Source organism: Rhinolophus sinicus, chromosome 11, assembly GCF_057876585.1.
Source record: "Rhinolophus sinicus isolate RSI-liver-muscle chromosome 11, RSI-T2T, whole genome shotgun sequence".
Taxonomy (NCBI): Eukaryota; Metazoa; Chordata; class Mammalia; order Chiroptera; family Rhinolophidae; genus Rhinolophus; species Rhinolophus sinicus.
In genome coordinates this window covers 25614594-25684455 of record NC_142511.1, presented here as the reverse complement: position 1 = coordinate 25684455, position 69862 = coordinate 25614594, and the positions used below count along the sequence as shown (strand labels likewise).

At 49.2% G+C, this 69862-nt stretch overlaps 3 protein-coding genes across 9 annotated transcripts; 2 read left to right on the top strand and 1 right to left on the bottom strand.

The window, feature by feature from the left end:
• The first annotated feature begins 5160 nt into the window (after positions 1 to 5160).
• KCNJ9 (potassium inwardly rectifying channel subfamily J member 9) lies at positions 5161 to 15416 on the top strand. 5 transcript variants are annotated; one of them, XM_019716453.3, is made up of 5 exons: positions 5161 to 5332; positions 6792 to 6890; positions 7262 to 7337; positions 7601 to 8565; positions 11201 to 15416. In XM_019716453.3, exons 4-5 carry the CDS (start codon positions 7716 to 7718, stop codon positions 11533 to 11535), a joined length of 1185 nt encoding a protein of 394 aa, XP_019572012.3. In that variant the 5' UTR covers positions 5161 to 5332; positions 6792 to 6890; positions 7262 to 7337; positions 7601 to 7715; the 3' UTR covers positions 11536 to 15416. The 5 variants fall into 5 exon arrangements, with proteins under 5 accessions (XP_019572012.3, XP_019572013.3, XP_019572009.1 ...); XM_019716454.3 differs by lacking the exon at positions 7262 to 7337 and having other exon boundaries at positions 7610 to 8565; XM_019716450.3 differs by lacking the exon at positions 7262 to 7337.
• A 2078-nt stretch (positions 15417 to 17494) lies between these two features.
• Positions 17495 to 24892, bottom strand: IGSF8 (immunoglobulin superfamily member 8). Of its 3 annotated transcripts, XM_088801810.1 has the most exons (10): positions 24457 to 24714; positions 24037 to 24146; positions 23175 to 23342; positions 22428 to 22476; positions 20948 to 21325; positions 19825 to 20286; positions 19086 to 19493; positions 18478 to 18891; positions 17933 to 18074; positions 17495 to 17758 (listed from the first exon to the last, which is right to left on the bottom strand). In XM_088801810.1, the coding sequence occupies exons 1-9, from the start codon at positions 24512 to 24514 to the stop codon at positions 17959 to 17961; spliced, it is 2163 nt and encodes a 720-aa protein (XP_088657936.1). In that variant the 5' UTR covers positions 24515 to 24714; the 3' UTR covers positions 17495 to 17758; positions 17933 to 17958. The 3 variants fall into 3 exon arrangements, with proteins under 3 accessions (XP_088657936.1, XP_019571992.2, XP_088657935.1); XM_019716433.3 differs by lacking the exons at positions 22428 to 22476; positions 23175 to 23342; positions 24037 to 24146 and having other exon boundaries at positions 24457 to 24892; XM_088801809.1 differs by lacking the exons at positions 22428 to 22476; positions 24037 to 24146; positions 24457 to 24714 and having other exon boundaries at positions 23175 to 23300.
• A 13247-nt stretch (positions 24893 to 38139) lies between these two features.
• ATP1A2 (ATPase Na+/K+ transporting subunit alpha 2) lies at positions 38140 to 63962 on the top strand. The gene is made up of 23 exons (XM_019716421.3): positions 38140 to 38306; positions 43252 to 43356; positions 43584 to 43643; positions 45108 to 45311; positions 45802 to 45915; positions 46177 to 46311; positions 46994 to 47111; positions 48986 to 49254; positions 50083 to 50281; positions 50409 to 50518; positions 50675 to 50809; positions 51522 to 51711; positions 51847 to 52022; positions 55865 to 56001; positions 56444 to 56594; positions 56671 to 56839; positions 57075 to 57229; positions 57415 to 57538; positions 57738 to 57883; positions 58090 to 58220; positions 60620 to 60721; positions 60834 to 60925; positions 61917 to 63962. The coding sequence occupies exons 1-23, from the start codon at positions 38295 to 38297 to the stop codon at positions 61943 to 61945; spliced, it is 3063 nt and encodes a 1020-aa protein (XP_019571980.1). The 5' UTR covers positions 38140 to 38294; the 3' UTR covers positions 61946 to 63962.
• Positions 63963 to 69862: the final 5900 nt, after the last annotated feature.

Genomic DNA, 69862 nt, shown 5'->3' with positions numbered 1-69862 from the left:
CAAATAGTGGCCCCTTGCTTACTGATCACAGTCCAAACTCCTTTGGGTGCTCTTCTGAGAGGGCAGGACAGGGGCAGAAAAAGACACCTTGTGGTGAAGAAGTCTCTGGAGATGTTTCTTCCAAATAGTCTTTACCTTTTCTGTAGAGCATAAGAGTCACTTAGTAAAACTCAGGGGTGGGACTGGGCAATTAGAAGTTAGACATTCTAGAACCGCAGGAGTGAGAGATTATGGAAAGGTACACAGATAGCTTGAATGGCAGTATAGTTTTCTGATTTTAAGAGTGATTTACATTGAGTTTTTGTTCTCAAATTACATTTTATAACATATATACTTATATCCATCATGTATATTGCTTTGTAATATCAAATGTCAGTTTTTAATTTTTGGGTCTTTCTACAAAAGAGAAGTCCTAGAATAGTCACTAGGATCCCAATAGACAATCAGTAATAAAGGGCTTAGGAAATTAGTATTTGTGTGTTAACTGTGCAAGATAGATATATTACTTGAGATGGGAAAACTGAGGTTCAGAGAGGGTAAGTGGCTTATCTATGGTAACATAGCTAGAAAGTGTTAGATTTGGGACTTGAATCCACGTGTTTGGCTGCAAAGCATGTCTCAGGGTACTACTAGAGTGAATCTACATGGCTTAAACATAATCTTCATTATCAACATGAGCTCATGTTGGTATGAAAAATTTGCCAGTATTGTGATGTCCAGTGTCTACCATACAAAATGGCGGTTAGGGGAACTATCTTTCTTTGAGGACCTCCTTCTCTTCTCTCAGTTTAGCAAGTTGTATCTTTCTTATTTTTGATTGTTGCTTTCAGACTCACTCCTTCCGACATTGGTATCATCTCTTCTTTCACCTTGTTCATAATGGAGCAGGGTTCCCTTAGAGCACAGGGGAGGAGAGCAGGGACAATTAATCTGTTCTGGAAGGAGAATCCACCGGTGGGGAGTAGTACGTATGAGGGGCTTCTGCTGGGAAAAGCAGGTGTGGACAGAAGGGACGAGGTAAGTGTTGGGGCAGGAAGCATGCTGAGGCTCAGAACAGGCAACACTTCAGAGGAGTTTCTGGAAAGAGTAGAGACACTGACAATGCTCACTACAGGATTCCAAGTGACATTTTAGTATACAGGCCCCACAAGCCTGAACAATTTCCATGTAGTGGAGCACCTGATAGCTGGATGATTCAAACCGCAGAGAAGAAATCCAAGAGAGGGGATAAGCTATATATCCCCCCAGTCGCTAAAGATCATTATTTAGGTATACCACCTCCTTTCAATAAATGTGATTTACACAAACTGACATTTATAAGACACAAATTAGGGCATGCTTAATCACAATACTAAAGGATTCATTCCAGGATTTCTTCAACTAGTACCTTTCCAATTGAGTCCAATAGATAAAATTCCATTAATACACAATGCACCATGGTAGGAGAAAGGAAAGAGGAAATAAACAATCAGGGACCAGGATCCAGGAGACCTAAGTCTTAGACTTTTCTATTCTCTTGAGACCCATCCCTTACCTGTAAAGTAAGGACTAATTCTGGACCACCTCTGAATGCCATGACTTAAATCCTGGTCTACCTCCACACCATCCTATAAAGTAAGATAGATCCATGTATGAGAAATCCTCTCATCCTCTAGCTCTGCTGAAAACAGCCAGAAAGCCAGCATGCCCCTCAGCTTCAGGGGGCTCAGGGGCTCCATCTGTCTTGGAGTTGTCTTCTGCTCCTCCCATTTCACGTTAATCTCCAGCCCATCCACTGCTTCAAACATATCCTCCCTCTGCTCAGCGTTTTCAAGGGTCCCATCTCCCTTGAATTTATTGAAATTGTTATAATCTATCAGATTGGCCTCCCTTCTCCATTAAGCTCATAACCTCAACCGTCTCCTGTTTTCCCCATCATGTTTCCTCTCCCACCTCCAAGCTTTTACTCAAGAAGTCTCATGATCTTTCTCAAGGAAACCTTTCCACATTGGTTGCTCCTGGGGCTGCCACATACAGTTCTACATGCACAAAGGCATCTGCTGAGGCGTCAAGTTGAGAAGTGAACTGCATTCAGCTTACCAATTCTTATACTGTGGCTCAGAGCTGTGTCTACTGGAGGGACTCCCCTTTTATTATTATTATTATTATTATTATTATTATTATTACCCAAAAGTACCACTTGCTCTCCAAGCTACATGCCATAAGGAACACATCTATCCAGAGAGGTTCATACCAAGGTTCTTCATAGACCAGCAATGTGGCCCCAGCTGTGCTTCTCCTGCTCTCAATATTCTCTAGTTCCAAACCCAATCTCCCATCATCACAACTTGTAAAGTTGCTTTCTTTATCTTATAATATCTGAAAGTTGGGATCATGCCCATTTTTTAGTGTCCTCGTAGCTAGCAAAACTTTTTTCTCTCACTCGATTCAAGCCCAATGATAAATAGGAATTGAGGTTAGATACCAGGTAAAGTCCAGGACCTGCAGGGTCAGTAAATCAGGGGAAGGGCTGGTAGCCTCTCTCCTTGTCAACAAGGCTAGGCTCAGGGCAGGCCCAACTGAGGCGAGGGGCTGGTTGATCCAACTTCTGCACGGCCCTGGCAGCCCTGTGATAGGCCCCTCCAAGAAATGGGGCCAGTTCTATTCAAATGCGTTCTTGCCCAGGAGTTTTGTTTCTTCTCTCGGAGCTCCTGGCACAGTAGAACCAACGTGAGCAGCCGCTTGGCAGGACAGAAAGGGGCAGGCTAGCAGTTCCAAGGCTCTGGTGACAGGGACAGGCCCAGGAGACAGGGGTGTTGACTGGGGCTTTAACAGCCCTCTTGATGCCAATCTCGGCTGAAAACTCGATATTTCCACTTGGAACAAGAAACAGGGGCAAGAGGGCTGGGGAGAGGAAGGCAGTGTACCAGGAGTGCCCCCTACAGGTCTCGCTGGGTGGCGCCAGAACAAAGGAAGTAAGGACAGGCTTGGTAGGGAATCTCTGTGAGGAGGAGGAGGAGGGGAAGGGGACGGGAAGGAGGAGGAAACGGAGGGGGAGGGGGAGGGGGAGGGGGAGGGGGAGGGGGAGGGGGAGGGGGAGGGGGAGGGGGAGGGGGAGGGGAAAAGGAAGATGGGGAGGAGGAGGAGGAGGAGAAAGAGGAGAAAGAGGAGGGGAAAGGGAGAGGGAGGGGGAAGATGTAAGGAGCTTTACTGAGTACTTACAATGTGCCAGGCATTGCCTCACTGTAATCCTCATAACAACCCCAAGAGTTGGATAATATGCTTATTCTCAATTCTTAGGTGAAGAAACTGTTTAGAGAAGTAACTTGCTCAAAGTTACCCAGCTGGTAGTAGACAGAGTTGGGATTTGAACCCAGGTCACTGCCTCCAGAGACTATATTATTCAGTACTACCTTTCCCAACCTGCCAGTTCATTTCAGAAACTGCTAACCCTCCAGTGTCCATTTCTATCTTTTCCTGCTCTTTTAGCACATATCTTCTTGTTTCAACTCTAACTCTTTTGCTGTGTTAATTAATTTCAAGTTTTTTTTCAAAAATGTGTCAGAAATTCACCAAAAAAAACCTAAAAGTTGATATTTTGACTATTTTATGCAGTTAATAATAACAATTTGAGGTGCTTTGTACATAAATGACATTTTTATGTATAAAAATTTCCTATTGTTATTCATTCTTGAAAATCACAAAAATATAGAAAAATGTACATCTGCTTTCCTAAACTTCCTTTCTGGAAATATTCATTCCAATATATCTGACCGTCGCAGCAAAAGGGTTAAGGAATCTGGAGAGAAACAGATCAATATCTTGGATATAATAATACTGGTAATAACAACACCTGGCATTTGTATACCACTCTCCACTTTTAATTATTTCCCTCAAGAAAATGAGCATTGAAGTATTTCCATTTTTCCAAATTTTTCCCGGGTTTTTATTAGTGTTCCTAAAGCTATTTCTATAAATTCATGATCAATTTATACGAATATTTTTATATTCTGCTTTTCTATGTAACAGCGTGTCTACATGCACAATTACATATATGAACATAGTAACTGATTATATTGCTATGCCACAGATATTACATTACTGAGGCAGTGTAATTATGAAAACAGCATGGAGGAGTGCCAAAGATGTGTGAGTTTGACTACTATCTCTGCCATTATCCAGACTCTGTGATATTTGGTAAATCACATTTGTCAGTTTAGTTTTCTCATCTATAAATGAAGAAAATAACACCTATTTCATATGGTATCTTACAGGGTTTTTAAATGAGGTGTTGTGTCCTTCATAGCTGATGATCAACAAATGGTTAGCAGTAGTGTCAGTATTATGTCTTTAGGTGTCTTTATCTGCACTGGACTATGAGCTCCTCCAAGCAGAGACTTATTCATTTCTGTAACCACCCCCGCCTAGCACATTGCTTGGCACTTGGGTTCCATAAACATTTGTTGAATGAATAGTTAGTAAGCCCTAACCTAGACTTTTCTCTCTGTTGGACATTTGGATTGCTTCTAGACTTTTAGCTATTAACAAAATACACTTCAAAGCCCTTCTGTTTATATTGCCTCATTTGAGCTGCACACCTGTGAAGCAGGCCACTATTTGCATATGTCCACACCCTATGATAGATGGAACAACTGTGGCTAAGGGAAGTGAAGAGACTCCTATGGGTCATGTCACAAATCAGTGACAAAGATTACCCTGCTTCCCTTCCTTGGGTGGATCTCTTTTCCCTCTAGCTACCTCTTTCTGGATCATGGTGGCCACTCCAAAAATGGAGACTGTGATGGTGGACCTGACCCAAGAGCAACACCTATACCCAGAGGCCCCTGTTGGAAGGGATGAGCTGCCAGCTCCCAGATGGCCCTTTAAATCCCCAGGAAACCAAATGCCTTATTCCCAAACACAGCAGGGCCTGTATTTTCCCAGAGCAAGGAGCTTCTTAGAAAAGAGCCGGCATGCCGGCTTTTTTTTTTTTTTTTTCCTGAGGGGGTGAGGAGGTGAGCCTCTGAATTGTCCAGGAGGAGGGAATTGGGCTAAAAATAGCGATAGCATGTGGATCAGCCTCTAGTAGTACCCAGGACTGGGGAGGGGAGGGGGATGCTCTAGAGCTGTCGCCAGACTGGTTGCTGTGGAAACAGGAGAGGAGCAGGGGAACCTGGGAAGTGGGGATGACACAGATAGCAAGTCCTAGTCAGAGCTGCTGCCACATTTAGGAGAAACAGCGGTGTCTGCGGCTCCCACCCTCCAAGGGGGCCAGGGGTGGGGGCGGTATCAGGGGGCATGGATGCTCACCCCCAGGGCTCTTTGCTGCTGGCTGCTCTCCTCTCCACACGCTGTGAGTTGAGTTTCGGGGGACTTGGGTTTGGGCCCCTATTTCCAAGGCAAGCGGGGATTTGGGAGGGCTGGGTCCTGAGGTAGTTTTCACCAGATTGCCTTCCAAAAAAGAAGCCCCCTTGCTAGCCAGCACTTCACACTCTGAGAAAGGGAGATTCAGGAAAATGTGGCACTGGGGTCTTCTGGAAAGGGGTTAGAGCATGCGCAAGAAATAAAGAGGAATAGGCTGAAGGAATAGGACTCTTTAGAGGGAAGGTGAAGAAATCAAGTCTTTGATCCTGGGATAGAGGTAACAATTTCACACCTTTCCTTCCCCCTTGAGAATAATGCAGCCCCCTCTAAAGAAGACAGGAGAGGGGACAAAATCAAAGCAAGGCTCACCTAAACCCCTGGGGCAATGGAGAGCAAGTGTTCTGGGAGTGATAAGACTAGGGGTAGGGTTCCTTCCCTACCCCTAAGCAGAGAGGTCTGTCTCCGCAGGCCAACTGGGGGTCAGATTGCTTAATATAAGAGACCATCTAGAAGCCCAGATGGGACTGAAGCTTGGATAAGTGAGACCCAGATAATTTTCTGCATGACCTGAGTCTGACTGGGGGTCAGATTGCCTAATACAAGAGAACGTCTGAAGCTGAGATAAGTGGGACCCAAGTAATTTTCTGCATGATGGGTGGGGTCTCTGAACCCATCAATGCTTAGAGATCTTGGGCTGCAGGAAAGGAAAGGAAGGTCCATTGTGGGGGGAGGGGAAGACCCTAATCTGCCATTGCATTGGGACTCCTGGATCCTGTGTCTCCTGACTCCTCCTGGAAAATAAATGTGGTGGTGCCCCTAAACTCTAAGCCATCTCTTGTTGGTTTCTCTTACCCCAACGCACACACACACACACACACAGCCTCCAAAGGTTTGGCTGCAGAGCACCTCACCCCAGAACTTAAATTCTGGAGCATTGGGTTTGGGGTTACATACCCAGGTGGTTTCTCCCCAGGACCTGGTCAAACATCCAGACCATCTGTGGTCCTCATGTCACACTCCTCCCTTCCCATATGTCACCCCCGCCAGCTCAGATTTCCTTTAAGGTGGGAGAGAATGATTCCCAGGAAGAAGGTTGAAAAGTCTCTAATATTTTTTCTAAACCTTTTCTTATATGGTCCACATCTCCTAGGGGCCCCTGGGTGCCTGGGGGAGGGCCCTGGATCTCTCTCTCTCTCAGGGCAGACTGCAGCTCAGAGTGCCCCTCCATATGAATTTGAGGCAAATTTAGGTGGGCTTCCCTTGGAATGCGAGCTTTGGCTCATATGAGGGAGCTGTTAGGATAATCAGTGAGAGGTAAGATGCTGGGGGTAAAGAACCGGAAGGGCGGGGGAGGTAAATGTGGGTGCTTATTGCTTCACTGAATCTGATTTACTGCATGTCATTAAGACGAGGATAGTAGAGGAATTTTGTGCTTCCTTTACCCATAGGCGGCTGTGTTGATGGCATATCCTCCAGCTCTCAGGCCCAATTTCAGGCTGTCTTCACTGTGCAAAGAACCCAGGGAAAATAAGGTGATTCTACAGCAGGTTAGTCTTCAGGGAGGGGTTGCAATGGGAATTTCCTAGTGTAGGAATTTTCAATCCTTGCCCACTGGGGAGTTCCCACTTACTCTCCACCACTTCCATTTCTCCTTTGTAAGTTTGCTGAGTGGAGGAACACGTGGGTGAGGGTAGAGTGAGGTCCAAGGAGAGAGGAACGGGAAAGATTTTCTGTGTGTCAGTCTTGGAATAACCTTCAGAACAGCCTGGTTAGACCATGAGGTTGAACTGTGGAGGACAGTGATTAAGGGAGTGAGCTGAAAATAGCCGGGGGCGGGGGGGGGGGGGGGGGGCGGGGAGCTGCTGTACAGGGAGAATAACTGCCTGCCTTCAAGGAGCCCACAGTCGAATGATTTCAGGAAACTGCCTCCCTGCTGGCGCCTCGCCTCTTGCCCCGGGAAGCCTGTGAAGTACTGCACACACCGGTTACAGGTGGTAAGGCCAAGATCTCTGGCACCGCTTTACCCTGAAAAGAATCATCAAACTTGCATAGTGCTATTCAGTTCGAATACGTTATCCCATTTGATCCTCACGATTTTGTGAGCTACAGGGGCAGTGAGAGTTGTATGTATTGTTCCCATAAAGCTGACGCGGAGACTGAGGCACTTCGTGCCTTGCTCAGGGCCACCCAACCCCTCGGTGCTGGCCCGGCTGTCTCGACCTATCCCGCGGGTCGATTAATTCTGCCAATATTTAAGTCCTTGTAGGAGCTGCGAGGACGCCCAGGCGCAGCCCGAGGGGTGGTCGGCAGCGGCGGCGCGGGCTCCAGCGCGCTGGCTGGCGCTGCCTGGGACACTGCCCCGCGCCGCCGCCATGGCGCAGGAGAACGCCGCCTGTGCACCGGGCCCCGAGGAGCCGCCGCGGCGCCGCGGCCGCCAGCGCTACGTGGAGAAGGACGGCCGGTGCAACGTGCAGCAAGGCAATGTGCGCGAGACGTACCGCTACCTGACCGACCTGTTCACCACGCTGGTGGACCTGCAGTGGCGCCTCAGCCTGCTCTTTTTCGTGCTCGCCTACGCGCTCACCTGGCTCTTCTTCGGCGCCATCTGGTGGCTCATCGCCTACGGCCGCGGCGACCTGGAACACCTGGAGGACACGGCCTGGACACCCTGTGTCAACAACCTCAACGGCTTCGTGGCCGCCTTCCTCTTCTCCATCGAGACCGAGACCACCATCGGCTACGGGCACCGCGTCATCACCGACCAGTGCCCCGAGGGCATCGTGCTGCTGCTGCTGCAGGCCATCCTGGGCTCAATGGTGAATGCTTTCATGGTGGGCTGCATGTTCGTCAAGATCTCGCAGCCCAACAAGCGAGCCGCCACGCTCGTATTCTCCTCGCATGCCGTGGTGTCGCTGCGCGATGGCCGCCTCTGCCTCATGTTCCGCGTGGGTGACCTGCGCTCGTCGCACATCGTCGAGGCCTCCATTCGCGCCAAGCTCATCCGATCCCGCCAGACGCTTGAGGGCGAGTTCATCCCGTTGCATCAGACCGACCTCAGCGTGGGCTTCGACACAGGCGACGACCGCCTCTTCCTTGTCTCGCCTCTCGTCATCAGCCATGAGATCGACGCTGCCAGCCCCTTCTGGGAGGCATCGCGCCGCGCCCTAGAGAGGGACGATTTCGAGATCGTTGTCATCCTCGAGGGCATGGTGGAAGCCACGGGTGCGGGCCAGTGGGAGGAGGGGAATGGGGTGGGTGGAGAACCTGACGTAGAAGGGCCTGGATGGGGGCGGGCACGGCAGAGGAAGGCAGGGGCAACGAGGGGAGGCCAGGTACCAGGGAGAGGATAGGCAGAGAGGCTGGTGGAGTGTGAGAGTGCGGTGAGATGGGGGACCTCTGTTGGGAGGGGCATGTTAGCAGGGTGACTCCACAGAGAGCCCAGAGAAAGCTTGGATAGATTCCCCAAAGTGGCCCTGGCCTGGGGCCGGGGTCTGGGAGGTCTGTGTTGCTGGGAATAGGTGAGAGAGCTACTAACAGCTGCCACTCATCCAGTGGTTGCTCTGTGTCCTGCACAACTCCAAAGTATCTTACCCTCTGAGCTCATTTAATCTTAAGGAGAACTCCATAAAGGTAACGTCTTGTTATTGTGCTCATTTTTTAGAAAGGAGATTGCCCCAATGAAAGGTGAAGTAAGTTGTCTGCTGCCATAAGCTATTAAGTGGCCATGTGTGGAGAGGACACAGGCAGTCTGGCTTCAGTGTGCTTAGTGATATGGAGTTGGAAGTAGGGGTTGGGTTCGCTATTTTTGTCATTCTGAAAGTTCCGGGCCCCTGGAATTTGGTGGGGAGGGTTTTCTATAACCTGAGTTATTCGTAGGCTGAACTTTAGGGAGAGGTTGATATCTGGCGTCACCCCTGCCTCAGTTTCCCCATTCATCAAACGATTTTTCAGCTTCCACTGACAAAGGAAATAGATGATACTAGCATTTCTAGCAGCTTCCCAGTAGGAACTGGCAATACACCTGTGATGTCAGTACCTCCAACTCAAGCCTACAGTGAAGGGCATGGGAGCAGGTAGGGAAAGGCCAGTGCCAGGGAAGCAAATCAAGTCCTTCATGACATGAGATCTAGGAGTGGGACAAGGATTAGAAAACAGCAGGTGGATAACCAAAGGCCCATGGGCAGGCTGCAGCTCCTGTTGTCAGAGGTGACTGACTTTGTTGGCATCCCCCACAAGCTGGCGCCTTCAAACCCCCTGCCTGGCCCCTTCAAGCTGAGCCTCTACACACCACGCTCTGCCTCAGTGTTCCCCATTCCTTCTTCACCACCCCCAGGCTCCACCTAGCTCTTTCCCTCCTCCATTCACCCTACCCCCTTTCCTCTCTATCCCTCCAGCTCACACCATTTTACCAGTATGGGAGGCAGCCCCTCCCCTTACAGAGAATTTCCTACCCAGCCCACTTCTCCCTTTGTAACCCCAGACCCTCCCTCTCTTCCTTTCAACTCCTCTCCCCATAGTCCCTTTTGCCTCTTCTTCCCCTCCCCCACTGGATACTTCCTATTCCAGACTTCATCAAAGGAACTAAGGATACCAGTGACCCTAAAACGTCTTAGGGTGGGGATTGCAATGGTGGCAGCTGGTCTCTGATTAGCTGATGTTCAGTCTTCTGTTCCCCCTGTTCTGAGGTGGACATAGGCTGAGGTAGATGGGGGAGACCCTAGGGTAGGAGGAAAATCACTTGCCCTGTGGGGTGTGCCCACCTATTAAGGAGGACAGGACACAGGCTCAGGGCAAGGAGGGTGCGGTGAAGGTAGGGATGGGAGCTTGTCTGAGACAAAGCTGGAAAGGATGGTAATATTTTGGGTGAGAGAGTCAGGATCCAAAATGCTTTTGAAAAGCAAGTATAACGAGCCAAAATCCAACAAGATGACATTTAAAAGGAATAAATATAAAAGTCTACATTTAGGCTTAAAAAAAACAAATCACTTATATAAGCACAGCATGGAAGAGCTCTGGTGAAAAAGAACTGGGGGTTTTAGTTGGCCACAGGCTTAATGTCATAGCAATGTGATACAGCTTCCAAAATGTTTATGTAATGTAATCTTGGACCCTATTAGCTAAAGCATCATGGCCAGAAAAAAGGTGGTGAGCCCTCTCATGTAAGGATCAGGCCACAATTTAAGTACCTTTAAAACAAAGTACTTAAAGGATCCTCCTTGGCCATTCTGGTTTACAGTCAAGAAAGTAAAATTTTGGGAAGTCAGGTCACGTGAGGAATGGTGGAGGGTGAGAGGAATGTTCACCCTAAAGAAGAGAAGACATGATAGAACCTGAGACTCCTGTTTTTAGATACTTAAAGGGGTGTCATATGTCAGGGGAATGAAACCAGGGAGTAAAATCCTGGGAGGCAGATTTTAGCTCTATATAAAGAACAACCCAACTATTAGAGCCATCATGCAAAGGAGTGGTAGCCTTGTGAGGTGGTGAGCTCTCAATTCTGGGAGGTAATCAGGTACAAGCCAGTTGCCCACAATTGGGAATGCTCCAGTGGGAGCCCTATATGGAGAGGGAAGTTGCACTTGATGATCCCCAAGGTAAATTTCAAGGCTAAGCTCTGATTGGCATCTCTAGTGGAGAGGAGAGTGGGTTGGAGATGAAGAGGAGCTGGGCATTGGAAAAGAGGTGAGCTGAGCAAGTACAGAAGTTGGGAGGGGGAGAAAGTAGGCTGGACGGAAGAGGTTGGGCCCCTTGGGGAAGGAATATAGGGAAGGGTGCTGGGAATAGGGCTGTGGACTGAGAGGCAGGAGAGAGAAGCCTGGGGCTGGGATTCCCCCTTACTCATGCCCCTCCCCCCCAGGAATGACGTGCCAAGCTCGGAGCTCCTACTTGGTGGATGAGGTGCTGTGGGGCCACCGCTTCACATCAGTGCTAACCCTGGAGGACGGTTTCTACGAGGTGGATTATGCCAGCTTCCACCAGACTTTTGAGGTGCCCACACCCTCGTGCAGCGCCCGGGAGCTGGCTGAGGCAGCTGCCCGTCTTGACGCCCATCTCTACTGGTCCATCCCCAGCCGGCTGGATGAGAAGGTGGAGGAGGAGAAGGGAGTGGGGGAAGGGGTACGGGGAGGGGCTGGCGCTGACAAGGGACAGAATGGCTGTTTGCCACCGCCAGAGAGTGAGTCCAAGGTGTGACCAGATTCCTCCACACCCCTGTGGCAGGGCCAGACACAGGTACCTGGGGAGCTGGATATTGGAGGTGGAGAAGGAGACAGGCGAGGTCCCTGGGAATACACTAAGTTTGGAGAAGTCCCTCAGAATCTTGAGTCCAGGATCCAATGTAGAAGGGAGGGATCCTGATTTCAGGAGAATGGAGGGTGGGGAATGGGTGAACTTACTACCCTGTCGTGTTTGACCTTCACATCTGTTCATGGGTGGATGGATGGACAGAAGAATGGATTTATATGGGTTGGATGGAAAGGTGGAAGCAGATAGAGACAGCTGGTGCATAGGTAAATGGACCGACAGACAGGTGATACACTCAGAGCTGCTGCTAACCCATAAAGCACCTTTGTGCAAATTCTAAAAGGCACCCCTTTTCTCCAGACTGATGCCACTGCAAATCAGCATGAGTGGCTTTGGGAGCAGAGTGTGGGCTGGATTTTAGTTCCCACACACCTCCTCAGCCAGCCTCCCTGTGTATGGCACACCTGTCTCATTGGACACAGTAGCCCCAGCTGACGCAGAGGAGAGAAAGCTGGATGGAGGTGGGCAGAGATAAGGAGGGAGCCCTCCCAACCCCACCCTCACCGCTGTGATAGGCTGAGTGGGAGGATGCAAGACTATAGAGGTGGATCAGCAGGGTGTGAATTACCTTGTCTACTGGGCAGAGAAACAGGAAATAGGAGCTGCCAGAGTTGGGTCCCTGGGAATAGAGAGCTCTTTTCTAACTGTGGAGTGAGATTTCATAAGTACCTCTGTAGATGTAGGAAGGGAGAGAGAGGTTCTGAGGAGGAAGAAGACCAGGGAGAGATGGAGAGAGTGAGTTCACTAGACCTGAGACATAGGGGCCCTTGGGAAAGCAGAATTAGTCTTAGGGCACAGTGAGAGGAAGTCATTCAGATTGTTCATTGGGTGCCCATTGGGTACAGAACACTGAACCAAGCATATGGGGGGTGAACAGTCCAAGACCCTGTCATGCGAGTTCTCTGGTCCTGCTTCACGCATAAGAATGCGGGATATGGCGAGGCCAAAAAGGAATACCAATGGGAGGGTTCATCCCACTATAGTCTTGCTGGAGGCTGGGTTGGAGATATAAGAAGTAGGCTCCATACAATGCGCAATCCGCTGTCCGCTTCTCTGCCAACCAACCTACCCCACTTGCTAGCTGCAATCTGCTGTCCACTTCTCTGCCAATCAACCCACCAACCGCAATCCATGCTTGCTAGCATAGCCATGGCAGTTACATTAGTGGCCAATGGTCAACTGGCTACAGCTGATGGCCAACTAGTTACAGCTGATGGCCATCTACTAACCAAGCCAGCACCTTTCCACGTGAGGCTGAGAGCCTGGAAACTGCTCTCTGGGACTCTGTCCCCACACTCCACCCCTCCAGGGTCTTGCCTCACAACCCACGCAACAAGCATCTTCTGCGAGGGGCCCTTTGTCAGGAACACAGCTCATGAGAAAAAGTTTTAGTCCAGTTCAAGTCAGGTCCCAGGGGTTGTCCCTCGATGTCTACCTACTTCCTGGGCACAGCCAGGGTTCTCAGGGTACCGTGCTGGAACAATAGTGGCTCACAGCCAAGGTGCTTACATATTCTTGACGGTGGATGTTGAGACATAGGAAGCAAACATCTGCCTGTACCCCAACAAGGGATCTTCCTGCACCACGGTCTCGCTGGCGGCTGGACGAGACACAGGAAGCAAACATTTGCATGTACCCCAACAAGGGGTCTTCCTGCACCACAGTCTCGCTGGCGGCGGGGCGAGACAAAGGAAGCAAACATCCGCCAGTTCCACTACACGCCAGTTCCACTACACGGTGGTACATTCCCAAGCAAAAAGTCAAGCGGTCCATCAAATCAGGGATGGAAGGCAATTCCCCATAGTCCATAGTCATTTGCCAGGGCTGTGCGTTGGCCTCACAATGTGTGCCCTCTCCGCAGGGTGAGGGCTCCCAGTCCTCCCCAACCTGTGGGTGAGGGACGACTTTGACGTCACCCGCATCTTCCACTGAGGCCTCAGCAAGCGTCTCCCCATGGGACCAAAAGTCCCGCATTTTGGTCGCCCCAGCAAGCACTTCCCAGCCCACACAGCTGCAACGACCTTCGCTTTCTCTGGCCTATGATGGTTGGAGAGCCATCCATGTCTTCCCACCCATCCATGGGGATCCAGCTCTCCGGCAGCTGCACAGCTTTTCCTATGTTGGTTGGAGAGCCATCCACATCCTCCCATCCCTCCTCGGGGATCCAACTCCTGAGAACAGTGGCCACTGGGCACCACACACAGTGTAGGGGCCACCTGTCCTCCTGCTCAGAGTCAGACACCGTTCCTACCTGGCGGGAATCCTGCTCACTGTGTCAGGGGTCTGAGTGGGTGGAGGCCTTGATGTAAGATGTCCGCAACCCTTGTAGCCTATGGCAGCAGCAGACTACCAAAAGGAAGGCAACACTTTCTATGGCCAAGAGGGTGGTGTGCCACCTGGAGGCTCGAGTCTCCCAGGCAGACCTCGCCTCCCATTCCTGGCACCGCTCTTCACGGGTCTCCCGAAACTGAGCTTTCACACGTATGTACTGCTCCATTACCTCTTTGGGGATTCTGGCCGGTGCTGTACCCTGCTTGCTGTGCTGTGTGTCGTGCGGGGACTCTGGTCCCGCTGCCCACATAAGAACGCAGGATATGGTGAAGCCAAAAAGAAACACCAACGGAGCCATAGATAGGGGAGTCATACCACTATATTATTGCTGGTGGCTGTGCTGGAGACACAGGAAGCAGGTGCCACAATCTGCCTAATCTGCCATCCGCTTCTCTGCCAACCAACCCACCAACCGCTTGCTAGCATAGCCACGACAGTTATATTAGTGGCCAATGGTTAATAGGCTACAGCTGATGGCCATCTGCTAACCGAGCCAGCACCTTTCCACGTGAGGCCGAGTCTGGAAACTGCTCTCTGGGACTCTGTCTCCACAGACCCATTTCCTATCTTGGAATACAGTGCACATGGGAGAAACAGAAATATGCCCATAGCAACTTTAAAATTAAGAACCTGAGAAGTCTCTCCAAGCAGGGGTAGGAGGGGTTGGTAATCAGAAAGCTAGGGATTGAGCACAGCACAGAGAAGGAGCTAAGCCTGCAGCTATAGCATCAGAGTCACCTGGAGGGCTTGTGGAAACACTGCTGTCCCACTCCCAGACCTTCTGACTCAATAGGTCTGGGATGAAGACCAAATATTTGCATTTTTAATAAGTTCCCAGGTCATGCTGATGCTGCTGGAATGGGACTACAGTTTGAGAACCACTGCCATCAGCAAACACCAGGGGTTGTATCAGGAGATGGGGCAGCCAAGCTGAAGAGTAGCAGAGGAGGAGATGAGGGTCCTTGGGGTGGAGACTGGAATAGAAAGGGTGGAGTCTATTGTGTAGGTAAAGGGTACCCTGAAACCCAGGCTGACAAGTTTAACTCTGGGCCCAGGGACTCACCTGTCAATAGAAATAGGGTGGTGACAACTAGAGATGGTGTTTGGGGAAGCTAAGTAGGCAAGACTGATAGGAGGAGGCAGTAAGCACACCTTGAGGGGATTCCTGCAGAGGTGGTGGGGAGTTGGAGCAGGAAGTGGCAAAGGGGGGAATCCTTTATAGGTTCTTACTTTCACAGGAGCATCTTTGCTGCAAGCATTTTAGCTGCAAACATTTTCACCACATACCTAATTGATTATAAGGTAATTTTACTGTAAAAAGAACGTAACAAAATTAAAGAGTTTATTGCAAAATACAAAGTATTTGAATACATTTAAAAGTGTGTAGATTCATGGCAATACTGTATAAATAACTTATTTTATTTTGTGTTTGTACCTAAGCACTTGTCTTATTTCTGTGGGAAATGTGGGTTCAACTCTGCACTTTCAAAGAGGGCCCTTGGCCTCTCCTCCCAATGTAGTGTGTTTCAAAATAAGAAACCAACGGTTGGGGCATATCATCGTCCTCTGGAAGAAATGCTAACTATTTTAAGACCAGCACCATCATGTCTCTTCATCACTGTATAGACCATTACAAGAACTACCTAAGATTTATACAATGTAAAAATGAGAGTAACTGTGAGAATTTCATTAGTGGAAAAATGAAACCAAAATTACAACTAGCTTAAATATATTAAGTCCACTAAAGGTGGTTGATTTGTCAATGGACAAATTCAAGCAACCAAACAAGCACACACACACACACACACACACACACACACACACACACACACAACCTGTCAACCAGTTATTTTTATCTCTCTCACAGCAAAATTGCCTTATGGCCAGTTAGTTATGTGGTAAAAATGTTTGGGGCAAAAATTCTTGCAGCAAAGATGTCTGCAGGAAAGACACTGTAGCGAACATACTGGACCTGCCCTTGTAGGACTTTGGAGGCAGGGTTAAATGTGGGAGAGAATGTGAGAGAAGGTGTCTAACATCTGTCTAGGTCTGTGGCCTGCTATCTGTCCAGCTAGGACAGGGGCCCCTTCAGATGCTATTCCCATCCCCTGACCACCCCTTTTGGTGTCATTCCAGTCACCAGGGGCAGTCCCCCAGGATGGTGGAAAGATCAATGGCAAGCTGAGAAGGGACAGAGGTAGAGGGGACCTGAGGCTGGCCTCGTGGGAGAAAAGTGTGTGCCCAGGCAGGCATGCCCTCCAATACTGGCTACACCCCACTCCTGTCCTTTAATAAAAGTCTGAGCCCTTTGGAGGAAAGCACCCAAATCTGCTCCATTCCAGGCTGGGAAGCTAAGGTCCTGTGGGACATGTGCCTCCTAGAAACAGGAATGGGGGTCTTGGAGAGACCCCATGCCAGTTTGGGTCCACTCAGAGAGGACGTCTTTGCCTCAGGTCACAGGGCCACCTGAGTCACCATCAGTCAAAAATGAGGTTCCGGAACCCTGATGTCATCTGTTTCCCCAAGAACAAATGTTGGGATGCAGGATGAAATGTCATTTTGGCTTAATTCAGTGAAAAAGCTAGAGACTAGGCAGGAGGCAGTGGGCTGTCTGTACACACACACACACACACACACACACACATTCTCTCTCTCTCTCTCTCACAGTAGTTAACCCATTGCAATTGAATGGGCAGAGAAACTGAGCCTGGATAGAAGTTACTGAGACCCTGCCATACCTTTCCTCGCCACTTAGTCACCACTCAGGGTACTACTGCATACAGTGCAAGGAGTCAGGAGACCTGGGTTCTAGTTGTGACACTGTCACTAATTAGCTCTATGACTCACTTCTCTGGGCCTCACTCTCCCCATCTTTAAAAATAACAGTAGCAAACTAGTAATGCTCGATAAGTGTTTAAATAAATGAATTAAAAGAGGTAAACTGAGTGCCTCTTAAGGTGTAATGCAGTAAGAATTCTAAGATCAGAGAATTCTTACGCAGAGGGGTGAGGCAAGGCCTGGGTAGGGGTGGTGTATGCAGGGGTTCTGTGGGCACACAGGCCTCCCCTGACTTACCCGCCATCCAGGCGCTGTGTTCTGGGGCTTCTATCCTGCTGCTGTCAGACAGAATAATGAAGATCAGGAAGAAAAAGACTGAGGCCCCAGGGCTGGTGGTAGGATTTATGTCCAAGACAAGCTGGACCAGCAGAATGACAGGGCGTAGTACAGGGAACTCAGAAAAGGGCACTGCTGGAAGCCTGTGCCCTGTAACGTGGGAGAACCTGGGAGTGAGGACCCCCCCTTTCTGTGCTCCCCTCTCCGAGTAGAAGTCCTAACAAGAACTGGTTCGACACTGACAGCTCAGGTAGCAGATGGAATCCAGGTGTCCCCTCCTGGGGTGGGTGCACGGCCCACAGAGGCCAGATGGGGTTTGTGGTGGACAGAGGCTTGGGGCATCCAGAATAGTGCCACAACCCCCAGCTTCTTACAGCCTTATGGTAGGGAAGACAAGCAGCCCTGGATTTTATAAAACAAGTTTATTCACATTTTAGAAAAACTAGTTGTAGGACAGGGAAAGCCTCCCTTCAGGCTGGGTGTGAGATCAAGAACAGAAGGCCGGAGGGAGGAGTCAGGAACGGAGTAGGGAATGGAGGCCATGCCCCCCACTCTGGGCGGGAGTAGGTCAAATAAATTACAGGAAGGTAGCACAGAGGGACAGAGTGTCCAGGCAACCGGAGGTGGGCTTGGAGCTGGGCTGAAAGACAGTCAAGACCTGTGCGAACTGGAGAGAGAGCATGGAGTGAGCTAAGAGCCCTGAGTGGGGCTCCGTCACAGCCCTCACTCACCTACAAGGTCCTGCAGAACTGTGAGCTGGCTCGTCCTCCAGGTGGGGCTGGGGAGCAAGCAGCTCATCTCAGGACTTAGGAAGGCAAGGCTGGGAGTTCTTTTCCCTCACCTGGGTTGGGGCGGGGGGGTGAGGAATCACTGTTTTCTCAACCTCTTCATGAAGCAGCAGGTGATGGTACCAAGGACAGTGGCGCCGGTGACTAGAGCAACCGCTGCACCCACCAGCAGGGGCACGAACAGGGTGTCCAGGGCTAGGTGAGAGAGGATGGCTGCGTGACTAGGACAACCCCTGCCCCCACCAGCAGGGGCACGAACAGGGTGCCCAGGGCTAGGTGAGAGATGATTCCCTCCACCCACTCTCCCACTGGAGTCCCAGCACCTTCTCTATCAAGTTGTCTGCACCCACCTCCTCCCCATTCACAGACAGCTCTATCCGGCCCACTCCCTGCCCTCTCTGCATTCAAGTCAAAAATCTACCAAGAACCCTGGGACAGATGGGCACTAGGGGGCTGAAAGCTGGATTTTCAAGACTCTTCGTGTGAAGTGATGCAGAGAGAAAGAGGGGACACTAGCAGGAGGATCAGATGGAAAGAGAATAAGAGATGGGGCTGGAGGAAGGCGGTAAGTGAAGAGGGGAGGATAGGAGTCACTCACCATGCGTGTAGGGGTAGACTGTGACAGGCCCTGAGCGGGCACTGCCTGCCTGGTACCAGCTATAGTCGGCATGCTGCACCCAGGCGCTGGGGGCACAGTGGTACACGCCTTCATCTTCAGGCCCCAAGCTGTGTAGTCTCAGCCGGTGGCTTCGGGGCCCCACAAGCTCCACGCTGATAGGGCTTCCTCCAGGCCGGACCCCCAGCTCTGCCACACCATCCTGGCCCACGCCACCCACCAGCTGGGCAGAGGCCGAGCTCAGCTCCCCATCCTCAGGTCGCTCCACCCACCAGCTGGTGGCTAGCCGCAGCCCTGGGGGCCCACCCCGCACAGAGATGTTGCAGAGCAGGGAGGCGGTCTCCCCGCGGTACACTGTGCCTCCTGCCAGCCACGCCACAGCCTCCAGCACCACACCTGTACAACAAAGGCCATGGAGATGCAAGGTTGAGGGAGCATGGGGTCAGGACCGCTGTCCAAGCAACACCCCAGGAAACTCAAGGTGTTCCCACAATCTTAGAAGAAGAGTATGAGACTGAGGGATGGAGGCAGCTGATGGAGAGGGAGAGAGGCATAGAAACAGAAGGAAAAGGTTCTACGAATCCTCTCACCTTCCTCCCGCACGTGCACTGGGAGGGGCCGGGAGCGGGCACTGGCTGCTTCACGAAGCCGGGCCCCAGACCCCCGGATGTAGGCCTTGGCAAGGCAGCGGTAGGTGCCTGCATCACTAGGCCGGGCAGCCTCCAGCCGTAGCCGATAGGTTCTGGATGCCACCTTCTCCATGGCAATGTGCCGGCCCTCATAGCCAGGGCCCAGGCTGCCCACACCCTCTGTGTCCAACTGGGCTACCAGGTGGCCAGGCCCAGGTGCCCCTGCAGGTGCCATCTCCCAGCCCACAGAGTACGCAGCATGACGGCCTGGTGAGGGTAGTGCCCCTGACACATTGCACAGCAGTTCCAAGGGCTCCCCTGGGCCAATCCGACGTTCACCAGGCCCCACGGCCACTGCCAGCTGGCTGGCTGAAACAAAGGAGGGGGAAAGGTTATCACGGAGGCAGGAGGGGCACCTTACTCCCCAACTGTAGTTTGCTTGACAGCAGCAACTTTGAGGCCACCCATCTGATTCTTGCGTGGTCTGACCATCTCCTATACCCAGGGGCCCAACACTCCCCTCAGCCATGGCCCTCCTACCTCCATACCCAACTCTGAGCAGAAAAAACTGTCATGGGTGGTATAGCGGGAAGTGATGCTAACAGGACTGCTCACTCTAGTGAAGGTGGGCTCCCTGGTTTATGACCATCTGGTACCCCAAGTACCCAGAGATACCACGGCTCCCAGCTCCTATACTCACACAGTGTCTGCACATCCACATGGGCCAGGACAGCTCTCTTCTCCGCAATCTGGGCCCAACTGCCATCAGGATCCTGAATCCACTCGGTGGCAGTACAGTGGTAGGTGCCAGCATCCTCGGCCTGGGCGCCCCCCACCACCATGCGGTACCGCTCAGCCCCCTCCTTGCCAAGCCGCAGCTCCCCTACAGCTAGCCGCTCAGCATAGGGAGCACCAGCCTCCACAGCCAGGTCAGGCCGGAGTCCCACCACTTCCTGCAGAGTCCCTTGCACCACCGGCGCCTCAGGCATGGCTCGTCCAAAGGACACCGCCAGGTGTGTATGCTTCTGCGTGCTTGACCGTGCCAGGCAGCCCAGTGCCAGCTCCTGCCCCTCGTGCACTGTTAGGCGAGGGGGAGAAGTCGGGGCCTGGCGGCCTCGGGGCCCTGGGGAGGTAGCAGACACCTGTAGCCCATCTGGAAGAACTGGAGAGAACAGCTGGAGTGAGGGAGGGCTGGGAGCTACTGTTTCCTATGTACAACCTATTTCTCTAAATAGACAGTGAGCTCCTACAGGGTGAAGATTTTATGGTGCATTATTTCTGCTGTAACCCAGTGGTGCCAAGGACAGTGCTGGGCCCATAACAGGCATTCAATAAGTACTTGTTGAATTTCATAGAACCAGCCCATCACCTTCATCCTTATGTTTGGGACTGACCTGTTTGAAATGCTCAAAAAGTGGTTCTGTCTTTCTTCTCAGAAGAGAAATAAGAGAGCAAGAATGTCACATGGTGTCACTCCTCTTACCATACCTCTGCTTTTTCCCCACCTCCCCCAAATCTGGATCCTGGAATCTCCAGGAATGGAGTCGATTCACCCTATCAGGGAATGGAGAGGGGACCAGACAGCTTAAGGACACTTCTGCTCTCCCAGGAGGTAGCTTCATAGAATAAGAAGAGCCGTGCGCTAGAATGGTTTAGAGACCCAGACCAGTCACTAACTTGTTGGGTGACTGTGCAAGTCTTAACCTCTTTGGGCCTCAGGTTCCTCAGCAGCAAAATCTGAGGGGTGGTTATAGGTTCCTCCTGGCCCTGACTTTCTGCCTTTTCTGTGGGGGGTGGCCCTCCCCTTTCCTAGGGTCTAGTACCTCTCAGTTCCACCTTGCCGCTGTAGCTGCCCAGGTAGTGGGCATCAGTGGAGGGTGTGTAGCACTCATAAACGCCAGCATCCTGGGCCTGCAGGCGGCTGATCTTAAGCACCACAGCATCACCCTGCAGACGTTGCACCTGTACCTCACCAGCTGCCACGCGGGGCCCAAACACAGCATAGGAGAAGTGGCTATCCCTGGTACTGACAATGCCCAGTGCAGCCTCTGGGGCCTCGGGCCTGTACAGGAACCACTCAAAGTCCTGCTGGTCAAGTCCCTCATAGCCAGTGACATTGCAGGAGATGGAGACAGCTGTGCCAGCCACGCGGTACAGTGGCCCCTCGGGGACCAGCACCTCTCGGGCACAGCACCGGACTCCTGTAGGGAAAGAGAGAAGAAGTTGGGGATCCTTGGTTCCCATTGCATCCATCCCCCCACTACCAGCACCATTATTGACCCCTGCCCCTGAAAGGAAAGGAAATCTGGAGAAAGTTGGTATGCAGCTTGGGCAGAGTTCTGAGAATAGGGTAAGGATGCTGGCAGGTAAGACACCTAGGTCTCAAAGAGATGGTACAGAGCCCGGTTTACCTCAGAACCCAGAAATATGCCATTTCTGACAGGCCAGAAACAGAAAGAACATCTTTTTCCTGTTGTAACCATTTTCTGATTCCAGCTGTAACTTGATTCCCTCCTCCCAACCTCCAGTATCATGTCTGTGGTTCCCATTCTGGCCTGGTCAATGGAGCCTTCTAGCTAAGGGATTCTGAGACCACATATTCCCCTCCCTTGTTTGAGAGGAGCTGGCAAAATCTTGCTCAGAAGGGCTAGTTGGCTTAGCTGTGTCACCTGGGCCAGGGGACTCCAGACAATGGAGCCAGTGGCCCAAGCTGGACAGGGCACAGACAATGTCATTTCTCACCACACAATGCCCTCCTCCCTCCAGCTGTGCCATGAGCTCACTGCTTCTCCTACCCCACCGGACTGCTGAGGCAGCTGAGGCTTATGGGGCAAGAACCAGGCTCTGCTCTGGCCTCTGGAGGCAGAAGATCCCTTCCCCCCAGTGCCTGCCAATCTTCCAGGCTAGCCCAGCTGATGCCCAATGCCCCGCCTTACCCCCAACAAAAGCCTTTATTTACATATGGTTCCTTTTCTGTAGGGAAGCACAAAATCCCCAGCTGCCCCTTGTCTTCTTTCTCTCCTCTAGGCCCCAGCCTGCCCCAGCAGATACTCTGGCAGTTTGGAGGGCTCAGCTTCTCTCCTATCCCCACTAGATAATATCACAGAACCCCAGAGTGTAACGAGGCCTGGGACAGAGCCCTGCCTCCATTTTACAGATGAGAAAGGTAAGGCAAGAGAAGCACACTGTTTTGGCCAAGATCCTACTGTCGTTAGATGGTTCCACATATCCCTGCGGAGGGACAAAGCCAGAGAGGACGATAGGGAGCGCCAAGGCGAGTGAGGCCTGAGGAGATGATCTCACCAAACAGAATGTCACTCCCAGGGGCACCCCGACAGCCTGTCCCCAGGGGCTAGAAGAAAACCCCGAGTTTGTGCTCAATCACTGTCTTTCAGAAGCGCTCCCTCCTCTCGATTCTCCCACCTGAGCCCAGCTCCTTGTCCTTCCTCCTGTGGCTGAGTCATGAGGGGAACTGTGGTCACTTGGTTAGAGCACAGGCTGGGAGTCTGTCCCATTCCTATCCCCAGTTATATGGCCTAGATCCATCCCTTCCTTTCCCAGGCCTCAGTTTCCATACTGAGGAGAGATAAGAGCTTCCATTCAGATAGTGAGTGTGACTCAGGAGGGCTCTGCCTGAGAGCACTTCATAATCAGGGTGCTGACAAAGATGACTGAGCTGACACCTTCCTCCAGGGCCTCCACCTTCCCCAACCATCAGGCTGACTCCACTCTGAAGGGCCCCCTCCCACCTTCCTGGCTCCACAACTGCTGATGCTTGGAGATCTCATGAGAAAGTCACCCCTACTGCCTTAGGAAACCAGCTGCCCAGCAGTTCTCTCTTCAGCCAGGTCCCCTCCTCTGTGTTAGCAGAGAGGGAAGGGAGAACAGAGAGACTTGCTTTGTAGTCAGACAGATCTGAGTTCAAATCCTAATCCCAACACTCACGAGATGCATTCTCTGGGCAAGTTATACCATTTTCCTCATCTTTGAAATAAATATAAGTGTCCCCCAATTTCGGCAGGCTCTTCTATCTCTGTGCATCACACTTACCCATCTCCCATGAGCTCCTCTCTGCTCCACACTGCCCAGTGGGGAAAATAGGCCAAATGCTAGGCAACTGGTCCCTCTGACATCCTTCTGCCTCCTGCCCAGGGCCCCAAGGAGAGGACTCATTCTAGTCCCACAGGGACTCTGCTGGTGCCGCTGTAGAACTCTGGTCTAGAAAAGGGGGCTGGGACTACATCAGCCTAAGCCTAGATTATAGCAGCTACAAATCCTGGCAGACAGACTACCCCCACCTTCACCCTCATCCCCCTCGCCACGCTCTTATTTTAAGGGCTTCAGTCTCCTGATCATCTGTACAGGCAGTCTCCCTGTCTTGATGCCACACTCCTTTCTAGACCATCTCCTATAGGGAGCCCTCCAGTTTATGCCAAAATCAGTCCCATAGTCACTGCCGTCATGCATCCATGCAACAGACCCAGGACACGCCACCATGAACACCCACCATGACAGAAACAGGGCGTTTGGAAATCCCAGCTCAGTCTCCATGGAGCCTGGTTTCTCCCCAGGCAGGGAAGCTGGGACTAAGGTGGTGTGACAACTGGTGGGAAGCTACCGTGTTTCCCCGAAAATAAGACTGGGTCTTATATTAATTTTTGCTCCAAAAGAGGCATGCGGGCTTATGTTCAGGGGATGTCATCCTGAAAAATCATGCTAGGGCTAATTTTGCGGTTAGGTCTTATCTTCGGGGAAATAGGGTACAGAGCCAAGTGCCATCTGGGAGAGGGCAGGTGGGGCAAAGAAGGACCCAGCCCAGGTCAGAGATGGGGAGTGAGAGAGGGAACAGCGCCCAACCTCAGAGGATGAGGTGTGTGTGTGGGGGGGCGGGATGCAATCAGGGGAGACTTACTTCAAAGATCGTGAGCAGAACCGGCAACCGGGCCTCCAGCCAACTCCGGCAATTCTGAAGGCCCGCAGGCACTGCCCACGCAGGGCGGGCACCCCAGGCTGGGCCTGAAGCTTAGTGTGAGGCAGAGAGGAGTCGCAGCATTTGGGCGCAGCGACCTTAGGATGTAGGTGTGCTTGCTGAGAAATGGGGTCTGACCTTCCCGGAGGCCTGGCAGTCCCTGGGGCAGCACCTCGATGGGTGCTCACTGTGCCCCAGCCTGGGGCCTACAGCTGAAGAGACTTCACCCCCCCCCCCCAGGCTGGCTGGGTGATCTGGAGGCGCCGCTGACAGAGTAGGGGTTGCGAAGGGCTCCGAAATGCTAGGGAAGATGGCAGGCACCTGCCGGGCAGGGCTGAAGGCTAAGGCGGGGGCCAGGCTTACCTAGCATTAGCAGCAGCAGCAGCAGCGGCGGCGGCGGCGTGGGACCGAGGGCACCCATCCTGCGCAGCCGACTCTCGGGAGGTTCCGGGGGGCGGCGCGGGCTCTGGGCTGCCAGATGCTCGGGGGGCGCATGCCCGGGTGGAGGGCGTAAAGCAGAGCCGCGAGGCGTGGGTTCTTCCAGTAGAGCTGAGCCGAGCCGAAGCAGCGGAGTCCTGTCTCTCCTCCTCCCACTGATTTCCCTCCCTCCTCAGCGACTCAGGAAATCTTTCCCGCCCCGCCCTGCCCAGGCTCCGCCCCTGCCCCGGCCTCAGGCTGCCGGCCCCGCCCGGGTCCCGTCCCAGTCCCCAACCCCGCCTCCACCCCTCCCGACCCTGGCCCCGCCCAAGTTCCGGGTGCTGGACCTCGGTCCGCCCCCGTTCCCGACTCCGCGGACTTTGGCCCCAGCCCCGACCCCACTCCTGTTTCTGGCTCCCCCAGGGGTCCTGGGCCGCGGCATCTGCCCCGCCCACCTCGATCCTGGTCCTGCCCTCCTGGCCTCAGCCCGATACTGGACTCCGCTCTGAACCCGATCCTAGACTTGGGCTCGGGCTCCGCGCCCTCCCCAACCCGCGCAGGGTGGCAACACCTGGGCTCAGCCAAATCCCCACCCCTGGCGTAACGGAGTGAATCCCAATCCCACACCTGCTAGCCTTTCTATGAGACTTGGGTACAGGAGCTCTAGGGTCAGTGAGGTGACTGTGGCCACACATTTAGAATTCAGTTATTTGCTCTGGGCCGCTAGGCCTCGCTGCAAACGCCGCTGAAGTGGGCATGGGCGGGAACCATGAGTTCCCGTCGCGCAGAATCTGGGCAGAAGGGCGCTTCAGAGCCCAGAAAGTCACTGGAGACCTGTTTGCCACCCCCTTGGGGCAGAACTAGGGGAAGTGGGTTGGGAGGGTGGGCCGGCTGGGCACCGTCACTTCCTGGTTGGTGATCCTGGTCTAGGTTGCTTAACCTTCTTCTACTCCAGTTTTGTTGTTGGCAAATTGAGGTGGGATGACATCCACCCTAAAGGGTTTTTGTGAGAGTTAATTGAGATAACGTACATAAGGTGCCTGGCACAGGATAACACGGAGTAGGAGCTACCCGTGTGTCCCCGAAAATAAGACCTAGCCAGACAATCAGCTCTAATGCATCTTTTGGAGCAAAAATTAATATTGGACCCGGTCTCATATTATATAAGACCCGGTATTATATTGCATTGTAATATTATATTACATTATATTATATTATGTCTTATATCCAGTCTTATAGTAAAATAAGATGGGGTCTTATATTAATTTTTGCTCCAAAAGATGCATTAGAGCTGATTGTCCGGCTAGGTCTTATTTTCGGGGAAACACAGTAGGGTACTCTTGCTGTTTTTAAATTGTTATTTAAACTGCTTGCCAAGAGGTTTAGTTTAGACTTGAGAGGGTGAGCCTGTGGTGAGTGAAGGAGTCTCTATTTTCAGTGAAGAGAGATGGACTTCACTCTGTACTGGGAATGGGTGGGGCCTGCCCTGGAAGTGTGAGAATGGAAGAGTCCTCTTCTCTTGGGGCTCTGTCTCTTCCCCACTAAGGAAAAGGTGGGGAATGGCGGGGCACAAAGGGTGGGGCCAGAATGGGGATAAGGGAAGCTAGGTCTGCAAAGCTAAGGGTGTCATAGTGACCCTCGTTGGGAGGTGACCCCAGAACTAATCTAGCATCTTCACTATCTAACCCCCAACCTGCCCCCATTCTTCCCCCCACCCTCCCAGTCATTCCCCTCCCCCTTTCGCAGAGGAGGAAACAGACCCTGAGAGGGCAAGTGGCACAGGTCAGACCAGACCTTCTTGGGCTTCCTACTGGTACAGTGCCCAGCTCAGAGGAGGTGTTCAGTTGAAGCCACATTCAAAGACAGACCAGAGAAACTCTGAGGTAGAATGCTGGGGACCCTCAAGCAAAATCAGAGGTCCAGCCCTCCCCGCCAATACTTCCTGGGGGGCCCAGGAGCAGTGCAGCGGGTGCTGCTTTCTGCCCACTCTGACATATGCACACCCTGATTCCCCCAGATCCATTTCACCTAAATCTATGCACAGGCCAAGTTGAGTGAAAACTGAAAGGCACAAGGAAGTTCTTGAAGGGAAACCACTCCCTTTATTTGGAAGTGGAGCGGCTTTAATGCCTTGCTGGTGCTTGAGAGATATTGCTGGTCCTCCTCTTCCACATCATAGATGCCATTTATGGGAGGCCTACAGGATAAGGCCCTCTGGATAAGTCAACATAAGAAACGTCCAAACCTGTAGAGATTTTTTATGAGTTTATTTGAGCCAAACTGATAACTGGAAGCAAAATCTCAATGGATTGAGAAAATGCTCCCGAGAATGGCAGTTTTACAGCTTATTTTTTATACATTAGAATCAAAGGAGGAGACATAAGGAGGATTACATGAAATCCACTGGTGGCAGATTAAGGGCATGGGAGAAAGCAAAGCTGGGAAATCTCTGAAATTGGATAAAAAGTAAAACAGAGAGATACTTCTTTTACATTGGTGGGTACAGGATAGTTAATAATTAACATTTACAGCACATAGAGATGGTATGTGGGGAACAAGATAACAGTGAGGGGTTCTGTGGTCTAGTGCTCTGGTACAGTGGTTGTACCCTGAGGGGTCTAGAAAAGAAGATTACACTGACATTTCAAAGGTATGTTATCTTAGATGCAAAAAGACAATAGGCAGGCTCATGTAAGTTAAGGATTGACATTTGTCAAGGAAGCTACAAGCCTAGAGTGTGACTACCACCATGACCCACTTTTAATTATGAATTTTTATGTTCAGACCATCCTATGTGGTTACTTTCAGTCTCTGAGTTTGTAGGGGTTCCCATTTTGGCATCCCCCAGAGCTTGTCGGGTTTAGTGTATGGCCCCCTTTTTGTCCACAGATATTATTTCTAGATATTTCTAGATATTATTGCAGCATATTTTGCCAGGTCATTTAACAGATGAGAAGCCTGAGGTTCAGAGGCGGTAACCATTTTGCCCAAGGCCACATAGCTTTTAAATGGCCAACGTATGAGGAGCTCAGGCCGATTTGTTCCCAAAGCCCCCAATTTTCCCACACCCCATTTTCTCCCTACCCAAGCCTCTCCACCCTATAAACTCATTCATTCAACAAATACTGATGGGGCCAGACCTGGAGCTGATCCCTGGAGATAAGTGGTAAATCCAGCATGGTCCCCTGCCTTCAGGGAGACACACCATAAGGAAGTAATGACCAACCCCCAGTCTGAATGAGAGGGGACACTTAGGGAGCTGGGGGCGGGTTTGTATTGAGGGCAGCGCTGGTGTCTCCAGCGCGGATGAAACCTGGGGAAACCGCAGCTTCTTACCGGTGCTCCTGTCCAGACGGTGAGTTCCAGAGGCCGCCAGCAGGGGGAGCCCATAGCCCAGGCCCGAGTCTCCCTTAGATGCTTATGTAACTTAGAAAACTGGGGGGAGGAAAGCAAGCCCCAGGCACGAGGCTTGTCACACATACAGGCAGCCATATGTACCCCAGATAACACAGGAACTTCAAACAGAAAGACGTCACACACACACACCCAACAGAGCGATGCACAGACACGCAAACAACAAACACACATGCTGCCAAGGAGGGATATGTGGTACAGACTGGAGAGCACTCCTGTACCCTGTCCATCTGGCCCGTTTAAAAAACCACTCGGGCTAAACCAGCACCATGGCTGAGACTTGTGGTGGGGTGAGCAGAGAAAGGAGGAAGGTGCTTTAGGTCCAAGAGCTTTAGGTCAGTCTGAGACATGAGGGAGGGAGGAAGCCTGGTATCGCAGAAACGTGAGTGAGGGGTGTATAGTGACCATGGGGCCTGTCATCACTGCCATCACCTGCTTCCTTCTTGCCCTCCATGTGCCACCAGGTGTGGGCATACATCAGAGATCAGGTTTGTGTTTCACATGCTTATTTAATAATTTCTCCTCAAGATGACATATGTACAGGCACCAAGGTGGCACTGTGGTGTCCATGAGTATCATTACAGATAATAAAGACCCATGCTCTGCCCTAAAGCAGTTTATCATGTGGCGGAGATGTCACACCATGAGACATGGTTCTCAGACAGCCACATTCAAAAACAGGCTCGTCAATGTAGTCGGACCTGTGCCAGTTTCATAACATGATCTTATTTAATCCTCACCAGAACCTTGTGAGTTCAATGCTATTATTATCCATGGGAAGAAACTGAGGTATACAAAATTTTAGGAACGTGTGCAATATTAATGGATTAGTTAGTATCCAAACTTGAATTTGAACCTAGGATTGTCTGCGTGTGGAGGAGCCTCTGCTTCTAACCTGTGTTATATGGCTTCTTAAAGGCAGACATGGACCCAGCACGAACAAATAGACACCCAGCTATTGACATAGACAGCGTCTTAGAGACAGAATGACAAATATGTCAAAGAAACAAGCACACATGCCCACCAGACATTAAACATAGAAATGCTGCAAACATACACATAGTATTCAGCTCTCTCTCTTTCAAATGTGTGTAAAGCCCAGCTTTGTGGGAGCTAAGGATCTCACATAAGAATGTCCTGTGATTTGTGTGTGTTTATAAAGCCTTGACCCATACTGCCATGATGAGCTATATTTCCCCATCCTCCCAAAAGGGAACATTCTCTCTGCTGCCTTGTTGAGAGGCTCAAGCAAAGAAACAAAGCAGAGGTAGAGCAAAAACCTTCCTTCACCCTGACAACCACCTCACACAGTGATGCACTGAAACAGCTGCACGCTCAGGGGCCCAGGTGCATACCAAGATAAACACATAGACATCATGCATGCCCAAACACACTCACAGAACCACAGAGCCAAAAGTACACACACACACACACACACACACCCCCCACATGCACAATTCCCACCTTCCTTCCTACCTAGGCACCTGCACTGTCCTGGTATCTTGTTTGTGTGTGTGTGTGTGTGTGTGTGTGTGTGTGTGTGTGTGTGTGTGTACTCCCTGAGCCCTCCTCTTGCCCTGGCCTAGCACAAGTTCTCAAATCTTTTACCCAGAGTGTGGCATAGCTGATAAAGAAAAGAGGAGCCACAATGCCACTGTTGGTCTTGGCATAACCTGGTCCTGACTCATGAGGAGGCCCTGCCATTTCCATGCCCAGGATTAGTGCCAGCTGCCACCCACTCTAGAATGCCATGGATGGAACCCTCTGAGCTGGAATCCCCTCATCCTCCCTCTACTGACAAGTCCCTTGTTCCCCAGTCCCATAGTGTTAAGTATTTGAGCTCTACCCCAGATGCACCCCCCACATCCTTCTCCATTTCCAGCCAGTTAAGAGGGAGCTGATGGCACAGACATATGTCTGGAGGGTGGCATGAGCTGAGGCAACCCCTCAGCTGATATGTCTTCCCCAAGCAGGCAGCCTGGGGTAGGGGGCGGGGATCCATCAAGGGCAGAAGATGGCAGTGATTTGGCTAGACAGAGGTTTTCGGGCTGCATGTTGTTGATGAACCTCAGAGGGCAGGAGGTGGTTAATGCCAGGTGGCTGTCTCTGAATCACTGAAGTAGAGCAAGAGATAAATTTGGAGAACAGGTCATTTACGAGTTTGTCTATACCAGGGGTGTCCAAACTGCGGCCCGCAATCCATTTTTAATTGGCCCGCAGCAAATTCCAAAAATATATTTAGTTTACTTAAATAAATCAGGTGAGGCAATACGTACTTCACTTCGAGTGAGTGTCCCGGCTGTTTGTGTATTTTACCGCATATGGCCCTTGGTGAAAAATGTTGAAAAAAGTTTGGACACCCCTGGTCTATACCCAGCTCTGAGCGAGGTGAGGAGGAAGCACCAACACTCACTAATATTTACTGAACACCTCTTCTGTGCTGGGCTCTGCTCTGAGCACTCTGTACACACCTGCTTACAGTCCTCACAACAATCTACAGGGGAGAACGATTGTTACCTGTTCTGCAGATGGGAGAAGGAGGCCCAGAGAGATGAGTCCACATTCTCAAAGCCATCTGGCTAGCAAACGGTAGCTTCCAGATTCAAAAACAAGCTGTTTGACTCCTGAGCTTAACTCCTAACATTCTTCCTCTTCCTGTTTTTCTAACCTGCACACACGTATTCATACACGCAGACATGTGAGCACACACACACACACACACACAAACACACACACCTGGTGTCTATGCAACCTTTTGAAATAACTGTCTTTCTCCACCAATATATCTCAAGCGCCTAGCACATAGTGGGAGTTCAATAAATATTTGTTGAATTAATGAACACAGTGCTGGAGGCCCAGGAAAAGAGGAATCAGTAAGAGGGTTGTGTGTGTGGTGGTATGAGGGGAAAAAGGAATGAGGGGGGATTTTACACACACTCTCACTTCTAACTCTGGGGTCCTAGCTCATCAAAGCACCTTGGGTCAGGAAAGAGAAATGTGGTTCACAGCGTTCCCCTCCAGTCAGAAGAGAGGAGAAATCTGGAGAGAGGGTATGGGAGCACACAGCCATCTCAGCCTAGCTCAGGTCTTACTTGTCACCATTCCCTGCCCGGGTGTCACATGTTTTTCGAAGGCCTATCTCCAGACAGCCCTTGTGTCCTCTACTGTCTACACCTGAACTCTCCAGGAACCTGGCTGTCCTGGCTGAAGAGTGGACAATTCCCTCTATCCCTAGTCCAACTGAAACAAGGGTGGAATTTTCCCCAAGACTCTATATTGGGAAAGCGAAGAAAAGAAAGCCAGAAATAAAGACTACAAAAACAAAGAAACAGATGGGACGGTGGGGGTGAAGGAGCTTGCTGTGGGAGAGAGTGGGCCCCAAGTCCTGATGCTGCCATGACCCTTGCTCCCACAGCACCCTGTTCTCAGCCCTTTGATGGTATTTTCTGCTCTGCATTGTCATTCCAGGGCTTGTTTATATCTGCATCTCCATCTTGGCTGTGAGCATCTCAAAGCCACTGTTGGCTCCTTTGGGCTCTGCCCCCATGCCTAGCACAGTGCCTGCCAAGGAGTAGAAGCTCCACAGACATTTGCCAAGTAATTGAGCAAACAAGTGAGCAAGTGGATGACTGACAGAGAGGGAAACTGGGTCCCTTCTCTCCGGTAGCCAGACCATCTCCGCAGTGGACACTGTTGCTCCCTCTGGAGTTTGTCTCACACTGGTCACTTCCATGGACAGCCGACAGAAAGCTTCCCCTGTGTCAGAGCCTGAACCTTCCATCCTTCAGGAAACAACCTAGGCTGTGTTCTGGGAAGGGAACAGTGCTGGAGATCTGATTCAGCTAAAACAGAAACTGCAGTCCCAAGGCCAGAACATTGAAAAGCAAGGACAGAAAATAATAGCTAACATGAATGGAACCCCTGAATTCTCAAAACAGCCCTATGAGTTAGAGCTGTTAAGAATACCAAAGCTCAGAGAAGCTAAAACTTTGTCCAATGAGTGAGAGGTAGACTAGGATTTCTTATTCAGGCATTCTGACCCTACAGCACTCTGGACTATGTTGTCATGCTGCCTGTGTATAGAACAAACCATCACCCCGAGAAGGAGCTGGGGCCTGGGGGGATGACAAGTGTGCAGGCCAGGGTGACAGGGAATCCAGGCAAGCAGGTGGGCACCGAGGCTCCAAGCCTTGGTGCTGGGGATGCCAGATCCTGAACTAGATGTCCCTGAGGTTAGGGGATTAGACAGAACAAACCTAAAAATTAGGGGATAAGGCACATTACCAATCAGGAGTTGAGGAATATGAAACAAAACTTCCATGTTTCCAACTAAGTCAAAAACTTTGGGTCTAGGATTCCAGAACCAGACAGCACAACCTTGAACAAACCTGGATTTACCAGCTGAGTAGTCTGCATCCCCTACATAGGGAAGCTTCTCAGGATCTTTGTGTCTCCATTTCCCCATCTATAAAATAGAGCTGTTATGAAGACTAAACTAGGTAACACATGGAAAGTGCTAAAAAGCTGAGCATAGTGCATCATTGACTGTTAGCTCTGAGGCGCTAGAGATCTTAGGGACAATCTAGGTCAGTGGTTCTTAACCCTGCCTGCACCCTGAATCATCTGGGAAGCTTTTAAAAGAACGGATGCCTGGGTGAAAACTCAGACCAATTGAAACATGACCTCTGGGAAATGAGGCCCAGACACGGCACATTAATATACAGTGAGTGTGGGAACTCCTACCCGGTCCAACGCCCTCACTTTATCAATGAGAGGTAAAGGACTTATTCAAGTTCACACAGCTAGTTAATGGTAGAGCGAGTCCTATATGGCAAGCCTCTGCCCTCCCTCTAGTCCAGCCCAAGGCGATTTCTGGTACTCCTTGGCACAGGTTTGCTCCCACATCTTTGGAATGGGGGAATCGCCTGGGTGGGAGGCAGAGCCTAGTCCCACCCAATGTCCCTCAGCAGAAATGGAGGTAAAGAGGTGGGGGAAGCTTTAGCAAATAAGGAGGAGTCCCTGAGGGCTAGAAGCTGGCCTTGGAGAGACCAGGTCAAGGGATGAGGTGGAGGGATTTGGGGACTACATGGCATGAGGTTCTGACACAAGGACCATGACATGGGAAGGTTGTTGGCCTTGGTTGCACACAGTAGGTGGTAGACAAATGTTGGGATACAGTCTGAATGATGCCATGGCAGGCAAATGAGCATACACTATTGACTGAATCTGCCGGGGCACTCACATTCCCATGGGGCAGCACTGAGAACAACCAGGCAGAAGCACAAGAGTGAACGGATCTTGGACACGCAGAGAAACTGAGGAACAGAGCAGGCCCAGCGCCCCGAAGACCCAAAGAGAGCTGGTTATGTGAAAGTAAGCCTGTGGCCCTGTGTGTCAGATGTTTGCAGGGCATCGTGTCTTAGCCGGGCATCTGGAACACCAAAGCAGACAGGCAGACAAATGGAGCTAAATCCTGGGTCAAGAGCAGGAGGTCTGGTAAGGAAAGAAAGAGGCAGGAATGGGGAGGCTGGGGGCCGAGCCAGGCTGCCTCTTGATAGGAGGAACAGGGAGGCGGGGTGCTCGGGGCCAGTGGCTGGGTCAGATCTCAGGCCAAAGCAAACCTGCTTCAGGAGGCTGGGGGGCCACTCCCTCCCTGTCCAGATGGAATCAAAGGCAAGCAGAAACCCTAGAGGGCCCAGCTGTGACCCCTGCCCCCACACTCAGCAAGACCCATTAACCCCAGCCTCCCCATCACCCCTGATGTGCTTTTCCTAGCCCAAACAATCTCTGGAAACAGATTCATCTGGTATTTGCTGATCAAATGCAGCCAATAAGTGTCAGGTTCCTCCAGACTTGTTCCCAACCCTGTCCCTCTCCCCAAAAGGTATCCAGACCCTGTCCTCTCTCACAGGGGCTCATTGTAAGAATTCAGGGTAGTCTCTGCCCAAACCTTGAGTCCTTCCTTGCTGCTATGCCAAGAGATAAAGGAATCAAACTCATTTCTGTGGGTCATACTAATAAACAAAATAGGAGAATCTGCCCCTGTGGATCTCCTTCTGAACCCAGGTTTCCAACAGGTGGTTCTCGCACAGATAAAGGCTTTGGGAACTTCTCCTGTTCACCTGAGCTGAGCCATGAGCTGAGGATGAAGTAGTCTGGAATTTGGGGTTCATCGAGTTGCAAAGGGACCTCAGCAATTTTCTAACTCTGCTCCTCACTATTCAGATGAAGATGGCAAGGCCAGAGTGGGGTGCCCCTTGTCCAAAGTCACACAGCTGGTTAGTGGCCCTACCAGGACCAGCCTCAACTGGCCTGACTTACAGACATGCGCCCTTCACATTAGGCCATGGTAGGGGCCACAAGTAGGGCAGATGGGAGGACAGAGGCCCAGAATAGCCATGGGCTACCATGCTCAGGAAAGAGTTGACACAAACCCCTGGGCCACACCATTGATCCTCTCCTCCTTCTTCCTTAGACTTCCACTTGCTTGTCTAGGTGGGACACGAACATGGAGCTGTCCAACCCAGAGAGCAGTAAGAGGACAAAAGAGGTGGGATGGGAGCAGAGGCAGAGGGGCTGAGGGGAATTCTTCTGGGTGTTCCTTTCTCTCTTCCATTTTCTGAATTCTTTCTACAGTGATTTTAACAACAAAAAATGATAAGAATAGTCTGGGGAAAAGATTAAAGGTGACAGAAGCAAGGAGAAACAGAGGAAGAAGTTTTTAGAATCCATTTTGAGTAGATGGAAAAGAAAGACCAGAAAGAAAGCAGAGAAACAGATGTCCAAGAGGGAGATGGAGATAAAATCCAGCACTGCCCTGTGGTCCAGTGGGGAAACTGGGGAAGCAGCAGGGCTTGGATAGTCACTCTGCGGCTCTGAACCCAAACTTCCCACCACAAAGTCACTACAATCTTCAGGTAGCGGGAGGAGAGAGGTCTGGAGAGGGAGGAGGAGTAAGAGGCACCTTTTTTGGACATTTGTCACAGCCACCTGAGGCCTTCACAGACTCCCTATCTATCGTATCACCCCAAGACAGCCTCTCCTTGGAAAGAGAAATTTTCACCCACAGCCTCAGAAGGCTCTAGAAGCCTGGCAGTGGTGATAAGACCACATGCCCTGAAGAAGAAAGGAAGGGAGAGTTGGAGAGAATGGAAGGGGGAGAGAAGGGAGACTGCCCAGGGAGGGCTGGCCGCAGGGAGGAGGAAGAGAGCAAGCAAGGCTGGTGAGCTTGGTTCAAATCAGGACTGGGGCAGAGAAGTGGGGTGAGGGGGTGGGAAGAAGGACAGTGGGGATGATAAAGGCTCCCAGTGCTCTTTCCCACCCACTCTCCCTCCTTCTCTCTCTTTAATGATCTTGAAACAACCTTCAAGTCTGGGCTGGAGGCCCCAGGAGGCCAGTCACTTAGGAAACAAAACTGTTTCTTGGAGACCTTGAAAACTCATCTGCAGCTGAGCTGTGTCCCCACCCCTCCCTAGTGCACATGCACATTCTCCCATGAACTCTCACGTACGCCCACACGAGCCACAAACACACACAAATAACTGAATTTTAGCAGAATGACCACACATCCAAATGAATGTTGCCCTCTCCTGTCTTGAGGGGTTTCTCCTCTGGAATTACCATTTGGTAACTTCACACTGTCTCTTCCCCACACACAGGATCCCACACAATCATGTCCGCCTCAGTCTTAACTAGCACACAGGGGTACAGGCTCAGATGCATGGGAGTATACATTCCTCTGTCCCTCCCTTTGTCCCTCTGTCTTTCTGTCTCTGTCTCTGTCTCTGTCGCTGTCTCTCTCTCTCTCTGTCTCACACACACAGACACCTACTTCCCAGATCTCCCCACGCCAACCACACATTTGATTCAGGACACCCCATCCTGCCCTTTGTCAATCCCCTCTCTGCCCTGTGACTTTCTTTCAAACCCACTCCTCAGACCAGTCATCCTGATTCCTCCCATGTCCTATTTTTAAGTCTTTCTTACTCTGCTTTGTTCCTCTCATTTCAAGGGCCTTGATACAAACTGGCACCACCGGCTGTGTTCAAAGGAAACAGTAGCCCAACCCAGGCACCCAGAGCAAAGGACCAGGTATCTACACCCATCATGTCCTAGAGTCTGGGGCTCACACTGGAGGAGCAGGAGGAAGGCTCCTAAAGCTTCCACACTCACCTGTGCAGGGAGGGTGTTCTGGGATGCATGGGTGGGGAATGGGCCCTGGGAGTCCTGTCCACTCCTTCTTTTGTCTGAGCCCCAAACGTGGGAGAAGCAGTACCCTTGGGGCTGTGCACTGGCACCAATGTAGAGCATGGCAGGGAGCCCTACCAGGCTCTATGGGCACAGGAAGGGTACAGTCCATTCCAGTATAGGGCCAGGGACCAGAGCCAGGGCCTTGGAAGGACTGGGAAGTTCTGGGAGGTACCAACAGGGTGAGGGTGGGGGTGTAAAAACTGTGAGAGCCCAGTGCCTGATGCCTACATGTCTTCAGGTCCCACAGCTGGATTTCTTGTCTATCTCACCTTGTGTCCTGGAGAGGGCTGGACAGAAGACAACCCAGGATCCCAACTCATGAACTAAGGAACAGGTGCTTCCTAAATCCCAAGTCATCTTCTTGTCCACCCCAACCCCCAGGGCAAGGCTGCTCTTCACTTGCCCCAGTATTGAATGACCCAGCCACCTGTGGACCACTCTTCTAGTGTCTTCCTTAGGCAGTCTCTCCTGATGTCTAACCACAAGGCTTCTTGCTACGCCTTCAGTTGCTTATCTCACTCTCTTCTACGTACAGAGTCCTGACCTGGAATCTGTTTTCCTCTCTTTGTTTCCACCCACTGCCTGTTCTCCCCTAGGCCCAAATTCAAGGTTACTTGAGAGGCCCATGGAGAGCAGGTGTCTGCCCCATCGTACCCACCCTTCTAGCTGTAACCCAGGAGGAGAAGGAGGGTGGAAGCAGGATGTAACCTTCCAGATCCCTGTAATGGAAAATCTCCACTGCAGGCCCAGAGGGGGCCAGTTATTTAGGGAATTCAGACTTGAGCCCTGTGCCCTCAGAGTGGATTTGCTGGAGGACAGGTCAATAATCCCTCTGCAGGGAGTTTCTTCTGGGGCCAAGCAGATACCCAGCCCAGCCAGAGGCACCTTAAGCCTCTGGACATGGAAGCCCCCATCCCCTCCCTCCTTTCTTCCCAGCTTTCTTTGGGCTCAGGGTGCTCAGACCTCCCCCTAATCCTCTGGCTTCCCTCCATACCTTCTGTGTGCCCAGATAAATGGGGACCTTCCAGGAGAATCCTTCCTCTGACTGCTCCAAGGAGAAGGCAGGGGCCGAGTTTTCCTTCTCTCTCTGCCTCTTCTGGTTCCCCCTTCCTCCCTTTGCCTTTTATTCTTTGACTATTTTATCAAATGGACAGCAACAACATCCCCAGACCAGCTGGTCCCACCCTGGGTCATCTCTGCCCTTGTGCTAGCTGGTATAAAGTTCCAGACTCCCCTTCTAGCACGGGCGATGCCTCCTACCCTCTATCTCCAGACTTCGTGCTGCCTCTTGTGCCAACTTTGGCTCTCACCAGGGTCCCTCTGAGGTGCCTCACATGCAAGGTCCAGGACTTGTTTCCAACACTAGCTATTTTTTCCAGCTTCAGTGTCCCTGCAACCTCTACACCGTGTTTCCCTGAAAATAAGACCTAGCCAGACCATCAGCTCTAATGCGTCTTTTGGAGCCAAAATTAATATAAGACCCGGTATTTATTATGTTATGTTATATTATGTTATATTATACCCAGTCTTACATTATATTAAAATAAGACTGGGTCTTATATTAATTTTTGCTCCAAAAGATGCATTAGAACTGATGGTCCGGCTAGGTCTATTTTCAGGGAAACACGGTAGTAGAGAGAACAGTCCCTTTCTGTCTCTGGGAGGTCGGATGTAGGCTCAGGAGACCTGGGTTCTGGTTCTATCCGCTCATATTGGGCCTCAGTTTCCCCACCGGGAAAACAAGAGGAAGAGTGGACCATGTGTTCTCTGGCACCCTGGGATGCTGGGGGGACTGCTCCCCTACACCCCTCCCCACTCTTCTGCTCATCCTAGGCCAGGGGGAAGGGAAAGTGCTGAGGGGAGCACACAGCAGGACAAACTGACTACTACCAGCCAGTTGCTTAAGGGGCGGGAGGGGAGGAGTCCTCAGGGATCCTGTTTCAACAAACGTTTCTTTCCCAAAGAGTGGAAGGCGGGGGAGGGGGGAGAGGGGCCTATTTAAAGCTACCCTGTTGCCGGCCGGCTGTCTGGCTGCCTGGGTCTCTGGCCACCCCAGACGGCAGTGTGAATCCTGCTGCCTATCTGTCCAGTCTAGATCCCCTCAGCCACTCAGCCCCAAGATGGGCCGTGGGGTGAGTATCCCCAAAGAGTAAGGGTGACTTTGTGGGAAGAAGGGCTCTCTGGAGGCTGAGGAAGACTAGAGGGAAAGGATGAGTGGGATGGGATGTGGAGGGAGAGGCACAGAAAAGCTGATCCGTGGGTGGTTTGAACTTGGAACTCACGTCTCCTGGCTACAAATCCGCGCGCAGGCCCACCGCTCATGCCCAGTGCTTACCTCTTTAGCACCCCCACAGTCTGCCCCACAGCCCGCCACACACACCCCCTCCAGCTCTCCCTCCACCCCATTCCGGGTCTCTGTCCCTCCACTCCCAGTGCACCCCCTAGCCTCCCAGTTGAAGGGATATTTGGCACTATAGATCCTCCCTGCCTTTGCCACCCCCTGAAAACATTCATTTTTCTGGAAATCCCATCCTGAAAGGTTGGGGGTCCAATTACAGGTTAGAGAGGGGCAGGAGAGCATCTGCTCCAGAGTCACCAAACAGGTCCGGACATCATCTCAAGGGTATCTGAGTTCCAAGGACAGCTGAGAGGGGTGTGGGAAGAGTGATGTGCCCCCAGCCCCCATCCCAGCACCCCTCCAGATGTCCCCGGGGAACATTGTCCTGGCCATGGGCTTTGAGGACTTTCCCAGAGGCTGGGAAAAGCTGCCTCCCCATCCCCACCAGCCCACCCCTGCCTGTGTCATTCTGCAGGACTGGGTATGCCAAGGGGAAGATTAACAACCGTTGGAGGCAGGGAAGGCACTAGGTTTTGGATACTTGGAAATGAAACTTCCATATGGAGGAAAGTGACCCAATCCTTTTATACACTGTGTGCACTGCTTTCCTTTGTGCAATGCTGGGCATGGAGGGAAAGAGCCAAGGAGCCATGGGGGGGGGGGGGGTGTTAAGGAAAAAGGGGGCCTGTGGGGAGTTTCTGAGCCCAGGAAGGGTCAGGCAAGGACATGTTATTGCACTGAGTTTAGCAACTGGGAAAACTCCAAGCGTGGACACCAGGGTTCTTGAGCTAGGGTGGGAGCTATAAATAGAACGTCTGCGCCTGTGGCACCTGAGACCCATGTGCTCTCCATAAGCTGGGACTGATACAGATACTCATGGATGAACAACCGAGTTGGTTTCTCAGCAGGCCTGTGTGGGCATCAATGTACTGTGTGGGGTTGTTTGAGGGTCTGTGAGGAGCTGTCTCTGAGGGGGAACTTTATGGAGGAAGAGGTGACAACCATGGGAAGACATGCTGTCTTGGGACCTTCAAACTGCACCTTGGCATCTCTTGTTCCCCGAGGGAAAGGGAGTCCCAGATGAGTTACAAGATCTCTGAGGAGAGGCCAGGTGACCCTCCACTCCCCCATCCCAAGTGAAGAGGAGGGATGTAGTCTTCTCCCCTGCTCCACCATAGAACAAAGTGAACCCAGCTCAAGATGTCCTGCTTGGGAAGCCATTTGACCTTGACTTCTTCAGGGGGTCCCAGCTGCTTGGGTTATGTGCTTCTCCCCCAGCATCCATAAAAATCCCCTTCCCTGCCACCCCCAGTAACAAGTCAGGGAGCAGATCCAGTTCTGCTTGGACTGAGAGGCTGGGTAAAGTGGGCAGACTTAGGGCTGAAGCTTGGAGTTCAACCTGCCAACAGACCACTGAGGGAAAGCAGCCCCATCCCCCACCCTCATCCTCCTCCGCCTTCTTCTGGGATTCATTTTGTCCCCATCCCTTTTTCCCCCTGCATCTTACCTCCAAAGCAAGGCCTAACTGTCACCCCATCACACTGTGGCCATGAAGGACAGCCTGGGAGCTGGGGGAAGGGACGGCTCTGGTGGGAGGGAACCGGCCAGCTCCAGCTGCCACAGAGAGGCTGCAGTGGGGGGAGCAGTGGCTGATTTCCAGCTTCCCCCACTCTGTCCCAGCCTCCGGCTTCCTAAGAAAGAACTCTCTGTTCTTCTTTAGCATTTAAGCCCCGACTGGGACTTGTGGTTGGGGGAGGGAGGAACAGGGTTGGGGGAGTGGTCCTTGCTTCCTCTCTTTCTTTCTTGCCTAGGCAGCCTGCTGGCCCCAAATCTTTGCAGGTTCCTGGCGACAGAGGCTGAGATCCTTGCCAGGGCAGAGGGAGGGGGAAGGGACCAGAGGCTGAGATTCTTGCCAGGGCAGGAGGAGGGGGAAGGGGCCGTGTGTCCCAAGCTCTGTGCCTGGCTGCAGGAGAACAGGGTGGGAGCTGAAGGAAGGGGGGCTGCATAGGGCTACTAGTTCAGCCACCATCCAACATGCCCAAAGTGCGTGGGCTGGAAATTTTTTAAAACCATGTATTTGATTCTAAGCCTCATGAACTTTATTTTACACTTGAATGTACAGAAATTCTCAGGCCTCTGCTCATTTGCCCCAGCTGCACCCCTCCTCTGTGCACAGGCCTGGTTCCTGCCTCACTGAAGCTTGTGTAGTCCAATTGTTTGCTTTTCATCCATTTCTCAGCCCTGTCTCACCAGGGACATAGTTCATGAATCCAAAGCATTTCAATCCATTCAATGAACTCCCTTAAGTCACCTGCGGAAGGGAGAGGGGGCATTACTCATAAGCCCTCTCCACTCCTCTGTGGGGCTGTTTCAGTATACCCAAGGTAATCAGCCTTTAGGAAGCCAAAAATACGAGGTGTGACAATTAAGTTTGCGAACTTGTTGCAATGATATTGCTAACCTTTTTTTATATCAGAGGAATTATTCATTATGAATTTGTACCAACTGGACAAACAGTTAACCAAGTTTACTATTTGGAAGTGCTGAAAAGGCTGCGTAAAAAAGTTAAACGACCTGAACTTTTTGCCAACAATTCATGGCTCTTGCATCACGACAATACACCAGCTCACACAGCACTGTCTGTGAGGGAGTTTTTAGCCAGTAAACAAGTAACTATTGGAACACCCTCCCTCCTCACCTGATCTGGACCCCAATGACTTCTTTCTTTACCTGAAGATAAAGGAAATATTGAAAGGAAGACATTTTGATGATATTCAGGACATCAAGGGTAATACAACGACAGCTCTGATGGCCATTCCAGAAAAAGAGTTCCAAAATTACTTTGAAGGGTGGACTAGGTGCTGGCGTCGGTGCATAGCTTCCCAAGGGGAGTACTTTGAAGGTGACCATAGTGATATTCAGTAATGAGGTATGTAGCACTTTTTCTAGGATGAGTTAGCGAACTTAATTGTCCAACCTCGTATACTTGACTCATGGATGTGTCATATGGGGATAAATGCAAACTTTAGTGTCTAAGGGACCATGGTATCCACTCTTACTGCACATCTCTTTCTGTCCTGATGTCACCGGTGACTCCTCCCTCTCCAGGGGCTGGATTCATGCCTATGATCAGGGCAGCTGCTGCATTCCTGGGATTGCTCTTTACTCTGGTAGGAAATAAAGGTATTATCATGGAGTACAGAGGGTTTTTAGGGCAGTGAAACTCTTCTGTATGATACTGTGATGGTGGATCCATGTCATTACACGTTTGTCAAGACCTGTAGAATGGACAACACTAAGAGTGAGCCCTAGGGAAAACTATGGACTTTGGGTGGTAATGATGTGTCCATGTAGGTTCATGGACAGAAACAAGTGTGCTACTCTGGTGGGGGACATTGATCGTGAAGGAGACTGCATACGTGGGAGTGGGGGTATATGGGAAATCTCTGTACTTTCTGTTCAATTTTGCTGTGAACCTAAAACTGCTCTAAAAGGAACACTTTATTTTTTAAAAATTGCATTATGCTGCATAAAAAAAGCAAATACCTTGGCCATATGTCCCATCCAGATACCTGTACCTTATGGGAAAAAAAATTAATTACACCATAGTATAGAAAAGCTCTTCTCTCAACATTCAGCACAGAAGCAGCCCCTGTGACAAGGACATGATATCTTGTGAAAAGAGGAGGACAGGGGCCTGGGGAGGAAGAGGGAGTGAAAAAGCCCTTGTCATGGACACCCCAGGCCTTCCCCAACCCCACTCCTGTCCTGTTACCCCAAGACAGCCTCCCCTTAGAAAAAGAAATTTCCCACTCTCTCCTCCATATGTTCCCTGTGAGACCTCGGAAGCCTGGTGGTAGTGAGGATACCACAGGCCCTGAAGAGGAAGGGGAAATTGGTGGCCTCCTGCTAAAATATTTACCTGACTTCACCGGAGGATGCAGGAATGCCTAGACCTAAGAGCTATATGCATTTTAGTTTTCGATTTATCCTCAGAGACAATTTCTTTTATTTTGGGACAAATGGGACCCAGTTGTCTTCTTACCTAGTTGTGCTTTGGGACCACACGTTCTGCAAACTGCTTCTTGTTGGGTAGTGGGCAGCTGCCCAGCAAGATGGAGAGGACTCCCAGCAAATTCCATGTCCCCATTTCCTGGACGTGCTCTGACCCTCCAACTACTGACTTCTCTCAGTCCATGAGCCCTGCTCAGTCCATTTCCACACGACTAGGCTCGGTGGCTCCACATCCTCTTCTTGACACTTCCCGGCCCTGATCCCTGGCTCCTCAAAGACTCTTATTTTCCTAAATTCTTAACTGTCTCTACTCTTCTCTGAGTAAAGTAGCCATAGTGTTGGGACAGAGACATCCCTATGGGGCACTTCCACCCCTCACCGGTTCCTCAGTCCTGCCCACCCCTTTCCAAGATTCTAAATGGTGTAAGGTAGTTGTTTAAAGTTTTTGTTTATTTTGGTTTGTATTTAGCTGCAGGGTTCTTTCAACAAACAAAATCTTAGCAAAAGCCCAACTACTAAATAACTAATAGTAGGGTGCTGAGTCTTTCAGCCTTCCCTGAAGTTCAAACATAGAGCCCAATGGCTCTGCCAATTGTTTGCAAACTGAGGGCCTGGGGTCTCTTACACTCTCTACTCCCAATGCCTGGGCTCCCTGCTGTGAGATAGGCTTAGAGGCTCCAGCCTCCATCCTTCCTGACTCTCTGGGCTCTCCCTTCTTCCTGCAGGCTGGACGTGAGTACTCTCCTGCAGCCACCACTGCAGACAATGGGGGTGGCAAGAAGAAACAGAAAGAGAAGGAGCTGGATGAGCTGAAAAAGGAGGTGGCCATGGTAAGGCCCATAGCCTGCCCAGCAGGGCCATGGAAAAGGGGTGCCATGGTGGGGAGCTGCCCCACAGTCCTGATGCACTCAGATGAACTCATGCCCACCCCTCCTGTGCTCCTTGCCTCACCCCTCTGTCCCTTGGAGCCCTCACATGCATTCTACACACACACACACACACACACACACACACACTTAGCCTCCCTCCACAAAGTAACCCAGCTTCCCTTCCCCAGGATGACCACAAGCTATCCTTGGATGAGCTGGGCCGCAAATACCAAGTGGACCTGTCCAAGGTGAGTGGAGGGACTCTGGGGAGATCACCAAAGAGGTGAGAGAACCATACATTAGCAGTGTGCAAGGGACCTTACAAATATAATCCAACCCTCTTTACAGATGGGGAAATTGAGGCCCAGAGACACGTGACCAGTTGGTGGCAGAGCCAGAACTAGAGCCCAGATCCCCTGCTTCCTAGTCTATTTCTCTTTTCCTATGTACCTGGAAACCAGGACTCCTTAGAACCCAGGCCCCAGAGGGCCTCTGGGCACGGCTCTCCCTCAACCCCAAGCAGCTTCAATGATGCACAACCTCTCATGGGACTGACATACATGAAATTGTGGGTTGACTTATTATTATTCTTACAGTAGTGTGTTGGGGCCCTGCTATATATGAAGCACATGATAGATGCTTTACATACGTTTCTCTAATCTTTACAACAACCCTGAGAGACAGATGCTATGGACCTCTTTCTTAGAGCAAGGATGCTCAGGGAGAGAGAGAGAGGAGCTTCCCAAGGTCAGAATGATAGGATGCATCACAATACAAAGATCACTTTGAAAAACAAAAATTATTAATCAAAAGTGTAGTGATGTAACCTCCTCTTGCAGGCCTTCCCTGATTGCCCTTTGGAAAATTCTATGCCCCCATTCTTTTTACCTTACTTTCTTTTCCTTAATAACACTTTTTACTCTCTGGCAGTAATATCTATTGATTGTGTGTCACCTAAACTAGATCATAAGCTCCATAGGCAGGGGCTTCGTGGGACTTGTTCATCTGTGGGTCCCCAGAGCTGACAATAGAGCTGGCACGTAGTAGATGGTCAATCCACATTTATTAAAAGAATGAGTGGACAGATAGAAAGATAAATAGAAAGAAGCAGACTCTGCCTTCAAGGAGCTCAAAAATCTAGTAGCAGAAAGGAATACAAACATTTAATTGTAGTGCCATATGATGAGTGCAGCTCTAGAATCATGCCTGGGGTACAATGGGATGCAGAGAGAGGCATCTGGACCAGCCTGGGGCTAGGGGAACAGAGCTAGGCGGAGCTTTCTGGAGAAAGTGACGGGTGATAGCCAAAGCTCTGTGACATTGATGGTCGATAATGTAGGACTCTTCTTGAATCCTTGGTGACGTAGGGAATCCGCAAGAAAGATAAGAGGAGGAACCAATTGAGATGTCTCTCCTGGGAGCCTTTACCAGGCTGCCTCCTGGGAGATTATTGTGGGCCCAAAGTGTGTCTCAATCCAATGATGACCAGAGAAGGGGCCACACTTGAAATCCTCCTCAGCCTTCAAGGTCTCCAACACCCACTGCAAACACCACCTCCTTCATGTGGCCTCTCCTGATGGCCCCCACCCCTTCCAACCAGGTGGGATTTTCCTCTCCACCTGGACATTATTCCCTGCCAAGGAGCTTGTAGGAAGTGAGGGGCCAGGTTGGTTCTGTATGCAAGCTCCCACACTTCTTCTTGCCTCCCTCAGGGCCTCACCAACCAGCGGGCCCAGGACATTCTGGCTCGGGATGGACCCAACGCTCTTACCCCACCCCCGACAACCCCTGAGTGGGTCAAATTCTGTCGCCAGCTTTTCGGGGGCTTCTCCATCCTTCTGTGGATTGGAGCCATCCTCTGCTTCCTGGCCTACGGCATCCAGGCTGCCATGGAGGATGAACCGTCCAATGACAATGTGAGCTGGAAAAACTGACCCCTGGACCAGCCCATAACTCTGCCCTCCAGTGTAGTTAGGGGGGCAGGGAACAAGACCCCAAGGTCACAGTGCTCTTTAGGCTGAAAAGGCGTGAGGCATATATATATATATATATATATATATATATATATATATATATCCAACACACGCGCGCGCACACACGATATCAATCATGAATGAAAAAGCCCCTCCCTGTTCCTTTACACTTAAGTGGGCTTGGCTTGTCTGTTTCCCTTGGTCTTCATTCATCCATTAGAGAAGTCCTAGTCCTGGGAACTTCCTAAGACTTGCCCTGCACTTTCCGGTCTTAGGAGGCTGGGGACAAGTAGATTGAGGGAGAGAGAGAAGGACTTTACCATTCTCACTCCCAGTCACAAACAACAGTGGCATTTAATGCTCATCCTGAGTGGCAGCTGCCCCTCTAGTGTTGGGAGATGGACAGGTCCCTCAAACCCTTTCTCCTTACCAGCTATATCTAGGTGTGGTGCTGGCAGCTGTGGTCATCGTCACTGGTTGTTTCTCCTACTACCAAGAGGCCAAGAGTTCCAAGATCATGGATTCCTTCAAGAACATGGTGCCTCAGGTAGATGGCCGGCTGGGCCCTGAGCTAGGGCATAAGGTTTCTGGGAGGCTCCGGCTCATCCCTTTCCAAGTCCTTGTGCTCTGAGATGGAAGCTTGGGCAGAAAAGTCCCTCTAGCTCTCCACGCCAGGACCTACTTTGTTGCTAAGGGTGCAGAGCTACTTCTCCTTCTTAGGGGGTTGGATAAGAGGTGGGAGACCAGCAGGAGAGAAAGGTAGAGGTAGAGACAAATACTTCGTGATATGCATGTGGCCTCTCCACAGCAAGCCCTCGTAGTGCGGGAGGGCGAGAAGATGCAGATCAATGCGGAGGAGGTGGTGGTAGGAGACCTGGTGGAGGTGAAGGGTGGAGACCGCGTGCCTGCTGACCTTCGGATCATCTCTTCTCATGGCTGTAAGGTGAGAAGGCTATGCCAGAGCAATTGGCTGGGTCTAAGAGAAAGGCTGAATAGAGCTGAGAGGGACCCGGTTAAAGGTTTGAAGATTGGGAGACCCAAGTCCAAATGCCAACCCCTGTCCCCATACCTCCCAGCCATACTTTTTCTCATATAGAGTGCATTGTCTCCTTATACCTATGTGTGATTGTGCCCTGAGTATTTCTTTGATATGTACTTTATAACCATCTTGTATTGAGTACCAGTTATTGTTAGATGTTTTACATATATTCACATATGCCATGTAATTTAACTCAGTTAGAATGGTCTAAGCATTCAGGGCTGTTGCATGTGGCCACACAAGTTATGCCATGCACTACCCTAGGTGGTGCCATTTTCATAGACTATAGTGTTGGTGGCACACCCTGTAGTTATGCAATGCAGAGATTCTCGTTAAATTCCCCATTTTACAGATGAGTAAATGGAGACTTTGTTGATTAAGTACCTAGTTTAAGGTCACATAAGAAGTTAGGAAGAGCTGGGATTCCAAAGGACAATAGCTGAGTAACGCTATAAATATGTGATGAGGACAAGTGTAATTTTGTCCCTTGTGTCATAGAGATTGAGTGCGGTTAGAGTCAGGAGACAGCAGTGTGTGCAGGAGTGCATCTGGCAGTTTGATGACCACACCACCGCTTTCTCCCCAGGTGGACAACTCATCCCTGACGGGCGAGTCAGAGCCCCAGACCCGCTCCCCCGAGTTCACCCATGAGAATCCCCTGGAAACCCGCAATATCTGTTTCTTCTCTACCAACTGCGTGGAAGGTGAGAGGCCAGCCTGGTGGGAGGACCCTAATCCTGGCCCCATCGAGGGAGGAGTCTGAATTCTGAACTCCAGTCATAATTAGGGGCTGTGGCTGTAGTTGTTAAAAGCCCTGCTAGAGAGGAGGGAATTGAAGGCTCCCTGAATATTACAGAAACAGTCCCGTCCAGCGAGCAGGATATTGGCTAGGGAGGCATGACACTGGAATAGTTACCTCTCCGCAGGAAGATTTCTGTTCTGTTCAGTCCAAGACTGAGCAAATTCCAAAACCTTCAGGTATTGGGCCAAGACCGCCCTACACACACACACACACACACACACACACACACACACACACAAACACACACATGCACACACACACACCACACACATCATACACATTCACACACAGTACACATCACACTCACACACATCACATATATTAATACTTATACACACATCACATACACATCACACTAACACACACAAATTTCACACACACATCACACACTCATACACACAAATCTCACACACAAAAGAGATCACACACGCTCACACTCACACACACCACAGGCCAACCTTGAATCCTGGGCATCTTTGACTTAACTGATGCCTCCCATTTCTCCTGAGTCTGGGACTAGCTGCCTCCTCCTATGGCCCTTGCTTTGACCAGAGCCCCAGGCTGGGGGAGGGGCCAGAAAGCTTCCACGTCAAGTAGACACTTGGGTCCTCCTTCAGGCTGCATCTAGGACTGTGCTTCAACAAGAGAAATTGTCATGAACAGGCTGCCCATTTTGCCCCATTCCTGTTCTGGGTTCTAGAGAAGACCAGAGGCCAGTAAGAGCTCTCAGGGCTGCCACAACTTAGTGGCAGGAGTCTGAGCACAACTGAAACCTGTGCCTCTGTGGTCATGCCAGTGAACTGAGTCTGGGTTGACTCAGAGAAGGAGTAGGGGGCAAGAGCTGATAAGAGAAAGAGGCCTGACCAGACCACGGGCCTCAGAAAGTGAGCCAAAGAGGTTTTGTACCCCACCTCCACAGCTTTCGCTTCCTGTTTTGTTGTTTCTCATCAGTGTATTATGTTTCTCTGGGCTTTTCCCTCCTTCAGCAAGTTGGAATTACAATGAAAATCACCACACTTTAAATTTCCTAAATTTTCAATGTGCTAAAATTCTGAAGTTTGCTCTACATTTCCCACAGTTGTTAAAAATGCCTACCAAAATATTTCCATTGCTTACTCTGGAATTGTCTTTGAAGAGAGAACAGGAAATGAATGGAACTGACATTCATTTTGAGTGCCTACTATGTGCCAGGCATTGGTCTAGGTTTATTACAGCACTATCTCATTTAATTATTAAACCAATCCCCAGAAACTCAAACAAGGGTTCAAACTCAGATTTAGCTGGTGCCAGCATGCGTGCTCTTCCCATTGTCCCACCTTCCCTCCCCTGAAGGCCCCTCTCATGTCTACTAAAGGGTCAGTAATTGGCTAGCTTTTATAGAGATTCATGCCTACTGTTGAGAAAGAAAATCTTAAGACTACATGGAAAATCCATAATAAGTGCTTTACTTTGTAACTTTTGGATAGTAAGTATGAGATTGATTTTACCGAAATATTTCAGACAATATTTTTCTTTCACTTATTGAATCTCCTCGTTTTGAATGTTGAAGTCATTTGCAAGGTTTTTCCTTAGACACAAATATAAGAGAAAATAATTTGCTATTGTACTGAATTTGGGATTGACGATCAATGCAGGGAGAGTAAGCCAAGTGAGGTACAATCTGCTGAAACTCCAGGATCAGAGACTTTGGCCTGTTTACTCTGGTATGGTTTTCTTTTCTCAGGAAGTAGGACAGGACCCAATGCTCCCAGCCTGATGTCCCCTCCTGTGTTGCAGGCACTGCCAGGGGCATCGTGATTGCCACAGGTGACCGGACGGTGATGGGCCGCATAGCCACGCTGGCTTCAGGCCTGGAGGTTGGGCGGACGCCCATAGCCATGGAAATCGAACACTTCATCCAGCTGATCACAGGGGTGGCTGTGTTTCTGGGCGTCTCATTCTTCGTGCTGTCCCTCATCCTGGGCTACAGCTGGCTGGAGGCAGTCATCTTCCTCATCGGAATCATCGTGGCCAATGTGCCTGAGGGTCTGCTGGCCACTGTCACTGTGAGTGGTCAGGCTGATGTGCCACCAGGGGGAGGGTCTTGCTACCCTTTCCTCAAAAGTTCTGGAGGCTCATTCCTTCTCAGCAATTTTTGCACTGCCAGCCCCTAAAATCTCATATCAGATTTTCATTTAATACATGGCTCAGAGTTTGAGTCTGAAAAATCTCAGGTTGGGCTATTCCTTGGCACACAGTTTCTCTCCTGGAGCTTGTCATGGTCATCTCTTTTCACTACCCATGTAGTAGTCATCTGCCCCCTGCAGTTTGGAGCTCATCTTGGCCAACTCTTCTGTAAAGGCTCTCTCAAAGGTCACCAGTGACTGACAAATCCAGTGAGATTGTCTCAGCTCCTACTCTTAACTCTGCTGCTGAAATAGATACTGCTGTCCACCTGCCTGGAATCCTCTCCTTCACTGATCACCGTGACATGTCACTATCCTGGTTTGCCTCTCCTCTGTCCCCAGCAATGTCTTCTCCTTCTCTCTGACACTGATTCTCAGGCCTCAGCTCTCTGCTTTTCTCCTTACACCCTTACAGTGAGCCCAGTTTCTCCAGTGCCCATTCTGTGTGGGTGACTCTCATATCCCCACGCCCAGCTCTACTCTGGCCCTCTCTGGAGCTCTAGCCAAATGTCTTCAACCCCCTACTGGACATTTCACTGAAATATATCTTCATGATCTTGGTTCATCTGCTCACACTTACATCCTACTCATGTTTGTGGAGTAGGATAGGATAGGAGTAGGAGGAAGGATAGAGCCATGCTCTTAGGTAAGATCATAGACATCTCCGGCTCAGGCTTAGCCTTTTTTATTCTCCTCTCTCTCTACCAGGTGTGTCTGACCCTGACAGCCAAACGCATGGCCAGGAAGAACTGCCTGGTGAAGAACCTGGAGGCGGTGGAGACACTGGGCTCCACCTCCACCATCTGCTCTGACAAGACGGGCACCCTCACCCAGAATCGCATGACCGTCGCCCACATGTGGTTTGACAACCAGATCCATGAGGCTGACACCACCGAAGATCAGTCTGGTAACTGGGAACCCCAGAGGGGTGAGGGGGACTGAGGATGCCCAGAACACTGCATGGTGGGGTGGGCGGGGGAGGTATGGGCTCTAAAGTGGAACGAAGCTTCTGGTTCCCCTTCATTTCCTCCCAGGTGCCACTTTTGACAAACGATCCCCCACATGGACGGCCCTGTCTCGGATAGCTGGTCTCTGCAACCGTGCTGTCTTTAAGGGTGGGCAGGAGAACATCTCCGTGTCTAAGGTAGGGGGTCAGGATCGTCTCCATATCTTCCTCGCTTTGCTGATGCCCAGCGTCCCCTCTGATACCCTATGGAGGCCTCTGGGGCTTCAGTGCCCTCTCCACTTGGTCCTCCATCCTTCCCCAACCCCAATGTGACATTGAATTCTCTTCTTGCAGAGGGACACAGCTGGTGACGCCTCTGAGTCTGCTCTGCTTAAGTGCATTGAGTTGTCTTGTGGCTCTGTGAGGAAGATGAGAGACAGAAACCCCAAGGTGGCAGAGATTCCTTTCAACTCCACCAACAAGTACCAGGTCTGGTCAGGGCACTGGGACAGGGGAAGGGGAGGGACAGAAATGAGGGGTTGCACAAAACCGAGGAGTCATTAATACGAAGTGTGGAGACATCTGCGCAGCATGTCCTCTCACCCCTGCCTTATCCCCCAGGGTAGCCTGGGTGACTACATGTCTGGTTGCCATTACCCCATAACTCCCAAACCTTCATACCTTCTACAACTTTTACCCTCTTGACGCTTATTCCCAGAGTTCCCCACCCTCTGGCCCCAGTTGCCCAACCCTTCCATCCCATTCATTTGAAACATACTTCTGAAATTTTCTTAGGGAATTTCTCAGCCTGTAGGCATCTGTTAAATGCCAAGAACATAGTCTCAGCTGTGTCCTGTGGTAAAGCCCCACTGAGGCCAGTATGGTGGTTGGGGATGCTGACAAGAGAGCCATCCAGCCCCTGGCACAGTGCCTGTCTTAACTGATCTTAATTAATATTTGTTGAGTCAATTAATGTCTTATGGGAAGGTGACTCTCAGGTTATAGGCTTGGGACTATGAGGTCCAAAGACCGCTCCACATACACGGAGACTGTCCCTATGCTGACAAGCATTGATGAGCCAGGGGTTATTTCATTAAGGGAGGGTTTCTTACCAGCCTCTGCTCTGTTTGAGGCCCCGTGCTGGGTACTGGAGCTACCAAGACAAGTATGTCCCCCCTGTAACCATCTGTCCTCTCTCCAGCTGTCCATCCATGAGCGAGAAGACAGCCCCCAGAGCCATGTGCTGGTGATGAAGGGGGCCCCAGAGCGCATCCTGGAACGGTGCTCCTCCATCTTGGTGCAGGGCAAGGAGATCCCTCTGGACAAGGAGATGCAAGACGCCTTTCAGAATGCCTACATGGAACTGGGAGGACTGGGGGAGCGAGTGCTAGGTGAGGGGCCAGAAGCAATGAGCAGGGCTGAGAAAGTGATCTCCAAGCCTCAGTGGCTTCCCTGGGGTGAGGAGCTTTGGGGGTGCCCTGACAGCCACCTTTCTGTTCTCAGTTCTCCCCTCTGCACCCCCTCAGGGTTCTGTCAACTGAATCTGCCCTCTGGAAAGTTTCCCCGTGGCTTCAAATTCGACACAGATGAGCTGAACTTTCCCACAGAGAAGCTCTGCTTCGTGGGGCTCATGTCCATGATCGACCCTCCCAGGGCTGCTGTGCCAGATGCTGTGGGCAAGTGTAGGAGTGCAGGCATCAAGGTAATGGCCTCGCTTCCTCCCCTCCACCCTCTCTTTTCACATACCACAGGTAGAAGGACTGCAGGGGCTGCTGGCCTGGGGACACCCAGACCACTAGTGGTCTCCTTCCCACTGATTGTGAGAAGCTGTTATCTACAAGGAAAGGTTGGCCACTGCCTTGGAGCGCTCACCCTCATCCCTTGTGCTCAGAATGCCCCATGTCACATGCCCATCCTCTCCCTCCCTGGCATGGCTCATTCTATTCTCATGTCAAGCCGATCTGGCACCCCTATTTTGGAGACAATGGTAGTCCTACCCTTCCCAACTATCGCTTACTCTCTCTAGCCATTTGAGATGGGATTATCAGGCTCCTGTCAGCACTAGTCACTTCCCTCAGAGCCCTTTTATTGGGTCCGGTCCTCATCCCACCCAGCACATCACTCCCAGGGTCTCTTATTCAAACACAGTTGTTTCTCAATGGCCACTCCCTCCTTGGTGCTATATTTGTTCTTCATTTAACAAATATTTATGGTTTACCAGCTGTGTGTCAGGCACTGTTCAAGGTGCTGGAGTTGAATAAACAAACAAATAAACCAATGTAAATTCCTTGCATCTTGGAGCTTACTTTCTTGTTTCCAAGATACAGCTCTTTACCACTCCCCTTAACTTGGCTACTAGTGACATCACTTGCTCCTCTTTTTTCAGCTTCTCCCCTATTACGACATAAGTTCAATTCAACCTGTCTACTCAGGGGTAGGTACTGTGCTAGGTGCTGAGGATAAGATGAGTAAGACACAGTCTGGCCTCTGGAGCTCATGGTCTCTCAGGGGAAACAAATGCCTTTATAATTCACCACAGAACAATCATAATAGCTAGGGTAACTGAGTACCTACGATGAGTCCGATACTCATTAATAATAAAAACAACCAATTGTTTGGTGAACCTGTATGTGAATCAGGCAGTGCTGTTAACACGAAACCTGTGTAATCTCATAACAATTTTTTAAAACCCTTATGAGTAAGCACTAGCATTTCCCCTCTTTTACAGAGAAGGAAACTGAGGCACAAAGTAACATGCTCAGGACCCCACAGCTAGTAAGTGTTAGGGACAGGATTTTAGCCAAGGCAGTCTGCTATTTCTCAACCATCACTCTAGATGACTTTTCTGTATATATGTGATTTCTGAACCCCGTAGCACTTTGTCTCTAAGGTAGACACCACTACCTTCATTTAAAAATAAAACAAGCTAAGACTCAAAATGGGTAAGTAGCTTTCCCAAAATAAAACTGCTGGTAAGAAGTGGATGGGCTGTATGAAGCGTGGCCTGCTTCTCTGGAAGGCACATGCTCCCACTGCTCGTCAAGTTACCTCTTGCCATGATCAGAACTATCATGGAGGTCTGGGGAAAGTCCCTCCATGGGAAGTTAGAGTAGGGAGAAATTAATTCTGTCTCAGGGAACTGGACAATGTTTTACAGAGGGCCTGACATTTGATCTGGGCCTCAAAGATTGACAAGTATTTTGTAAGGCAGTGAGGGAGAGGGAGGCATGTGAAGAGCAGGGAACAGCGTGTACCCTGCGTAGTCAGACTGTACTGGCATGTGTGTGGGTTGCAGGGAAAGGTGGCAGAGGAGCACTGGGAATTGAGACTGGAACCTTGGGCCAGGACCAGTTGGAAGGACTTTGTTTAAATGTCAGACTTAGGCTTTATCCTGTAGTCCATAGAGAGCCACAGGTATCACGGGGCAGATTTAGCTTGCAGGCGGCTACACCTGGTTGGAGGGCCTGGATTTGGAGGAGAACTGGAGACAGGGAGACAGGCAAGAGATTACTGCAATAACTCAGGCAAGGATGGTGACCCAGATGAAGGCAGCAACAAAGGAGTGGAGGGGAGTCATTACATTCGAGAAACGTTTTGAGAACTTGGTGACCAAACTGGATATGGGAGATAAGGAAGATATAGGAGACAAAAGGCCTGAATGAATGAGGGACAGTTTCTAAGGCAGGAAATAGAAGGGCAGGCTTGGTGGAGGTGGTGGGAGTAAAGAAATGAGTTCAACTGATCTTACATTTAAAGATCACCCAGGGTGAGATGTTGCTGGGAAAGTTGGAATATGGTTTAGAGCTCAAGAAAGAGGGTCAGGACTGGATATTTGAGTCTAATTATCCCATGAGTGCAAAGTACAGACATACTAGTACGTTTTATTATATTGCCAAAGAGCAGGCAACTTAGCTAAACAAAATGGATGCCAAGACAGCAATACCATGAAGTAGCTCAGTTAAATTCTCGATAATTATAAATTGTAATGTTTAATGTTGCCTAGGCAAAAAGCATGAAGCATAGGTCGAGAAAAGGGAGGAGAATGAAACCCTGAGCCACAGCAACATTTAGGAGCAAGTAGAGGAATAGGAACCAGTTATCCAAGGGACAGGGTGTTAAGACAGAGCTAACATTTGTTGAGTATCCACCTACCGTGTTTCCCCGAAAATAAGAGCTACCCGGACAATCAGCTCTAATGTGTCTTTTGGAGCAAAAATTAATATAAGACCCGGTATCATATCATATCATCATATCATATCATATCATATCATATCATATCATATCATATCATATCATATATCATATCATATATCATATTATAGACCTGGTCTTATAGTAAAATAAGACCGGGTCTTATATTAATTTTTGTTCCAAAAGCTTCATTAGAGCTGATTGTCCGGCTAGGTCTTATTTTCGGGGAGCCACTTGCCCTTCATGACAACCGAGAAAGGCAGGACTCATCTTCTCCATGTGCTGAGATTCAGTGAAGTGACTTGTCTCAGGTCTCAGAGCTGAGAAAAGTCAGCATTTACACTTAGATCAGCCTTCCAACCCCTAAGCTACTTCTTCCACCCTTCTTGGCTGCCTCCCTGAGGAGGGTGGGAATAAAGAGGGTGGAGGGGAACCAAGGGAAGACAGGGTTTTAGAGGGGTGGTGAACAATGCCAAATGCCTCAGAGGAGTCAAGAGGATGAGGACTGCAAAGACACTGTTGTTTTCCAGTTGGGAAGCCTATATGGTCTTTGGGGGACAGTTTCAGTGAAGTGTTAGGGGTGTAAGAGAAGCAGTGGGGCTTAAAGAGGCTCCTTTTCTTGGTATTTATGTGATTTGCTCCACAAATCCACATGCAAATGCTATCCTCATCCATCTCTGGCCTCTTAACTGGCCTCTTAGATGCCAACCACCTTCCTCATCCAACTCCATCCATTCTGCAACATGACAATGAACATTGTCATTAGGGCAGAAATCACTTCTTCTCACATCATGGAAGAATGTCAGTGGGGAGGGAAGGAGGACTGTTTCCCTGTCATCCTTGTTCTGTCCAGTTAGATTGCCGGCAGCTATCATATTGGACACTAAGAAAACCATGTCATAGTTCTGGCTCTCTGTGACCTTGAGCAAATCACAGGCCCTTTCTAAACCTTTGTTTCCTCATTGGTAACAGGAGGGGGCTCTTGGGGTCCTTTTAGCTCTGACAGCTTGTATTCCATGAAATCTCAACTCCTAAACAATCTTTGAGGCTTCTCTTCCAAGGGACCCTTGTCAACATGTTTCTCTGTCATGGCAGCTTTCCTCCATTTAAGCAAACTCTCTGATCCCCAGAACACAACTTGTCATTGTCTCTCCCCCTCATCCACTCTTACAAAGACAGACATACAGACACACACACACACACACACACACACACACACACACACACACACACATTTCCATTATTTTGGCTGGCACCTAGTAGTCTTTTATTGACTTTGGGAAAGGAATAGGAGGGGGCGGGGAATCTTAATACTGCTGTCTTTTCCCGTTTTTTTTAACTTCTTCCTGCCAGGTGATCATGGTGACTGGGGACCACCCTATCACAGCAAAGGCCATTGCCAAAGGTGTGGGCATTATATCAGAGGGCAACGAGACTGTGGAGGACATTGCAGCCCGGCTCAATATCCCTGTCAGTCAAGTCAACCCCAGGTGAGGCCTTTTCAAGACCCCCTGGGGTTAACCACAGGGTGCCTGAGTCTTCCCTGGAGTATCAGGATAGCACCTCTGGGAACTTTACAGGCCTTTCCCCTGGTTCCTCAGTCCTGAGGGTGTTCAGGCTGTGCCACTGTTTAGCTGGGTGACTTTGGAGACGTCAACTTTCCACCCTGAGCCAAAATTAGGATCCTATCTACACTGCAATGAGATATGTATGAGAAAACAAGCACATGTGTAGTAAACTGTATTAACTGTGATGATGCACATGGCGAGGATCTAGCGTCACTTCCTCAGAGAAAGAAATGGGAGAAACAGGTCACTGAGCTTTGAGTGAGAGGAGGATGAGGCCCTGGGGGAGACCAGAGTCCCAGAGGCAGTCAGGAGAGACAGCAGGCTGGTTAGGCCCGGAATCAGCGCCTCTGCCCTTGCATCCCAGAGAGGCCAAGGCATGTGTGGTGCATGGCTCTGACCTGAAGGACATGACATCAGAGCAGCTGGATGAGATCCTCAAGAACCACACGGAGATCGTCTTCGCGCGGACATCTCCACAGCAGAAGCTCATCATTGTGGAGGGCTGTCAGAGGCAGGTGAGCAAGGCGGTGGGAGGCGGGGCCGGGCGTGTGCAGGGCCTTCACCATCCAGCTTGGCTGTACCTTCTCCCAGGGAGCCATTGTGGCGGTGACGGGCGATGGTGTGAATGACTCCCCGGCGCTGAAGAAGGCGGACATTGGCATTGCCATGGGCATCTCAGGCTCTGACGTCTCTAAGCAGGCAGCTGACATGATCCTGCTGGATGACAACTTTGCCTCCATTGTCACAGGAGTGGAGGAGGGTGAGGAGGCTATGGGCTGGATGGTATCTAGAATGTCTGATGCCTGCACACCTGCTTCCTGTGCCTTTTACCCCAATCAGAGTCAACTCAGGATTCCAGGCGGCCATCAACCAGCTTTAGCTTCCCTCACACACAAAATCTTCCTCTCTCAGGAAGCTGAGCAGCCACACTTCCAGGGCTAGGGGTGGGGAATGGTCCCTCTGATCTCCCTGATGTCTTCAATGCCTCCACCCAGGCCGCCTCATCTTTGACAACCTGAAGAAATCCATCGCCTACACTCTGACCAGCAACATCCCTGAGATTACGCCCTTCCTGCTCTTCATCATTGTCAACATCCCCCTGCCCCTGGGCACCGTGACCATCCTCTGCATCGACCTGGGCACTGACATGGTGAGGCCTAGGGCTGGAGTAGGAGGCAGGCAAGGCAATCACACGGGCACTATGGGCAGGGATGGGCAGCAGATGGAAAAAGAGAGGCACCAGGGGCAGCTGACCAGGCTGTGCTGGTTGAGGAGAAGACAAGCACAAGGCTCCCTTCCAATGCCCTCCTCTTCTCCACTCTCCACCTCGCACAGGTCCCCGCCATCTCCTTGGCCTATGAGGCAGCTGAGAGTGACATTATGAAGCGGCAGCCGAGAAACCCACAGACAGACAAGCTGGTCAACGAGAGGCTCATCAGCATGGCCTATGGACAGATTGGTGCGGCTGGGCCCTGCGGCTCTGGAGAGAATCCCAGAGAATTCTTTCCCCAGCTTTTGGAGGGAGGAACCACCAGCAAAAGTCCAGGACAGGGGCCAGCTTCCCCAGGGTCAGGGATATCCATCTCTGGCCCATCAGCACTGCCCCCCTCCAGCTTCCTTCTCTGACCCAGGCCCTGCCTTTTGCCCACAACCCGCAGGGATGATCCAGGCACTGGGCGGCTTCTTCACCTACTTCGTGATCCTGGCAGAGAATGGTTTCCTGCCCTCGAGACTGCTGGGAATCCGCCTCGACTGGGATGACCGGTCCACAAACGACCTGGAGGACAGCTATGGACAGGAGTGGGTGAGTGGCGCTGTGTACATGCACACGTACATATACAAGAGAGGGGCAGGCTAAACACCTGGCACAGGTGGTCAGTAGTGGCCAACTGGGATTGGGGTCTAAGGGTGGGTTTTGTGCCCAGGGTTTAACAATGGCTCTGAACTATGCAATACTCTGGTCCTGCACTTTCCTCTCACACTATCACTTCTCTGCCCACCCTCCCCCAGACCTATGAGCAGCGGAAGGTGGTGGAGTTCACCTGCCACACGGCCTTTTTTGCCAGCATTGTGGTCGTGCAATGGGCCGACCTCATCATCTGCAAGACCCGCCGCAACTCAGTCTTCCAGCAGGGCATGAAGTGAGCGTCCACCCTCCGGGCACCTGCGCACCCAGGCTGAGTGGGCTCTGGGTATACTCACCAATCCGTAGAGGCTCGCCTCACCCTCTGGGCCCAGTTCTGAGAGGGTGACATCAGGTTTTAGTTACCCAGCTGTATATCCATAACCATGTTTGAAATAGATAAGAGAAGAAGGAGTGATACAACTTTCTGATGAGTTTTATTTTGCTCCTAAAATGTACTTTGTTAAGGTCTCCTTCTACCTTCCTTCCTTTTCATCTTATCCCCTTCCTTCCTTCATTCTTTCTTTCCTTTCTTCTTTCCTTCCTTCCTTCCTCCCTTCATCTTTTAATCTAGTGACACCCACCTCAACCCTTTGTCCAGTTCTAAAATACAGGATCTCCCTTGCTCCTCTACACTTGCAGGTAGCTCTTGTCCTGTGCTGTTACCCTTGTAGGGCCTGAGTTGCTCAGCGTCAGGTTTAATGCCTTCTTATTTGTGAGTTACCATGTGCCAGTCACTGAGGTAAGTGGTTCAAACACATCATTTAACCTCACAATAGCTCTATTAAGTATTATTTTCAATTTATGGATGAGACCCCAAAAAGTTTAAACGATGTGGCTGAGGTCACCCTCCTGGTAAGGATTAACCCAGATCAGTTTCTAAAGCCCAAGCTCTTGACCACTACACTGAGTGGCTCACCTATCACAGAGTCTGGCACCTGGGAGGTACTTAATAACTACTCTGTGATTGTAGCGTGGGTGATAGTAAGTACTGAAGTTATCACGGCTGTTCCTTTTATTTTCTTCTACTGGAAACAATGGGCACAATTCACTAAGTGAGTGTTGTCACAATTTGTTAGTATGGGAAAAAATAAAGATGCCAAAACCTTGGTGAAGTTAATAGCATTTAAGATCCCAGGGAGAGGAAAGTTAAAGTCTGTTAGCTAAATAAAGGTAACATGAAGGAAGGCAATTCCAGTGAGCTAAACGCACTAATGGGGAAAGTGCAGTAGGAAGAGAACAAGGAGCAGAGAGTCCAAGAAATTGGGTACAGTTCTGGGCCAGAACCTGCTGTGCAGTGCATGCGGGCCACAGGAAGGTGAGAACAGAACTGGCTGAGTCCCGCCCATTCGAGAGGCAAATGGAAAAGAAAAAGTCAGGCTGGGTACAGAAGAGTACTAATACCTACAAGTCACTTGGCCAAAGGCAGCCTCAGCACCTCGGGCCCTGCACCCTCAGGGGTCCTCCTAGATGCTATTTGCATTGTTCAAAAAATGTTATAGAAATCAAGCACTTACCTGTGAGAAGGCTCCTAGGCCCACTTAAGTGTCATTCTTAGGCAGAAGCCTAGGTATGAAGTAAAGTGAACAATGAGTAGTTCTGTTTGGAATCCAGATATATGTGTAATTACCTTTAAATGGGGAAATATATTCAATACTTAGTAACAAAGGCAGTTTGAGAGACAAAAATCAATTAAAATGTGACTATTATAGAAGAAAAATAAAGGGGTCTTTAGTGAGTGAAAATTTTGGGAAACAATGGCTTAAGCCATAAATAGGTGAAGTGCATGTTATAAAAGGTTAAGTAATATGACTGAGAATTTTCCATGTTTGAGAGCTTTCCACACATTGTCTCCCATGATTTTCGCAGCAATCCTATGATATAAAAGAAATATCTTCATTTTACGGAAAAGAAACATGAGTCTCAGAGAAGTTAAGAAATATTGCTTATAACCAAAAGCTAGTAAGTGGCTGCAATGGGACTAGACACCACCTAACTCCAGAAACTACCCTCAGAACCTTTTTCTATCTTGCTTTTCAATCCTGACATAGGAAACATATATTGATCACTCAATCTCCAGTGAGCTCTCCCTCTGTTAAGTACTTTACAAATGTTCTCTTCTTTATTGAATATCTACAACCCACAGCTACCAGGGACTGTTAGGAGATACTGAGAATGTAGAAAACATACATGGGCTCTGAACTGAAGAAGCTTTCTCTGCATCTTGCTCGGGAGATGAGACTTTCACAGACCATTTGTCTGGAGCAATAACACAAGTATAAGATGCCTAAGGGCAGGCCCCATGTCTCCAGAAGAAAGCTCATGTTGACCACAGCATCTTCAGAACAGAGCATATCACCCAACACATAAGAAACATTTATTTAACAAATGAATATATGTGTTATAGACAACAATCAAAGGTAAAATCAATAAGCATAAGAATTAAAGAAAATCTTTCTGGGGTTACACACAGTATGAGAAGAGGGTGTCTGCAGAGGGCCTAGAAGATGTCATTTATGACCCTACCTTCAGAGTTCTTCTTCCTTTTTTCCCTTCCACCACCAGGGGTTTCCCTGGATCTCTACCTCCTTGCCCTCCCTTCAAATGCTACCTACCCTCCTTTCTTTATCTTTCCAGAAACAAGATTTTGATTTTTGGGCTCCTGGAGGAGACAGCGCTGGCCGCCTTTCTGTCCTACTGTCCAGGCATGGGTGTGGCCCTCCGCATGTACCCACTCAAGTGAGTGTCTCTTTAGAAGGATACCTTCTAGGATCCAAGTTATGGTCTATTCAAATCCTATTTTATGTAACCAGCCTCTAATATTCCTAACACTCTGCTCTGCTTCTTTCAGGGTCACCTGGTGGTTCTGTGCCTTCCCCTACAGTCTCCTCATCTTCATCTATGATGAGGTCCGCAAGCTTATCCTGCGACGATATCCTGGGGGTAAGCACCTCCACACTTCACCCCACCCCCAGCAAATGCAGCCCCCACTGCTGGCTACCCCTCCAGGCCTCCCAACCAAAACTCCATTACAACCACAGAGCCCTGCTTCTTTCCTCAGTGCGCTCAGATCCTGGGGTCCCAGGTCCTAGGAGCCCTGACTCTGTTGAACCTGTTCTTCACACCTTCTTCCTCTCAAATTCTGGTACCACCTAAAAACCACTGGTCTCTGAGGCCCTACACCTTCTACCTGGAATCACAGAACATCAGAATTAGAAAGGATCTTGAGGTCATCTGATCCCACTTCCATATTTTACAGCTAAAGAGAGGCATAGAAGTGAATTTATTTGCTCACGGTCATAAAACAAAGAGCAGCAAAACTGACACTAGAACCAAAGCCTCCTGATTCCCAAGCATCAACCAAATGGTGTTTGTTTATTTGTTTGTTTGTTTCCAACAAGCACTTTGATCACTTACTGGAGGTTGAGAGAGGATGGCCTACAAACAAACATGGTCCATGGATAGTATTTGATTTGCCCTGCCATATATTGCGCAGGTGTTTTGTTTTGTTTTTAAATTGGCCCAATACCTAAAATTTGGGGGCTTTCACATAAAATCCAAATTTCTGACTTCTGAAAAATTACAAGAGCTGCCAACCCTACAGCCACAATTCTGTTCAGCAACAACAGGTGGCTGCTCCTTTAGAAACTCATTTCTTTCCTGAATAGCTGCTGTAGGCATGTGTATTTTCACCCCCACCTACTCTATGCCAACCCTTCACTGTGCTAAATACGTCTCACCTTTTCCCTAATTTATGACCCCAGCTCACTGGGTTTCCTCCCCTTCCCTTTTCACCTGCCTACAGCTACTTCCCTCAGCCTCCTTCCCCAGGTTCCTATCCACCTGGCCTCAACCACCCAAGCCCCAAGAGGAGATTTACCTTTTGCCTCCTTTTAAGCTCACCCTGTAACCCCCACCCCGATCTCTCTAACAGGCTGGGTGGAAAAGGAGACATACTACTGAGCCGTTTGGAAAGAAGAACCAGGCGTGGGAAAGATGGGGTGCCCTGGAGGTGTTACGGGGATGGTGATGGGGAGGGGTGAAAAAACTGGAGTAGTTTTTAGGGGAAGATTTGGAGAGAGAGAATGAGGTAACTCAGCAGGCTAAGTTGGGAGGAGTGGGTAAATAAGCTTGCCATGATTGCCCCAGAGACCTTACTCTAAGCCATCAAATTAGGCCCCTCTCCAGATCCTGCTCCACCCAACTCTACTATGTTGTCTATTTTTATGAGGAATTGAAGGTCACCCTAGCTCTCCCCATTCCCTTTCCCTTCACCCCCACCTCGCACTAGAACAGATTAACACCCAAAGGCAGGGACCTGTCTAACCGGAAGGAGGGAAACTATTTCAGATCACCAATGTCTATCTCTCCAGCCTCATCCCACTTCCCACCTTCACCCTTGGTTTGCTTCCTGCCCACCCTGTGTCCCCTGCTTCCCTCTCCAACCTGGAAATTACAAATTGTTCCTCCTGGTGAGGCCAGAAAGGGATGCTGGTTGGAGACACCAGTTTATCTCCTAGTCAAAGCTAGTTATGAACCTCTAGCAGACAGCTGGACAGACGGGGGGGGGGGAGGGGATTGGGGTATGGCGGAGGACGCAAGACAAGAAAGGAGAGTGAGTGTCAATGACACAGCATTTGACATGTGGAGTCTCCAGATAGAAATCTGGACTCCAGCTCTGTGTCCTGCTCGTTTAGGCCCCTCGTTTAGAATGTCCTGCCTGCAAACCAAATTCAAATGTCATCAGAGTAGCAGCAGAGGTAGGACAAGAAGGCAATCTGGAGAGCTTTGCTGAGATCTCACATTCATGTGCCACAAAGTTCCCATTGACCCTTGCTTTGTGGTCTGTTTTGTCCATGAGGCCCAGATGTTACAGATGCTCCAACTCTCTCAATCACGCATGCTTGGAAACACTCACCATTTAGAATGCTAAGAATTTAGAAATTCCACGTTGTTCCATGAGGGATAGCTACAACCAGTTAATTCCCTGCCCTTCCTATCTCCTTCCCCTTCATGCCCACGCTAATGAATCTGCCTCATTCCTAGGCACTGCCAAACCAGGAGTTCCCTGGCCAAAAGTTGGAAGTGGGGTGGAGATGTTCCCAGAACTTTCCTGTCTTCCAGGGACATGCAGAATCAGCTTAGGTCATGAATGTGGTCAGAACCTCTGGACAAGAAGGAAAGCATTAGGAGACCTGCCTTTGACCTCTCAGTCAGCAGGGCTGTCCCTCCCGGCAAATGCCCTTCACGTTGGTGTTCATTGTAACCACTTTCCCTGAGACGGGCAGTTGGTTTCTGGTTCCTATGGGAGATACTTTTCCTTCCCTTATCCTCCTCCTCTGAACCTAACACTTCTTTCTGCTCTGTAGGCAGCTCTGCCCATTCTCTAAGGCTGGCTTGGAAGGCATTGGGAATGCCCTGCAGAGAGAGCTCTAGGTAAACAAAGCAAGTTAGAGATGCCTAAGGAAAGTGGAGGACCTAAGGCAGAAAGCAAGGAAGCACAAAAGATAAATGTGAGGTCAGGCCCCTAAGCCGCCTCCCAAGATCTGTTACTTCATTACCCTGAATTCTACTTTATCAGAAATACCTTGAAATAAGTGAGTCATTGCCTTGGGCTTGGAAAACTAAGTGGAAAATCATAGTAATTTGGGCCTTATTAATTTGAGATTTATTGACTGTGGACAAAAGTTTATCTTTGCGCAATCAATAAAATGGCATTTGCTTAGTAAATTAAAAGCATAAACAATATTTCTAAGGGTGGCATATTTAGTCTACCTAAAACAATACTTTTTTTTCAGGCACTTTAGGAATCTCCATTTAGAATTAGTGAGTGTATGGGCTAATTATTATCAATTTGTATGTATTTGTTAAGGAAACATCTGCAAGACTTTTACTTGGTGACCTTTTGTAAAACATTAGTTTGAGGCACTACATATGTACTTGAAAATAATAAAGTTGCATTTCTTTATTAAAAAAGAAATTCCTTCCATAATTCAGATTTCTATACTTAAAACTTGCTTCCCTCCCAAATTGTGGCATTGAAATATGTGCTGAGGCAGAACTTGGTTTGTAGAGGAAACAACAAAGAGAAGCGAAAAAATCAGGATAGGAGGGAAATAATTTGGGAGCAGATGATGTCAGTGGAGAAAGCTGGAGGAGAAGAAGTTAGGTTGCAAAATGATCTAGACTGAAATGTAGTAGGGCTTCCTTCCTCATGGTTGAACCCACCCTGAGGGGTTGTCCAGGACAGGGAAGGGCCTACGAGTCTAATTGGGCCACTTCTGCCTTTTCTGTTTCAGACAAAAATCAGGCCATTCTCAATCTGAGGGTGTGGGATAAAGAGATGGTGGGCTGAGGGGCCCCAACTGTCAGCCCCAATTAACAGTCTATGATGTGTGCAGAGCCCTGTTCTGGGTGCTGTCTTTGGGGGATGGAGGGAAAAGTAGATGCAATTCTTGAGACTTACCCGCTCCTCCGAACCTAACACTTCTTTCTGCTCTGCAGGCAGCTCTGCCCATTCTCTAAGGCTGGCTTAGAAGGCATTGGGAATGCCCTGTAGAGAGAGACCTAGGTAAACAAAGCAAGTAAGAAACTTCAGAAACCTTCATGGACAGAGTGTGATAGGCAGGAGGGAGGGACCTTTGTGTGCTGGAGAAGGAGGGATGGATGTGTGGTGTGCATTCCTCCAGTGATGCATAGAAATGGAAGAGAGGAAGACACAAACACTTACAACCCTATGCCATGATCTTGGAGTTGCAGTCAGAAGTCAGTTCTTAGCGCCTTTGTTACAACTCTAACAGCAGTGTGATGGTGATTATAGCAGTAGTTATGAGAGCATTAATGGCAGCTCACTTTGTGCCATAACTATGCCAAACTTTTATTTGGACAGTCTCATTTAATCCTATCTCAGGGCCTTTTGTCTTGATAGTCCCTCTGCCAGGAACATGTTTTCCACAAGCCTGGCTTCCTCACTTGGTGATATGACTGAAATAATCCTCAAAATCCTCATAATCCAATAAGACGGAGACTATTGTTATCTTTAATTTACAGATGACAAAACTAAGGCTCAGAAAGATTAAATTATGGATTCAAAGTTTCAGGAGTGGTAAGCATCCAGATCAGGATTCAAATCTTGACCAGTCTGGCTCTAGGGTCAGCCATCTTAACCACAATGCCACCCTCATCTGGAGCTGCAGGGACAGGAAACCTGTGGGCATGGAGGGAGGCCTGATCAGCCCTATGGTTCAGTAAACTGGGGAGGCTGCAAAGGGAGGCAGGAATTGTGGAATGAACCTTTGAGCAGTGGGAGCTAGATAGACTCTGTGATTAGAACCAGAGAAAGGGAAAGGACATTATCTTAAAGATGCAGTAGGGAGTTAAAAAAAAGATACAAAGACATTCATCAATCTGCTAGAGGATCTTAGTGCAAAGTTCAGAGAATCTTACTACTAGATGTAATGTTAGTTCAGGCCAACCTCTGGCCCAGGCAGAAATGCTTCTATGGCATTTCCCTTTTATTCACTGAATAGTAAATGTGATGATTCATCAGAGACAGATGACAAGCTAAATATTCATAATGCTAAGAATACAGAAAAAAAATAGGGCAATAATTAGATCAATACCAAAGGAAGATATTTAATAAAAAATGAGTGTTTCAAAAACATCCTTGGCTCTAGTGACTTCAGTGGAGAATTTTTTCCAAATTCCTCAAAGAAGATCCTTATAGTATTTTAACTGTATTAGAATATAGACAATAATTTCATATTGCCCTGCCTATTTTATGAGACAAATGTGATTTTGATAGAATTTAATTAAAAAGTATGTATAATAACTTGACTACCACCAAACAGTGGAATGCAAGAATAGTACATTATACAGAAAATTGATGACTAGCATTCACTACAAAAATGATTAAATAATCATCAGTAAAATTCAACGTCTATTCCTAATTTAAATGTTAGAGGGAAATTCATATAGGAAAATGTAATCATGTTCAGAGAAGAGAGGAAGGGATAAGCTAAATCTAGAAAACTAATAACAATAACAACTATAACAAAAGAGAACCACATTTGAAATCCTGAATAAGATGTTTGTATTTAAATGGTCTAAATAAAAAAGCAAACTAGAAAACAAAAAACATATTTTTTTTGGTAAATGACATGATTATATACCTAAAAAAATCCAAGGAAGTCAACGAAAGCAAAGCAATGGCAGCAAGAACAACAACAAAATTCTAGAAGCAAAGAGTTCAGATTTACAGAGTACAAGACATCAATTTTTTATTTTCTTATCTCAGAATAATGTGATGAAGATTATCAATTTTTAAAAAATCTATATGAATCCCTAAATATTAGTGAGATAGAAAATACAGTATGAAGACCTTCTACTTACAACAGAACCAAAACAAATTACACTCCAGATTTAGCATATGTGACACATAGTATTTATTAAAGAAAATTTAAAAGCGTAATAAGAGTAAGAAAAACACGAGTATATGGAGAGCTAAATTCAACTGGTGTTTGGGAAGAAGAGTGTAGTAAAGATAAAAATAAGTTATTATAAAGAGCCATTTCAATTTGTTTGGTGAGATGGAGGGCTGCTGTAGACCCAGACATCCTCTAAAAGGGCTAGAATACGGATTCTTGCCCTAAGCTTCAGAGAAGGAATAGCAGCTCAAAAAGCACCAGGCATATATGAGGAGGGACTGAATTGTCTGGCTTCAGAGTGAGAGATGGAGGGACAACTCTCTCCTGATGCCAGTAGCAACATTGTTCTTTTGTTGAGCTTCCCCCTGCCCTCGCTCGCCCCCCCCCCCCCCCCACAAGCACAGGCAGACACCAAATCTGAGTCTTCATTAATCTGGCTAACACTGCTTTCACCCCATCCTGGTGATTCTCTGAGACCCACTCCCACCCAGTTCACACCCCCAGCCTGAACCTCTTTCAGGGGCTATAGCCAGGCTGGGCCCACACTGTAGATATTCCTAAAATCTCTCAAAGGTCCACAAGCCCCAAACAAGGAGTGGCTGGCCTTGGCACACCCTGTACCTCTTGCTAAGTGGCCCCAAGCTTGGCACTAGGGGCAGCTGGCCTCAGTTCATAGCATAACCACTCCCTGGTACCTCCAAGCCCAGCACAGACAGCTACCAACCACAGATCACTTTGTAGCTCTTACCAGGTGGCCCTGGGCTGACACAGGCAGTCAGCCCCTGCACAACAGCTCCTCCACTGTAGTCACTGCCAGTTCTCCTGAGGGTCAATACCACCCACTGATGTACCAACAGTAATCAAGGCTCAACTACAAAAGAAATGCACACATAACCCAAACAAGGGACACACCTGGAGCACCCAGCTCAGATGAACAGGGAGACTATGCCATTGGGCCCCACAGGACACCTACGACATAAGACCACTCTGCTAAGACTGGGAGACATAGCAGATCTACCTAATACATAGAAACAAACACAGGGAGGTAGCCAAAATGGGGAGACAAAGAAACAAGTCCCAAATGAAAGAACAGGACAAAACTCCAGGAAAATAACTAAACAAAATGGGGGCAAGCAATCTACCAGATGCAGAGTTCGAAACACTGGTTATAAGGATGCTCAAAGAACTTAAGGGAAGAATAGATTATTTCAGTGAGAACTTCAACAAAGAGATAGAAAACATAGAAAAGAACCAGTGAGAAAGGAAGAATACAATAACTGAAATGAAGGATACATTTGGTGAAGCAAAGGATTGAATCACCAATTTGGAAGACAAGGTGGTGGTAAACACCCAATAGGAACAGCAAAAAGAAAAAGAATACTAAAAAAAATGAGGATAGTTGAAGGGGCCTCTGGGACAACATCAAGCATAATAACATTTGCATCAGACAGAGAAGAGAGAGTGAGGAATTGAAAACCTATTTGAAGACATAATGACAGAAAACTTCCCTAACCTGGTGAAGGACATAAACATACAAGTCCAGGAAACACAGAGAGTCCCAAACAAGATGAACCCAAACAGGCCCACACTAAGACACATCATAATTAAAATGCCAAAGCTTAAAGACAAAGAGAGAATCTTAAAAGCAGCAAGAGAAAAGCAGTTAGTTGCCTATAAGGGATATACCATAAGACAGCTGATTTCTCAACAGAAACTTTGCAGGTCAGAAGGGATTGGCACGAAATATTCAAAGTGATGAAAAGTGAAGACCTATAACCAAGATGACTATACCCAGCAAGGCTATCATTTAAAATCGAAGGAGAGATAAAGAGTTTCCCAGAAAAGAAAAGCTGAAGGAGTTTATGACCACCAAACTAATATTACAAGAAATGTTAAAGGTACTTCACTAATAATAACAAAAATTAAAAATATGAATAAGAAAATATCACAAAGAAAAACATTCTCACTGGCAAAGGCAAACACATAATAAAAACAATGGATCAACCAACATTAAAGCTGGAACAAAGGTTAAAAGGCAAAAGTAGGAAGATCATGTGTAATTACAACAGTAAATTAAGGGATACACACAAACACACACACAGAAAAGAAGTAAAAATAATGACAAAAACATAAATGTGGAGGGGGTGAGTACAAATGGTAGGTATTTTTAGAATGCATTCGAATTTAAGCAACCATCATCTTAAAATAGACTGCTATAAACATGACTTGGTATATATGAAGCACGTGGTAACCACAAACCAAAAATCTACAAGAGATACACAAGAAATAAAGAGAAAGGAATCCAAACACGACACTACAGAAAGTCATCAACATACAAGACAGCAAGAGAATAAGGAAGGAACAGAGAGTAAATACAAAAGTAATCAGAAAACAATTAATAAAATGGCAATAACTACATACCTATCAATAATTGCTTTAAATGTAAATGGATTAAATGCTCCAATCAAAAGACAAATGGATAAAGAAGAGGTGGTACATACATACTCGGCTGTTAAAAAAAGAATGAAATTTTACCATTTGTTACAGCATGGATGGAACTAGAAGGTATTAGGCTGAGTGAAATAAGTCAGACAGAGAAAGACAAATACCATATGATTTCACTTATATGTGGAATCTAAAATCAAAATAAATGAACAGACAAAACAAAAACAAACTCAAAGATATAGAGACTGATGGTTGCCAGATGGGTGGGAGATAGGGAGGCTGGGTGAAAAGGTGAAAGGCTTAAGAAGTACAAATTGGTAGTTACGAAATAGTCATGGAGATGTAAAGTACAGGGAATAAGTACAGTATTAGAGAATAGTCAATAATATTGTAATAACTATGTAGGGTGTCAGGTAAGTGCAAGACTTATTGGGGGGAATCACTTTGTAATTTATATAAATGTCTAACCACTATGCTGTACACCTGAAAATAATATAATATTGAATGTCAACTGTAATTGAAAAAAATTTAAAGAGTTAGTCCAATATTAATTAAAATCCTCACTATATTTTTTATAGAACATGACATACTGGTTGTGACATTCAGCTGCAAGAGTGATTGGACAAGAATATCGGAGTTTTTAATAAGTAATTATGAAGCAAATGGGTAGATAACTGTGATACTAGCATATTTACCCTAACAGATTTTAAAACATAGCAGACCCAAGTGACAATTATCAAAAGCTTATAACATTAAGATAAAACCTGAAAATTCATCATTCATTCAACATATATTTAGGAACGATCTGTAGACCAAGCACTCTGCCAGGCAGTATTCTAGGGACTGGGTACACAGCCATAAGTAAGCTAGAAAAGGTCCCCAGGGTCATAGAGACAATTAACAAGTCAACAGATAAATGGGCAGGATAATTTCAGAGGGTGTAAAGTACAGTGAAGACCACAAGTGAATTGATGGATTGAGGGCTGTGTATGAGAGGGGCTCTTTTGGA

Excerpts from the sequence above, each read along its gene's own strand:
- KCNJ9 (XM_019716456.3), top strand. The coding sequence starts at position 7,716 with ATGGCGCAGGAGAACGCCGCCTGTGCACCGGGCCCCGAGGAGCCGCCG. Across the intron at positions 8,566-11,200 it reads GGGCATGGTGGAAGCCACGG|GAATGACGTGCCAAGCTCGG; the intron begins GTGCGGGCCAGT and ends CCTCCCCCCCAG.
- IGSF8 (XM_088801810.1), bottom strand. The coding sequence starts at position 24,514 with ATGGGTGCCCTCGGTCCCACGCCGCCGCCGCCGCTGCTGCTGCTGCTG. Across the intron at positions 20,287-20,947 it reads CGGCAAGGTGGAACTGAGAG|TTCTTCCAGATGGGCTACAG; the intron begins GTACTAGACCCT and ends TGTTCTCTCCAG. Across the intron at positions 18,892-19,085 it reads AGTGCACGTGCGGGAGGAAG|GTGTGGTGCTGGAGGCTGTG; the intron begins GTGAGAGGATTC and ends TTTGTTGTACAG.
- ATP1A2 (XM_019716421.3), top strand. Across the intron at positions 47,112-48,985 it reads CTCTACCAACTGCGTGGAAG|GCACTGCCAGGGGCATCGTG; the intron begins GTGAGAGGCCAG and ends CCTGTGTTGCAG. Across the intron at positions 50,282-50,408 it reads CACCACCGAAGATCAGTCTG|GTGCCACTTTTGACAAACGA; the intron begins GTAACTGGGAAC and ends ATTTCCTCCCAG.